Below are 72,089 nucleotides of genomic sequence, written 5' to 3' on the forward strand. Positions count from 1 at the left end.
CCTGCCTGGCTGCCACGGCCAGGGGTATTTTTGGGAGATGATATGTATTAAACCTAATTTTGTCGTCTAGTCGACTTGAGTCATATTTTGAATTGTAAATATTTCTAAACAGTATTTTGGGATCCCAAATGTATAATGCTTTATAATTTCAATGAATGACTATATTTTCAAATTGTATGAATTTTATTATAGTTTAGCTACACTTTTAACCTAAAACCTCGATTACCGAGTTAATTGCACGTTTTAAACTCACTTAGTAATGACTCTAAGGAAGTAGGACGTTACAAGCTAGTTTTGACTACACAGAAATATTCAGTCCTGCTGTGAAACCGGTTAGTATTCAAATGGTACTCACTATTGCAGTCTCCAAAGGCTGGAAAATTCACCAACTACATGTCAATAATGCGTTTCTTAATGGTGATTTGCAAGAAGACATTTATATGACTCAACCGCCGGGCTTTGTCGATACTAACTCACCAACCAAAGTGTGCAAACTTCATAAAGTGTTGTATGGTCTCAAACAAGCCCCTAGAGCTTGGTTTGAGAAACTTTCTACTGCACTACTAAGGTTTGGTTTCATTTCTACTAAGGCTAATCATTCCTTGTTTGTTCGGATTACTTCCTCCAATTGCTCCTATATATTGGTCTATGTTGATGATATATTGGTTATAGGAAGCAATGATCAGCTAGTATCCACTCGTGTCACTGATTTGAGCAATACTTTTGCTCTAAAGGATCTTGGCTTAGTTGATTATTTTCTTGGTATCAAGGTGCTACATGCTGCTAGTTGTTTGATGTTGTCCCAGCAAAAATACTTGCAAGATTTGTTGAGTAAGGCACAAATGCAGGGAGTAAAGACTCAAAGCACACCAATGAACAGTGGTATTAGGCTTTCCAACTATGGCAGTGAATCAGTTCTTGATGTCACTTTGTATAGATCTATAGTTGCGGCTTTCCAATATGCCACCATTACAAGACATGAAATTGCCTATAGTATCAACAAAGTATCTCAGTTTATGCACTCTCCTTTGCAATCTCATTGGGTGGCTGTTAAGCGCATCCTTCGATACTTAGTTGGCACCTTAGACTATGGTTTACTCATCACGAACGCAACTCATCTGAACTTAGAAGCCTACTGTGATGCCGATTGGGCTTCGAATACGAATCATCGTCATTCCACTACTGGATTTTGTGTGTATCTCGGTGACAACTTAGTTGCTTGGAAATCTAAAAAGCAAACTACAATTTCCCGCTCTTCTACTAAGGTAGAATTTCATAGTCTTGCTGCTGTGGTCACTGAAATTTCTTGGCTTTAGTCCTTACTCTCTGAGTTACAGGTCCAACGTTCTAGAGTGCCTTCTATTTGGTGTGCTAATCTCAGCTCTGTTATGATGGCTGCCAATCCTGTTTTACACACACGTACAAAGCACATAGAGATTGATCTCTATTTTGTGCGGGACAAGGTGTTGCAGCAGGTGATCACCGTTCAACATGTCCCAGCTGAAGGTCAATTGGCTGATTGTCTCACCAAACCAATTTCAAGCTGTCGTTTCCCTTTTCTTAGGGACAAGCTAAGTGTTGTCTCCTCAACCACACTTAGTTTGAGGGGGGCTATTAGAGATAATTAGTTTTACCAAGACAATTAGTTATACCAGTGATTAGTCTGTTTTAGAGTACATTCTGTAAGAAGTTAGTTAGATCTCTAGCTATTTATGTATTGTATAAATATTCTGTAATATTATTCAATCGATACAATGAAATCATTCCATACAATTGTCTTGATTCTTTGAGCATTGATAGTAAGTATGTATGTGTAATTATATCATCCTACTGCAAGTGGTTTATTAGTTCAATGCATGCTATTATTATTAGGCAGCATGTCAAGCAAGTCAACAGTGAGCAAGGAGGTCCTCCTGGTGATGGTGGTGTTGGTCCTCCTAATATTATTATTAGGAAATAATATTAGAGGATCTGATGACGGTGAGGTGTCTCTTTTGCATGGGCTGAGCCACTTGGCACGAATGTATTGGTGCTTTCTCCATGGGGCCAAGTGCATCTTCTTCTGCCTCGTGCACTTCTTAGCTGCTGCGCACATTATCCTTATCACCATCTCTAATCTCTCCACTTTCCCCACGTACATTTCTGGAAGGAGCTGAACGAGTCTCTTGTATTCCTCACTCGCCCGAGCCATGTCGAACTCAGTCCTCAAGTTTAGCTCTATTATCACTCGAACCTCTTTCTTTCTGTTACTATTATCCACCACATCCACAAACCTATGCTCCCCTGTTTGGTTCAAATCCATCAAATTTAAGCGATTCATTGTTTGGATAATATATTTCTAATGAATCTTTTAAATCACAAAATATATTTCACAACAAATATATCATTTATATATATATATATATTTATGTCTCAAACAATTAATTATTTTTAATTTGAAAAAAAAATATATGATTTTAAATACCAACAGAAAGGTACGACAACTCATTAATAATAAAAAGTATATAGATAACAAAAAATTTTCATTTTAATTTTAACAAAATATTCTAAACATTTAATAGAATATACCTATAAAACTAATTAAAAAATAGATATTTATTAATACAATTCAAATATTATAAATTATTATTATTATTATAATATAAAACTACATACATAATAATTATATTAATATAAAGTCAAATTTTAAAATTATAAAGTATCATTATAATAATATATAATACATAATCTTAATTTTTATTAAAAAAATTATCATTTATGTTTAAAATATTATCATATTATATATATATTTAAAATCATAAACATTATTTTGGTTTAATTTTTCATTTAATATATTTATGTAATTTTTTTATATATAATATTATTTATTTACTTTTTAAAAATTTATATGACAATAATACCCATTTAATAAAAATAATTAATATATTCTATAAATAAAACCAAGTAAATGTGAATTGCACGTTGCTTATATATAGCATGTAATAATAATATATAAAAAAATGACATAAACATATTTAATGAAAAACTAAACCAAAACATTGCTTATGATTAAAAATATATATATAATATGATAATTTTTTTAAATAATTTTTTTAATAAAAATTAAGATTATGCATTATATATTATTATAATGATATTTTATAATATTTAAATTTATATTAATATAAGTGTTAAATATCTAATTTTGTATTAAATATTATTATAATATTTGAATTCATATTAATATAATTAGTAAAAAATTAGGATTATATATAATTATCATAATAATATTTTATAATATTTAAATTTGAATTTGAATTTGAATTTATATTAATATAATTATTATATATGTAGTTTTATATTAAATATATTATTATAATAATGATATTTTATAATATTTGAATATGTTAAAATAATTAATAAATGTCTATTTTTAATTAGTTTTAAAGGTATATTTAGTTAAATATTTATTATATTATGTTAAAATTAACAAACAAATTGTTAAAATCAATAATTTATATTACCTACACACTTTTATATTTAATTTTTCCTTTTCTTTTGATTATGATTATGGTAGAGATAAAATATAAAAGGGAAATTTACAAAAATACACTAAAAGTTAAAAAAATATATGAAAAATACAGTGCATTACAAAAATACGGAATTTTTGGATAAAAATACGGAGTGGCAAAAGCGTAAAGATGGAGTGGAAAAATTGTAAATAAAAGTGGTCAAATACAATTTTTGTGATCAACGTTTACAAATTTGTAAATATCTGTTGCAATGTTTGTAAATAATATTTACAAAAATCAGTTTTAGAATTGCATTTTTTTTTTACATAAAACTTACGAACAAATTCGTAACTAAATTTTTTTTTTTTGTACCAATAGTTTACAAATTTAGTTTCATAACTTTGAAAGATATTTTTTGTAACTAACATTTACGAAAATAATTTATTGTTAAGAGATCGTAACAAAAATTTACATAAAAATAATATATTTTATCATATTGTTATAATATTATACCAAAAAATTACAGGAAGGAGCCATTTTATTTATACTATACAACTCAAAAATATAAATTTAAGATATTCATTATTTATAAAACACTTTATTAAGGGAAATCTACAAAAATACATTAAAATATAAAAAATATATGAAAATCTATTACAAATTTGTAAATACCTGTTACAATTGTAAATATTTGTTACAAATTTGTAAACATCTATTATTAAATGGTAAACAATTTTGACATTTTTGTAACTAATATTTAAAAAATTAGTTTAAAAAGAGATTAAATTGTAACTAAAAAAATTATTTTTGTAACAAAAGTTTCTTAAACTAATTTTATAATTAGAAAATATATTTTGTAACTAATATTTACAAAAACATTATATAATTTTTATTAGCATAATTGTAACAAAGATTTATAATTTTAATTTTAAAATATTAAAATAATAATATTGTGACGATCATTAACTATATTGTAATATATAATTATTAAACCAATAACTAATGTAACTCATAGATATTGATTTTTTTTTTAGTAATCATGGATATTGAATTCGAAAGCAATAAATAAAACATAAATTTATTTAGTTTGATCAATTTTTTTAATTATTTATCCTTTGTTATTTTTATAACATCTCTCAACATATATACTACTAATTTATTGATTGACTTAATTAAAATAAGTTTATTTTTAATAGTAATATTATATGTTTTCTTAAAGCAATATCATAATTATTTTGTCTATATAATGCTTTGTTAACCTATTTAAATATCAAGTAAAAAGTAAAATATTAAAAAAAAAAAAAAGAGATAGAGGAAAAAAATGTAGACTACAAAGACAAAAAAAATGGAGAATATTAGCAAAATGACAAAATAAATTTAGTTGATATATATTTATATATAAAAAGTAGCATATTATAAAAAAAAAAACATTTATACTACCGTTGGAATCATTGGATGGGTGATTCAGCAAAAACAAAGAATTAATTTGTGGGTGGAGACTAAAGCAGAAGTCACAAATGGGAGAGATAATAATTATACCGTAAATTTGTAATGAATTTATATAACCGTATATTTAGACTTTTTTCTCAAATACGGTACAATTTGTAATTTTCCCAATATAAAAAACAATGATACTGCACACCAAAATATTAATTTTTAATATTCCTATGTTTGGAATGATTTTTTTTTTTAAGTTTGGAAAAATTATTACTTGGAAATGAGAATATACTTCATAAAAGGGTAATAATCTTAAATTTTTCAAAAATGTATATTCTAAATATTCCTATCAATCATACTACACTGAAATCTACATAGTATTAATTTGAAATTAATTTTTTAAGGTTATATATAAGATTCTCTTATTTAATCAAACAATATTCGAACTTAATTCTCATGCACAACCAAACAAAATTTACAGTTATATTATTCTCTTTTATATTATAATTAATAAAAATATTTTGAACTCCTCATAGAATATTTTGAACTCCCCATACCAAACGCCCCAATAGTAATGATACACTAATTTTTAAAAATAGTAGGTCACACATCACTAGCTATGTGTTCATTGTGTTATGTTTTGGTAAATATTTTAGATGCACATATCATTACTCGTCTACTCTTAATCCCTAAATAAAATAGTGTTACATTAGAAGTGGGAAGAAAAATTTACATAATATTGTTAATTTGAATTCTAAAGAAATATTTAAATATATAGGGTTATTGGCATATATGCTTCTAATACACAGTTAGGTTTAGGTTAGTGGGATCAGAAAACGCACTAAATCTAGTAATACTGTAATTTCTTTTTATTTACTATTTTCAAGAAGTGATATCTTTTTATTTTAAATTCAAATAATGATTTTTGTATATTATATATTTTTTTTAAAATAAAACAAAGAAATCTTTATACCTGAAGGGAAATCAGGTGAACACCGCCAGTTAGACTTGCAAAAGGTACTATTGTAACTGTCGTTTCGAAGCCGAATGGACACTTCTCTCAACAGACAGTTCCGGAAATCGGCGGCCTTTGCTCTCCCGCAACCGCACAACCTTGTCTTCGACATCTGCGAGTACTCCTTCACTCCTTCACTTCTTTACTGATTTTTCTTATATCTGTTTCCAATTCACCACTTCTCCGCAAACTACCCTGTATTATACATAAACAAATAATTATATTAATTCTCAGTCCTCTACCATTATCATCATCAATGGAAGTAAATGATTATGATAATAATTAAGTACCAGCAAAATCTGTTGATGAGTCACCCAAAAATCATTACTATCATTTTCTGCTAAACCAGCACCGCCATTATTACTAATGTTATCTTGATCATCCTCGTCGTAAAATTCTTCTTTGTTTTGGTTAATTAGATCGTTATTGAATTCACGATCATCGCCGTCGAGATATCTAAAAAACACATCGGAGTAGAAGCTCTGATGGTACTGCTGGCGGTGGTGGTTGGGCTGGTCATCATCTGTAGCAGGTTTCGAATGTTTAGGGTTAGGGTTAGGGTTGTTAATAATGCTAAACCAGGAAGATAGTTCGTATGCACACCGCTTCACAACATTTTCAGGGTTTTCAGCCATGGATTCAGTTGAGTAAGGTTTCTAAAGCGCTCTCTCTCTCGACTTAATTATAATAAACCTAGCCTACACTCTCTCTAGCTCTTTCGTCATTTTTATATTAAAATTTGGATCAGACGTGGACGCTGCTTTGCTAGCGTGGAGATTTGAGTATTCACTCACGTAGCATGATTCTATTGGGCAAGCTAAATCAAACCGGGTTAGTATGCTACTCGATCTCTCTCCAATAATTTGAATGTACATAGATAAACATATAAATAAAAAATTAATAATAAGAAAATTTCAAATGGATAATACTCGAATATTCTTTTTTTTTTAACAAGATAATACTCGAATATTCAAATTCATTCATTCTACGCTTTTTTTCAATTTTGGGTATACAAAAATTATGCGTTTTATATCCTAATAAGTTAATTGTGAGGGTGGGTGTGGCCATTGATGGGTGAAATTGTAACGATTCCCACGTGGCGTAATCAGGGACGTTACCTCGTACCAAACTTCAATGATCATTTGGCTAAAAGTGTAGTGATATTATTGGTAGAAGTAGAATATTAGATTGGGAACGCTGTGAATACGCGTCGCCTCGTCAATGGTTTTGGCTTATGCATATCATTTGGGGCCACGGAATAACTCCCAATTCAGCTCTCAATTTCGTAAATATTGTCAAGGGTTGAGGGTATTTTCATCAATTGAGTTCCAATAATGTGATAAATAGCTAGCACATTATTTCATTAAGCCTTTGCACTCAATAATACAACAAAACTTTTTTCTCGTATAAAATAAGACTATCTCTTTCACTAAGCCTTTGATATTCGACAATTTAGGGGTTATGGGCACTGGTGTTATATGTATATAACATGGATGTATCATTATCAATGGGAAATTTCATGTATGTACGTAATAACTTACTAAATTTTTTTAATATGTTAACATAAGTTATTATCCCAAATATATGACAATTTCAATTTTTTAGACAAAAGTGCCCCTAACATTCAAACACTTATTTTCTCTCTCAATCCAAATTTTTTCTCTCTAACATCTCTCATTCTCTCACTATCTCACTCTCTCTAATATTCTAATCTTGTAGATCTCGAAAAAAATACAAAAATTAAAAAAAATCATCTGAAACCGACATTTGAGTAAAAATATATAAACCTAAGGTTTTCGTCAAATTTCAATGCAGAGCATCGAATATGCATCGAAAAAGTATCGTTTTGGACAAAAATCAAGTTTTCATGATTGCATCGAAACATCATTAATGCACCAACGATTTTGCATCGAAACACCAACGATTTTGTATCGAAACACCATTGATTTGGCATCGAAACACCATCGATTTTACATCGAAAAATCATCGTTTTGGCCAAAAAACAAGATTTCATGATTACATCACAAGAGCATTGAAACACCATCAATTTTGCATCGAAAAACCATCGATTTTGCATCAAAATTCATTGAAAACACCATAAAAAAGCATCTAAATTGCATCAAAACGATGCATTTTCGATGCAAAATCGATGTAATTTTGATGTTCTTGTGATGCAATCATGAAACTTGATTTTTGGCAAAAACAATATTTTTTTCGATGCAAAGTCAATGGTGTTTCGATGTTCTTGCGATGCAAACATGAAAACTTGTTTTTTCGCCAAAACGATGCTTTTTCAATGCAAAATCGACGGTGTTTCAATGCAAAATCGATAGTGCATCGATGATGTTTCGATGCAAAATCGATGGTGTTTCGATGCTGTTACGATGCACTCATGAAAACTTGATTTTTGGCAAAACCGATGCTTTTTCGATGCAAAATCGATGGTGTTTCGATGTTCTTGCGATGCAAACATGAAAACTTGTTTTTTCGCCAAATCGATGGTGTTTCGATGTTGTTGCGATGCAATCATGAAAACTTGATTTTTGGGCAAAGAGATGATTTTTCGATGCAAAATCAATGCTCTGTACTGAAATTTGACGAAAACTTTGGAGATTCATATTTTTTCACTCAAATGTCTGTTTTAGATGATTTTTTTTAAATTTTGGTCTTTTTTCGAGATCTACAAGATTAGAATGAGAGAGAGAGAGAGAGTGATAGAGTGAGAGAATGAGATATGTTAGAGAGAGAGAGTTCATATTGAGAAAGAAAATGAGTATTTGAATGTCAGGGGTATTTTTGTCTAAAAAATTGAAATTGTCATATATTTGGGATAGTAATTGTTGATGGTGAGAACTTGTCAACGAAGTTAAGTTAGAAAAATTAAAGTATAGTGCTTATAAATGAAGAACTTCAAAAATCTAAACAGAAACTTAGAAAATAGTTCCAGAAGAAAAATGGAGAAAAGAACTTGCATTTCTCTTTTGTGTCCAGCTACAGTGTTTTTTCCAACCCCCCTCCATGTGGAAGTGGGGTTCCTTTTATAGTGGGCTCTAATGGCCCCTGATACATTGTGGTCCAGGGGACCAGATGGTACACAAGTACACTGTTAGGAGAGTGGTCTCAGGGGTAGTGGTGTTGGCTCCAGTACGTGGTCAGATACCACGAGGATGTCTCCACTACTTATTTTGTACGAATGTCAGAGGAGTGGCACCAGGCGTAGTGGTGCTGGTGGTGGTGTTGACTCTAACATCTGGTTAGAAGCATACAGGCCATGTCCCCTCTCCTAGTACTCCCACTACTTGTATGGCGGGGATACGATATCCGTACTCTGACTCCTCTAGGATTGCAGGTACATTCCATACTCATGCGTGTACCCTACACCTAGTGGATGTTCTCACCTTCTGAAGGCGTGCTTGTTGATCTAGCCCCTTTATGTCTATCTAAACTTCAGATTGCTTATTGACGAGAAAGGATACGTACGGGAGTTAAACCTTGCTGGCTGGGTTAAAGGGGCTAGGTGTGAGAGGTCTCGTGGGGTGCCCAGGCATGAGGCCAAAGTGAGGCCATCTCTCGCGAGACCCCTAAGGGCATCCCTGACATACGCGGGTGCGAGGCCCTGATGCGCAGATGCTCCTGGTGGTGTTGCATGGCGTGTGCGGGTCCCAAGGGTGTGCGAGGCACAAAGCCCTTGGCCTCGCTATGCGAGGCTGTATGTTGGTGCGAGCCTTCGGGGTGGTGCGCATGGACGAAGCAAGACGGGGCCTCACGTGTGAGGCTCGGGTGCGTATGGATGAGGTGACACGGGGCCTCACGTGCGAGGCTCGGGTGCGCATGGACGAGGCGAGACGGGGTTTCGTTGTATGAGGCTCTGGTGTGCAACCGAATCGCGAGACACGTGTGAGTCGTGGGCAGCCTCACATAGCGAGGCCCTTGTGGCCTTGGCAGGTACTTGTGCATGTCGGGCAGCCTCGTATGGCAAGGCCCTCGGGTCTCTCGGGGCATCTTCACTAAGGCCTCCTATGAGACATGGGTCTCACGTGGGGAAAAATATTGGGTTGCTCGGTTTGCCCGAGGATAATGAGGGTAAACCTTAATTGTTTTTCCTTGGTGGAATTTTGAGCATCCACCCTTGCCCCCAAGTCTAAGAGAGGGCCTTTAGGCTCTCTGGTAGACTTCTTTGGTATGGTGCCCTGAAAGCATAGGCGGTGTCTGTGATGATCCTTGTTATTGCTTGAGCTTGGGTGTGAGCCCATTTTTTGGCTTCGCGGATCCCAATCCAGATGCCAAGCTCCCTTCTTGGCCATTGATCAGTCATTAGGTTCGATGGTCAAGATGAGCCTATGGCTCCTATAAATAAGCCTTCACATCTAGCCCATTATTTACTCCCCCATCTTCTTAACTTAGTGGTTTTTAGATCCTTGCTCCTTCGAAGAGTTAAGGGGTTCAATCCCCCACAACCTCCTTCGAAGAGCATGCTTCCTTATATGCATATGTGATCATTCATCTTTATTCCTCTGTGTTCGAGGTGCCTTTGAGCCCGCACAATGGGGTTCAATAGGTTCTCTTTTTTATTTATCAGGCTTGAGGTCCTTTGGAGCCCATGCGAAGGGGTTTAATAGGTCCCTCTTTGGTGCCTCTTGATTGTTCCTATAAGGATATATTGGCCCCTTAGGTTCTTGTTATCCTTTTATATATTTTTGTGCGCGCTTATTATTTCTAGCGAGAAGCGTCCTTCTCGTCATTATTCAATTACTATTTTTGCAAGGGTCTCTTTTAGAACCCTTTTTGGCTAGACGGCTTGGTGACCGCTCTAGGCTTATCGGAGGGTGTTTCCCCTGAGGCACTTCCTCTTGTGGAAGCATTTTCTCTTATTTAGATGCTTTTCTTGTAGGACCTTTTGGCCTTCTTGATGCTCATAAGGGTAGCTAATCCTTGTGAACTCAAGCGATGCCTTTCAAGGTCTTCTTGTTGATTTATAAGGGGTTTTTCCTCTTTATTTTTTTAATATATATATATATATACGTATATATGAGGGTCTCGTTTAGGATCTTGAGATAAGGGGTCCTTTTAGGGTCCTCCTGATAAGGGGGTCCTTTTAGGATCCTCCTGATAGGAGGTCCTTTTTAGGACCCCTCTGATATAAGGGGTCCTTTTAGGATCCTTTTGATATAAGGGTCCCCTTTTTAGGATCCTTTTGATGTAAGGTCCCTTTTGGGATCCTCTTCTTTGCTGTATATTTTTCCTCCTGTCCTAGCCCCCAAGTACTTGGTGAAATTTATTTCAGCAGGCACTTTGGTGGATGCTATAGAGAAGAAGAATAACACGTGAAGTTGCGAACAATTTCATTCATAGCGTGCGAGTTACAATGACATATATGAAAGGGTTACATCTAATTGGGAGGTTACCCAGGTAGCCTCTTTGATTCCTACCTACTAAGTTAACATAGCAAGGAACAAACTAAACATAGGTCTTCTTTGCATCGGGTGCAGAAGTCTCACTGGTAGTATTTCTTGAGGTGTTCCACATTCCATGCTTGAGGTATGACGGTGTTATTCATGCGGGCCAGTTTGTAGGTGTTTGGTGGTATGCATTGAGCGACCTGGTAGGGTCCTTCCCAGTTCGCCCCTAGTACCCCTGCCCCTGGGTCTCGCGTGTTGGGGAGTACTTTTCTCAGTACCAAGTCTCCTATCCTAAACATTTTCGCTCGCACCCTTGAATTGTAGTACCTCGCTGCTCATTGCTGATATGTGGCTAACCTCAGTTGTGCCCTTTCTCTCTTGGCTTCCAACAGATTCAAATTCCCGACCAATGCTGTGATATTAGCCTGGTCATCATATGCTTACGTGCAGATGGAGTTAATCTTCATTTCTATCGGAAGGACAGCCTCGCATCCGTAGGCCAAGGTGAAAGGCGTCTCCCCAGTGGTGGAACGATGGGTAGTCCTGTAGGCCCAGAGTACATTGGCGCCAAACTGTTGACGGTGAGAACTCGTCAACGAAGTTAAGTTAGAAAAATTAAAGTATAGTGCTTATAAATGAAGAACTTCAAAAATCTAAACAGAAACTTAGAAAATAGTTGCAGAAGAAAAATGGAGGAAAGAACTTGTATTTCTCTTTTGTGTCCAGCTACAGTGTTTTTTCCAACCCCCCTCCATGTGGAAGTGGGGTTCCTTTTATAGTGGGCTTTAATGGCCCCTGATACATTGTGGTCCAGGGGACTAGATGGTACGCAAGTACAATGTTAGGAGAGTGGTCTCAAGGGTAGTGGTGTTGGCTCCAGTACGTGGTCAGATACCACGAGGATGTCTCCACTACTTATTTTGTACGAATGTCAGAGGAGTGGCACCAGGCGTAGTGGTGCTGCTGGTGGTATTGACTCTGACATCTGGTTAGAAGCATACAGGCCATGTCCCCTCTCCTAGTACTCCCACTACTTGTCTGGCGGGGATACGATATCCGTACTCTGACTCCTCTAGGATTGCAGGTACATTCCATACTCATGCGTGTACCCTACACCTAGTGGATGTTCTCACCTTCTGAAGGCGTGCTTGTTGATCTAGCCCCTTTATGTCTATCTAAGCTTCAGATTGCTTATTGACGAGAGAGGATACGTACGGGAATTAAACCTTGCTGGCTGGGTTAAAGGGGCTAGGTATGAATGGTCCCGCGGGGTGCCCAGGTACGAGGCCAAAGTGAGGCCAACTCTTGCGAGGCCTCTAAGGGCGTCCTTGGCGTGCATGGGTGTGAGGCCCTGATGCGCGGGTGCTCCTGGTGGTGTCGCATGGCATGCGCGAGTCCCTTGGGTGTGCGAGGCGCGAAGCCCTTGGCCTCGCTATGCGAGGCTGTATGTTGATGCGAGCCTTCGGTGCGGTGCGCATGGACGAAGTGAGACGGGGTCTCGCTATGCGAGGCTCGGGTGAGCATGGACAAGGAGAGACGGGGCCTTGCGTGCGAGGTTTGGGTGTGCATGGACGAGGCGAGACGGGGCCTTGCATGCGAGGCTCGGGTGCGCATGGACGAGGCGAGACGGGGTCTCGTTGTATGAGGCTCTGGTGTGCAGCCGAGTCGCGAGACGCGTACAGGTCGTGGGCAGCCTTGCATAGCAAGGCCCTCGTGGCCTTGGCAGGTACTTGTGCATGTCGGGCAGCCTCGCATGGAAAGGCCCTCGGGTCTCTCGGGGCATCTTCACTAAGGCCTCCTATGAGGCATGGGTCTCGCGTGGGGAAAAATATTGGGTTGTTCGGTTTGCCCGAGGCTGATGAGGGTAAACCTCAATTTTTTTTCCTTGGTGGAATTTTGAGCATCCACACTTGCCCCCAGTCTAGGAGAGGGCCTTTAGGCGCTCTGGTAGACTTCTTCAGTATGGTGCCCTGAAAGCATAGGTGGTGTCTGTGATGATCCTTGTTATTGCTTGAGCTTGGGTGTGAGCCCAATTTTTGGCTTCGTGGATCCCAATCCAGATGCCAAGCTCTCTTCTTGGTCATTGATCAGTTGTTAGGTTCGATGGTCAAGATGAGCCTGTGGCTCCTATAAATAAGCCTTCACATATAGCCCATTATTTACACCCCATCTTCTTAGCGTAGTGATTTTTAAATCCTTGCTCTTCGAAGAGGTAAGGGGTTCAATCCCCCACAACCTCACTTTTGTTATCTTTTCCTTTTTTTTTTTTTACGAAAACTTTGGAGATTCATATTTTTTTCACTCAAATGGTTGTTTTAGATGATTTTTTTTAATTTTGGTATTTTTTTCGAGATCTACAAGATTAGAATGAGAGAGAGAGAGTGATAGAGTGAGAGAATGAGAGATGTTAGAGAGAAGAGAGAGTTCGGATTGAGAAAGAAAATGAGTATTTGAATGTTAGGGGTATTTTTGTTGAAAAAATTGAAATTGTCATATATTTGAGATAGTAACTTATGTTGGTATATTAAAAAATTTCACTAAGTTATCATGCATATAACATAAAATTTCCCTTATCAATATATGTACATATAATAAGTAATGGTATAATATATTTTGTTTTGACTAATCCACCATATTTTATGTTGCATTGGTAACGAATAATTAATAAAAATATCGTTGTAGTCTAACTATAATTATTAATTGTATTGTATTATGTTGTATTGAATTTTATTATGTTAGAGTATTCTACATTGAATAAATATGGAGATATCAACCTATACATAAGATTATGTTACTCCACTCGCTTTTTGTACAGTAAAATATTTATAAATTAATAACATTAGGACTATAAAAAATTATTATTTAATTGAAATAGTATGTTATAGATAAATTAATAAGTTATTAATTTATGTTTTAGCTAATAAAATATTATTTTATCAATACATTAATTGTGAAAATATATTAAATGTATGTACGAACATCTCTTTATATAAAAAATGTGTAGATAACATATATTATTGGTTTTGTTAATAGTTTATTTTGTTAACTTTAATGTAATATTCTAAATATTTAATGGAATATACCTTTAAAACTAACTAAAAATAGATATTTGTTAATTATATTGTTGATTGCTTTTTTTGCAATCAACCCTAAGAAGAGAGATCAAAGAAATAAGCGAATAGAACACAAGGATTTTTACGTGGTTTAGGTTATAAAAGAATCATAGTCCACGAGTCTCTGGTACTAAAATGTTTGAAAGTTTGTGGGGGCAAGCTTCAATGGAGTATTCTTAGGTAGTGTTTAGGTTGCTCTTAGTACAAGATCTTTTTCTCTCTAAAAAATCGAACCCTTTACAATGAGACTCACAATTTTATTATAGAGGCTGGGGTAATTAATACTAATCATCATAAATTAATACACATTCTTCCCATTATTGGGGGATTAATACCTATTCAATGCATTTGGTTACATTGAATAGAGACCACGACCCAAGTGAGATTTGCGGGGCCCACTTCAGAAAGATACCTACTGTAACGTCCTAAAATTACCTAATAATGCTTAGGGCCTTGATTAGGGGGCCAGGAAGGCAATATGTTGAGTTCCATGTTTATTTGTTATATTTAATTGCAATTATGTGGATTACGTGGTAATTTGACTAGTTGTGAATGTTTAGGGGTATTAAATATGCATGTGGACCTGTTTCTTATTAGAAGGACAATCTTGAAAATTTGGCTCATTGTGGGCATAGTTGTATATTTACGTGCATATATGTGATATATGTGTGAGACCACATTATTATGTAGGTTTATTTGAGTTACTCAGCACAAGACGATCATAGGAAGCAAGTTAGTGGGAAAGTCACAACGGGACCCAATACCCGACTCGGGGCGAGTCGAGGGGTATTTTGGGTATTAGGCATTTAAAAGGGTTATCGGGTAATGGAAATGAATAATTGGAGTTATATTTGAAGATAGTGAGTTTATGAGGGAATACCGGGTGTTTATCCATAAATTAGTTGCTGATGACGTGGCAAGGATTTTTGACACGTGGCAGACATGTAGCAGAGATACAGCTTGCCTATCGACGAGCATTACTTCTGCACGACGAGATCAAGTTCTATATATGACCAGCCTGGTCGTATATTCGTTCATTTATGTAAAAATCTGTACAGTTGTGATGATATCCGAAAATATCTCTTCATTATGACTTTCAGATCCGATCATTAAGGATAGATATTATTTCCTAATTCATGTAACCCTTCCTGAGTCTATAAATACACAAGAGATAGCTCAAGGAAGGGGATCGATCTTGTTTGCTTAGAGAATTATATTACTATTATCCATCACTGCATTGTTTTCTTCCTCTAAGGTCCGTGAAACTCAGGAACCCTTGTTCTTTGATCACACCTTGGGAGTTCAATATCAATAATAGTATCATGTGGACGTAGGTTATTACCAATCACTGGGGCCGAACCACTATAAATCCCTGTGTTCTTTATCTTTCCATTATATTATTTTCAGGCTCTATATTCTTTTCGTCGTTTCCTAGACTCCGTGTCGTTGACCAAAATCAGGGTCAACATTCTGGTGCTTTCATTGAGAGACTTGAATCTAAGAAAAACTAATGGCAAAGACTACCAAGAAAACAGGATAGGCTGCTGTCGCTCCATCCCAGCCTCCTCCACAAAACATGGCTGAAGACGAACCTCATTTGGAGTTCGATGAGGAGGAAGTAGACTCTGAGGCCCTGAAGACAACACTGGGGGTGTTGCAAGATGAATTGGCCGCTCTGAGGGCCAATCAAGAGAGTCCCGCCGAGATAATGGCGTCACAACAGAGAGAGATAGAACGCCAGCGCCAAGAGCTGAGCGAGAGACAGGCGGAGATGGACCGTCGTCAGAGGGATGCCATAGCCGCCCTCGAAGCAGCCCTCCAATTGGCTAGGAATCAGGCTGCACCTGCCTCGCAGTCTGATCAACCCCCAAGTGGACCACCTCAAAGAGGTCCCAATCCTAGCCCTCCGCTCCAACCGACAAGCCTTCAAAGGCCGACGCAACCACCAATGCCTCAGGATGATGTCCCACCTACGGACCCTGAGACGCAGCCTCCATCCCAGGCTGGTCGAGGCAATCCCCCGCGTCCCAGGCAGAATAGGGCCGGGCAACAACCCCGAAGCCCTAGACGCCCAGGGGGTGAAGAGCCGCACCCACCGAGCAGGGGGCAGCATTCTTCTGCCTACAGAAGGAATTCAGAGACAGGCTCTGCGGTCAGGGGCCCTCCACGGCATGACAATGCACGGGGACCCACCAACCAGTGTAGGCCTCCCACTAACGCTCGGGATGTTCCGTCCCAAGGAGGCAACAGAGAAAAATGTCGGTCCCACCATAGCCACTCAAGGTTCAGAGATGGCCACAGCTACAATGAGGCCGACTCAGGCAGAGGGAATGATGGTTGGAGAAACGAGGAGAGAGGTGGAGGCAGAATCCCATAACCTAGAGAAGACCGAAAAGCAGGACATAATGCTGGGGGGCAGCCCAGACAAAACAACGTCTTTAGCCGGCTCGGAGCCAGCGAGCAACGGCAAAGAGACGACGACTTGAGGGATGTACTCAACGACCGCCGAGAAAGGCACGATGAGTACATTCCCTCAGCACCAGAGGCCCCAGCAATTCTTGAAGCCGTTCAAGCTCAAATCGATGCCCTGAACCAGGCTGTATAGCAACTGGTCGGGGGGCGGACATCGCATATCGAGTATTATTGGAGGAGAGGTACCCCTTTCATCCAAAGGATTGCTGTGGCAGAAACCTCCAGTAAGTTCAAGATGTCGACCTTGCCAAACTTTGACGGGTACGGAGACCCGGTATCTCATGTAAACAAATTTGAGATACAAATGGACATTAAGAAAGTCTCTAAAGATGCTCGCTACAGGATCTTCCCAGTGACCCTTTCTGATCCTGCTCAGGAGTGGTTCTTTAAGTTCCCCCTTGCAAGTATAATATCCTGGGAAATGTTCGTGAAAAAGTTTTACGGACAGCTCTATGCGGGTCGTGTGCACCCCATTGAGGCAAACCAACTGGTCGAGATACGCTAGAAAGAAGGAGAGCCTTTGAAGGAGTATGTTCAACGCTTCATGCGAGCCGTAGTAGGAGCCAAGACTATGGGCGATGAAGGCAAGATGATGGCCCTAACTGCTGGGGTTAGGCGCCATTCTACTCTCTGGAGTAACCTCAGGAAGCATGTGGTTAATACTACCCAGGAGTTTTTAGATCGAGCTGATCGATACATCAAGCTCGAGGACGCAATTGCCAACAAAAGCAAATCACCAAAAAAGGACAAAGGGCCCAAGGAAGAACCCGCCAAAGCCTCCAACGGGTCTAAGCCCAATGGCAACGACAAAGGCAATGGGAATGGCAACGGTAAAAATGGTGGAAAGTGGGCGAATGGCGAACCCTCGACCTCCGAGAGGAAACGCCTCAAAACTAATCGGTATGAACCGAAATTCACCAATTACACCGCCCTTGTTGAAAGCCGAGCCGAGGTGTTCAAAGCGACCAGCTCAAGTGTGCCCTACAGACGACCCGCGCCTATAAGAAAGGATATCTCCAAGAGAGATTCGACAAAGTTCTGTCGTTATCATAATGACTACGGGCATGACACCAATGAGTGTAACCAGCTGAAGGACGAGATTGAGTTCCTGATAAGACAGGGACACTTAAGAAGATATGTACAAGCCACGGGAGGTTCTCAGCGAGAGGCACAAGGTGGCAATGAGTCGGCGCCTGCACGCCAGCGCTCACCACCTTTACAGCCAGCTCCCGTGGCAGGTACCCTACTCACCATATGCGGAGGCCCACATCTTGCAGGAGATAGTGGAAGAGTGAGGGAACGATACGCTCGAACCCTACGCCACGACCAGAAAATCGAGATGATGAGTGTTGAGGATCGTGCACCCAAAAAGGCTAGAACAGAGGAGGAACCGATCACCTTCTCTGATGATGATGCCCAGCATGTGCGATTCCCACACTCCGATCCGCTTGTCGTGGATGTCCAAATCGCAAATATGATGGTGAAAAGGGTGTTGGTCGATACAGGAAGTTCGGTCAAAATCCTATATAAGCCATAGCTGGAAAGGATGAAACTGTCCATCAAGGACCTAGAGCCATGCAACCAAACCATCTATGGTTTTTCCGGAGAAGGGCTCGCCCCAGTAGGGTCAATTAGACTCCCAGTCACGGTAGGTACCACGACTGCTAACAGGACATTACTCACCACTTTTATAGTGGTTGATTGTCCTTCGGCATATAATGCCGTGATAGGGAGACCTATTCTGGTTGACCTTCGAGCCGTCACTTCTGTATGGCACCTCGCCATGAAATTCCCAACAGACGCAAGAGTAGGATGCGTACTGGGAAACCAACGAGAGGCGAGAGAATGCTACAATGCCTCAATCACCAAGGGAAAAAAGGGTGTATCGAGGGATGCTGCCAGAAAAGAGTTGCAAATGGCATCTGATGTTCAAGCCCGCTCAGGTGATAATCTCACCAAATAGGGCGTTGCCCAAAGTGAGGATAGAGACTTAGATCCTCGCTTTGGGGATTTCGTAGAAGAGGTAGGCCCCATCGAGGACCTTGAAGAAGTCCAACTTGAGGAGGGGAATCCGACCAGAGTTGTGAAAGTCGGTAAAAACTTAGAGACAACAACAAAACAAGCACTGGTGGAGTTCTTAAAAAGGAACCAAGACGTCTTTGCCTGGTCGCATAAAGACATGGTTGGGATAGATCCTGCAATCATCAGCCATGTCCTGAACATTGACAAAAACTTCCCACCTGTGCAGCAGAAAAGAAGGCTGCTCGACAAAGACCGATCGAAAGCTTTGAAGGAAGAAGTCGAGAAGATGAAGGAGAATGGGTTCATCAGGGTGGCGTTTTATCCATCATGGGTCTCCAATCCCGTACTTGTGCCCAAGTCGAATGGCAAGTGGCGTATGTGCGTGGATTTTACAGACCTCAATAAAGCCTGCCCTAAGGATTGCTTCCCACTCCCGAGGATCGACCAACTGGTCGATGTCACTGCAGGACAAGAGATCCTCTCATTTATGGATGCCTACTATGGGTATAACCAGATTAGTATGCATCCCCCTGATGAGGATCACACTAGCTTTCGAACTGATATAGGGCTCTACTGTTACAAGGTGATGCCCTTTGGTTTGAAAAACGTTGGTGCGATTTACCAGAGACTCGTCAACCACATGTTTAAGGAGCTGATCGGGGAAAACATGGAGGTTTACGTCGACGACAAGCTGGTTAAGTCAAAGAAGGTAGAAGGACATGTAAGGGATTTGCAGGAATGCTTCAACATCCTTAATAAATATAGGATGAAGCTGAATCCCCTCAAATGTTCCTTCGGAGTTGGATCAGGGAAGTTCTTGGGATTCATAGTTAATTCAAGAGGAATTGAAGCTAATCCCGAGAAGATAAAAGCCTTGATCAAGATGAAGTCGCCAGTGAAGATTAAAGATGTCCAAAGCCTGACTGGGAGAATTGCCACCCTCAGTAGATTTATTTCAAAATCAACAGACAAGTGTGTCCCATTTTTCAATCTACTCAGAGGCAACAAGAAATTTGAATGGACAGATGAGTGTGAACAGGCCTTTCAAGCACTGAAAGCACATATGGCACAACCACCCATTCTGTCGAAGCCAGTCAATAAAGAGACTTTGTTCATCTACCTGGCAATCACGGATTACACTGCTAGTGCTGTTCTGGTGAGAGAAGAAGAAGGTGTGCAAAAGGCTGTCTATTCCGTAAGCAAAAGGCTAATTAGAGCAAAATTGAGATATCCCCCCATTGAAAGGTTAGCATACTGCTTAGTATTGGCCTCTAGGAAGCTACGACCTTACTTCCAAGCCCATCCAGTTACGGTATTGGCCGACCAGCCTCTTTCGCAAGTCCTGCAAAAGCCAGAGGCTGCCGGAAGATTACTAAAGTGGGCTGTCGAACTCGGGCAGTTTGACATATCTTACCTGCCACGAGCAGCAATAAAGGGACAAGACTTAGCTGACTTCATTGCCGAGTTCACGGAGCCAGCAGGTAGCGAGCAAATCGAGGAGCCTAGTGAGCCTGAATGTCAAACCTGAGCACCCTCGTGGAAGTTGTTCACCGACGGATCATCTAACGAATCCCACGCAGGAGCAGGAGTGATATTGATAATACCGGAAGGGCATCGATTTCACTGTGCAATAAGGTTTGACTTCACTGCCTCTAACAATGAGGCTGAATACGAAGCACTGCTCGCTGGACTGCAGTTAGCCAAGGATATGAACATAAAAACGCTTGACATTTACAGTGATTCTCAGCTAGTCGTGAATCAAATCTTGGGAGAGTATCAAGCGCGAGGATTAAAAATGGTCGCCTATCTGAACAAAGCAAAGGATCTATTATCCCAGTTCGGCAGATACACTCTACAACAAGTGTCTCGTGATCAGAATTCCAATGCAGATGCTTTGGCAAAGTTGGCAAGTGCAAAAGATGCTGATACTCTGAACATAGTGCTAGTCGAGCAACTGCCCGCACTCGCATACTTTTGTTTACTTTCTTTGAGATACACAATCTTGTAATAATTACATTTATTATGTTTCCTTTTATTACCTTGATATATTGATCTTAATTGTAATTAAGGCCCATCAGCCCATGTAACCCTCTTGAGCCTATAAATAGGAAGAAGAGGGCTCATGGGAGGGACTTTTGACTTTTGAACTTTTGATCGTTATATTTAGAGAGAAAAGCATAGTGTGATTATCCACTGAGATTGTAATCCTCTCAAGACTTGTGAAACTTATGAACCCTAGTTCATTGATCACAATATTGGGATTCAATATCAATAAGAACACTAAGTGGATGTAGGTCATTACCATCGATTGAGGCTGAACCACTATAAATCACTTGTGTTATTTACTTTTCATTTGATTCTCTTCTCGTTTTCATCTCATTTCCTATCGTTATTTTGACTCCATGTTGTTGGCCAAATCAAGGGTCAACATTTTGGTACTTTCATTGAGAGATTAATAAAGAACTTCAAGAAGATCAAATGGCAAAGACATCCAAGAGAGCAGGACTGACTTCTGGCGCTGCATCCACTAAGCCTCTTCCTCCAAATGTAGCTGAAAATGAGCCACACTTGGATTTTGAGGAGGAAGAAATGGATTCTGAAATGCTGAGGACAACACTAAGTGTGTTGCAGGATGAGTTGGCCAATCTGAGGGCCAATCAAGAGAATGCGACGGAGACCTTGGCACAACAACAGAGGGAAATCGAGCATCAGCGTAAGAAGCGGCAGACAGACATGGACCGTCGGCAGAGAGATGCCACAACCACTTTAGAAGCATCCATTCAGTTGTCTAGTGGACAGGCTGCGTCGACTTCTCAACCGGATCAACTACCAAATGTACCACCGCAACGGACCCCAAATTTGAGTCCTTCGCTTCAGCCAGCAAGCCCCAAAGACTAGAGCAACCTCCTATTGCTCAACAAGATATCCCAATTTAGGATTCTGAGCAGCAGCCTCCTTCTCCAGCTGGTCGAGGCAATCCCTAGCACTAGAGGCAGAATAGGGTCGGGCAACCTTCCCGAAGCACTAGATGCCCAATGGTCGATGAGCCAAATCCACCGAGCAGGGGGCAACATCCTTCTGCCAACAGAAGGTACACTGAATCAGGCTCTGCAGTTAGGGGATCCCCATGACATGATAATGTCCGGGGACCTACAGACCAGCGCAGGCCACCCCCCAATGCTCGCAAGGTGCCAGCTTGAGGAGGGAACAACGTAACAAGCCGGTCGCGCCATAGTCGGTCGCAGTTCAGGGATGGCCATGACTATAATGAGTTGACTTTGGCAGAATGAACGCTAGTCGAGGGCGTGAAGGAAGAGGTTGAGATAAGAACCCCCCACCGAGAGAAAATAGGCCTACGAGCCAAAATGCTGGGGGCAACCCAGACAACATAACGTCTTTGACCGGCTGGGCGCTAGCGAGCAGAGACGCAAAGATGATGACCTAAGGGACGTGCCCAATGATAGGCACGAGAGGCACGTTGAGTACGCTCCTCCGGCACCAATCACCCCAGTAATCCTAGATGATGTACAGGCCCAAATTGATGCACTGAATCAGGCTGTCCAACAGCTGGTGGGAAGCCGAACATCCCACATTGAGTATGATCTGAGACCCCCAGCAAATTCAAAATTCCAGTGTTACCCAACTTCAATGGGTATGGGGACCCAGTATCTCATGTAAACAAGTTTGAGATATAGATGGATATTCAGAAGGTGTCTGACGATGCCTGCTGCAGGATCTTTCCCGCCACCCTATCTGACACTTCTCAGGAGTGGTTCTTTAAATTCCATCCTGCTAGTATAGTATCATGGGAAATGTTCGTGAAAGAATTTTACAAACAATTCTATGCTGGTCGTGTACAACCCACTGAGGCTAACCAGCTGGTCGAGATACGACAGAAGAAAGGAGAGCCCATGAAGGAATACATTCAGAGTTTTATGCTAGCGGTTGCTGGAGCTAAAATAGTGGGCGACGAGGGAAAAATGATGGCCCTAACTACTGGGGTAAGGTGCCATTCTCCCCTCTGGAACAGCCTAAGAAAGAATGGTGTAAAGAGTACCCAGGAGTTTCTTGATCGAGCTGATCAATACATCAAGCTCAAGGACGCGATTGCCTACGAGGGGAAATCGCCTGCAAAGGACAAGGGACCAATGGAAGATCCTGCCAAAGCCGCCAACGGGTTGGATAAGCCCAATGGAAACGAAAAAGGCAACGGGAATGGTAAAAATGGTGGAAAAAGGCAAACAATGAGCCATCAACGTCCGAAAATAAATGCCCCAAAGGCAATAGATACGAGCCAAGATTCACCAACTATACGGCCCTTGTCCAAAGCAGGGCGAAGGTCTACTAAGGAGGTATGTATGAGCCACAAGAGGATCTTAGCGAGAGGCTCAAGGAGGCACCTGCATGCCAACGTTCGCCACCTTTACAGCCAGCTCCTGTGGCAAGTACGTTACTCACCATCTGTGGAGACCCACACCTTGCAGGAGATAGTGGGAAGGCAAGGGAGCAGTATGCTCGAACCTTACACCACGACCAGGACATCGAGATGATGAGTGTGGAGGATTGAGCACCTAAAAAAGCTCGAATAGAGGAGGAGTTGATAACCTTCTCCGAAGATGACACTCAGCACGTACGATTCCCACATTCTTATCCGCTGGTCGTTGATGTTCAGATTGCCAACATGATGGTTAAGAGGGTGTTGGTGGACATAGGGAGCTCAGTCAACATCTTGTATAAGTCTTCACTAGAGAGGATGAAGTTGTTCGTCAAGGACCTGGAGCCGTGCAACCAAACCATATATGGTTTTTTTGGCGAAGGACTCGCGCCAACAGGGTCGATTAGGCTCCCAGTTACAGCAGGAACTGTGCCCGTGAACATGACATCACTCACTACTTTTGTAGTAGTTAATTGTCCTTCTGTGTACAATACTGTAATTGAAAGGCCTATTCTGGTCGACCTGCGAGCTGTTACCTCGGTTTGGCACCTTGCCATGAAATTCCCAATTGATGCAAGGGTGGGATGCGTATTGGGAAACCAACGAAAAGCGAGGGAGTGCTACAACTTCTTGATATCTAAGGCGAAGACAGTTGGATTGAGGGAAACTTCCGGAAAAGAGTTGCAGACGACCAATGAAGTACAAGCCCAATCAGGTGATTGTGTCATGAAATAGGGTGCTGCCCAAAGGAGGATAGGGATTTGGATCCTCGCTTTGGGGGTTTGGATGAAGAAGTAGGACCCGTCGAGGACCTCTAAGAGGTCCAACTCGATGAAGCAGATCCGACCAGGGTTGTGAAAGTCAGTAAAAATTTAGAGACAATAACAAAGCATAAGTTGGTGGAATTTCTGAAGAAAAACCAGGAAGTCTTTACCTAGTCGCATAAAGACATGGTTGGGATTGACCCAGCAGTTATCAGCCTTGTCCTGAACATAGACAAAAGTTTTCCACCAGTGTAGCAAAAGAGAAGGCTCCTCGACAATGAAAAAAGCTAAAGGAGAACGAATTCATCAGGGCAGCGTTTTATCCATCATGGGTCTCTAATCCTGTAGTAGTTCCAAAGCCAAATGGAAAATGGAGAACATGCGTAGATTTTACAAACCTTAATAAAGTCTGCCCTAAAGATTGTTTCCCACTCCCTTGAATCGACCAACTAGTTGATGCCACCTCAGGGCATGAGATCCTATCATTTATGGATGCATATTGTGGGTATAATCAAATTAGTATGCACCCACCTGATGAGGATCACACTAGCTTTCAGACCGATACAGGGCTTTACTGTTACAAATTAATGCCCTTTGGTTTGAAAAACGTTGGTGCGACTTACCAGCGACTAGTCAATCACATGTTCAAGGAGCTGATCGGTACAAACATTGAAGTATATGTTGATGACATGCTAGTTAAGTCGAAGAAGGCAGAAGGACACATAGGAGACTTGCAAGAATGCTTCAATGTCTTGAATAAGTGTCAGATGAAGCTAAATCCCCTCAAGTGTTCCTTCGGAGTTGGATTAGGGAAATTCTTGGGATTTATAGCAAACTCACGAGGGATTGAAGCTAATCCCGAGAAGATCAAGGCCCTGATCGATATGAAATCACCAATGAAGATCAAAGATGTTCAAAGTTTAACCAGAAGGATTGCTGCTCTAAGTAGATTTATCTCCAAATCGATAGACAAGTGCGTCCCGTTTTTTAATCTACTTAGAGGCAACAAGAAATTCGAATGGACAGAGGAGTGCGAATAGGCTTTTCAAGCTTTAAAGGCGCATATGTCGTAGCCGCTGATCCTATCTAAGCCGATTGAAAAGGAAACTTTGTTCATCTATTTTGCGGTCACCGAATATGCTGCTAATTCTGTCTTGGTAAGAGAGGAGGAGAATGTGCAAAAATTCGTATATTATGTAACTAAGAGGCTAATAGGAGCATAGTTGTGGTATCCGCCTATTGAAAAATTAGCCTACTGCTTGATTTTAGCCTTCAGAAAGCTGCGACCATACTTCCAAGCTCACCCCATCACAGTTTTGACCGACCAGCCTCTATGACAAGTTTTGCAGAAGCCAGAAGCCACAGGTCGATTATTGAAATGGGCAGTAGAACTTGGGCTATTTAAAATCTCTTACTTACCACGAGCAACGATAAAAGGACAAGCTTTGGCTGACTTCATCGCAGAGCTCACTGGGCTACCGGATGGTGAACAGACAAAAGATCCTGAACCTCAAAGCCAAACTCCCTCTTGGAAGTTGTTCACAGATGATTCTTCTAATGAACATCACGCTGGAGCCGAAGTGATTTTGATAACGCCTGAAGGGCATCAATTTCACTGCGCAATTAAATTCGACTTCACGGCGTCTAACAACGAAGCTGAGTATGAAGCGTTGCTCGTAGGTTTACGGTTAGCCAAGGACATGAACATAAAGTCACTTGAAATATACAGTGACTCCCAGTTGGTGGTTAATCAAATTACTGGGGAATATCAAGCTTGAGTTCTAAAAATGGTTGCCTACTTGAATAAAGCAAAAGATTTGTAGGCACAATTTGAAAAGTGTACTCTCTAGCAAGTACCTCGTGACCAAAACTCGAACGCTGATGCTTTGGCAAAATTAGCAAGTGCTAAGGATGCTGACACCCTGAATATAGTACTTGTCGAATGGATGTCCACACCAAGCATCTAAGTAGAAGAAACCTCTCTAGTGATTCAGGCAGCGGATACATGGATGGCACTTTTCATTGAGTACTTGACGCATGGTGTTTTGCCGACAAAAAGAAACAAAACCAAGACTCTCCAACGACAGGCTGCTAGGTTCATCCTGATTGTAGTGACCCAAATTTTCTAATAAGGCTTGGGGCCCAGATTAGTGTGCCTGGAGGGCAATAATTGTTATATTGAATTAATATGTGAATTTAATGAATATGTGATTCAAAATGCATGTTTAGGTGAATTAAATATGCATGTGGGCCCCATTTGGTTGTTAGGGGCATATTTGTAATTTTAGCCTGTTGAGGGTGTAAATGTAATATTTGTATATGTTGTTATTGATACCACGTGTGAGTGGTGATATAATTGTGATGCATGTTCCGAGACGGTCCTAGAGATCTGTTTTGCTAAAAGTCACAACGGGGTTAAATACCCGGCTCGGGAGGAGTCTAGGGGTATTTAGGGAATATTATAACTTGAGTATGAGAATTATTGAGAAATGGTTAGTGACACTTTGGTAACTTGGGTAACTATAGGTAAATCTTGAGGATAGTTGTTTTAAGTGGGAAAGTGGTATTCTTGCAAGAGATTAAGGAAAAGTCTAGGATGCCCTTGAGGATTAGCTAGAATCTAAGTTAGAAAGAAGGGCAATTGGTTCATTTGGCTTAGGTGATAGATAAGCTTTGGCTGATGGAAAAGTTTAGAACGTTCTCACATTTTGGCTTATGCAAGAATTGTGTTTTGGGAGCTCTAGAGAGAACTAGAAACCAGGAAGGAAGGAAGGAAGATCTCTGGAGTTTTGTGGGATCAAGAAGGGAATCAAGCCAAGGAAAAACTAGAGGATAGTTCTTCATATTGAGATAAGGAAATCTGAGTAATTATTTTGTAGAGTTCAGCTAAGAATGTTATGGTTTGAGAGTTGAATTGTGTGTTGTCTTGTGGATTATTGGAGTGAAGTTCAGATTAGGATTAGTGGAATTGAGCTTGGAATTGGATAGGGAAAGAAGCTCAAGGACGAATCTCCATTTGAGGTGAGAGTTTCATGCATTTCTGAGGTTATGCTCTATTATGGTTTAAGTTTTATGAAGTTTTGAACCATTTGGTGAATTATGGGTTTGAATATGTATTTAAGCTAGTTGTTGTTATTTCTAGGTTACTATACTGTCTATTTGGGGTTTTAAGTTGATTTGGGACTTGGGAGTATCTTGGGGTTGATTTAGAAGAGTTTTGGCTCCGGGAAATGTTGGGGAAAAACCTAGTCTTTTGGGTTCGCGTATGAGCGTCGCAGCCCTGTTCTTCTGTGCTGCGATGCTAGGTTGAATCAGGAGGAGGGCATCATTCTGGGTGCCGTGGCCCCTATAGGGTTGTGCTACGACACTAGGCCAATTTCTGGGCATGGAAAAATGTGTTTTCAGGGTTTTGTCTTAGGGGGCTCGAGGGACGCCTTCACTACCTTTCGCAGGGAAACGAGGGGTCCCGAGAGCATGGGATTGGTTCCGGGAGATGATTATGAATTGATTAGTAATGAGAGTTCTATGTATGTGTTGTGACTAGGTTTCCAGTAAGGCTCGGGTTAAGGGACCCTGCTCGAGATTTTGGTGCACAAGAAGCTCGGGACACAGGTAAGAAAACTGTTGTACCCGTAGAGCTTGTGTTGCAGGGCACGACCCTATATGATTGTGTTGCAGGGCATGACCCTATATGATTGTGTTTCCCTTTAATTGAGTTTATTCATGTTTAAGTATATGCTTAATTATGCTATGTGTGCATATATGTGAATGAACGACAAGAGCTGGGAACGGCGAGGGCCGGGAACGGCAAAGGCCGAGAGCGGCAAGGCCGAGAGTGGCAAGGCCGAGAATGGCAAGGGGCTAGGAGCAGCATTTAGCACACGGAGTGCGAGTTTCCAGGGCGATACCCTATAGGATACATGGGATATCCACACGGTGTTGACCGCGAAACCAGGGCCTGGTAAAGCGCCTGGGACGGCATAGCCGTATGTGGTTAGCCTGATGATGGCTTATTTATATGTTAAGTGTTTGATATGCATATGTTATCTGCTTGTGAGGGTTTTCTTGCTGGGCTTCGACTCACGGGTGCTCTGTGGTGCAGGTAAGGGCAAGGGGAAAGTCGACCAACCATGAGTACGGAGAGCGTGAAGCGGTGTGTACATGTTTGGCCTGTCTGGCTGCCACAGCCAGGGGTATTTTGGGAGATGATTGTACTAAACCCAGATTTTGTCGTTTAGCCGACTTTAGTTATACTTTTGAGTTGTAAATATTTTTAAAAAGTATTTTGGGATCCCAAAAGTTAAACACTTTATGTTTTTCAGTAAACGAAACTATTTTTGAACTTTATGACTCTGTTTATGGTTTAATTACACTTTTGTCTTAAAACCTCGATTAGCGAGTTAAATGCACATTTTAAACTCACTTAGTAACGGCTCTAAGGTAGTAGGGCGTTACAACTTGGTATCAGAGCGAGCCAAGGTTTATGGTTCCTAGAGATTGACTGATCATGTACGCTCGCTGTCAGTGACAAGCTCGACTCAGGGTTGATTGGTAATAATTGATTTACATGCTTGAATAGGTGCTTACATGCCTTGTTTGCCTGCTTATTTCATATAGAGCATGATGAATGAGTTAACATATGCATGATGCCAGGGCATAGCCCGTTGAGTGTTATATGCTATTTGTGTTATGTGGACTACTGGTTATGGTTGGCTGGTGTAAATTGAGAGGTGGTTTTGGATTTTGTTATCATGCCTGATGAGTGGCGTCATTGATTACAGGCATATAGTTGAGATGCCTCGACAATAATCTAGACTCCGCGGCAGTCGGGCCGGGGATGACACTCAGGGTCAGGACCCTCCACCTGCCCCACGGAAGTAGCAAGAGATGTTTGCCGAAATGGAAGGAAGATTGCAACGAACAGAAGAAGAACTTTATGAGTTGCAGCAACATGCCCCTCCACAGGCCACTGGGCTACCAATTCAGCAAGTTGCGGCACCAGTGCCAGTTAAGCCTTTGATGGAGAACAGGTGGGAACCTTTGTAGGAAAGGTTCCGGAAGCAGCATCCTCCCACCTTTGAGGGTGGACCAGACCCACTGCAGGCAGAGTAGTGGATGAATATGGTTTCCTCCATCCTGGATTTTATGAGGATTGAAGGGAACGAGAGGGTAGCTTGTGCCAGCTACATGTTCAGAGAGGATGCCCGCATCTAGTGGGATATAGTGGTTCAGAGAAGGAACGTGGCAAATATGACTTGGGAAGAATTTAGGAATATCTTCAATGAGAAGTATTACAGTGTGGCAGTCCAAGCTGCGAAGGTTGACGAGTTCATCAACCTAACTCAGAACCGGTTGACCGTTACAGAGTACGCTTTGAAATTTGACCAGTTGGGAAAGTTTGCGCTGGACTTGGTGCCATTGGATGCGACAAGAAGAGACATATTTGTACACGGGTCAAATATTATGATTGCCTGTGATGTAAAGATCACCTTGGATCCAGAGACTACTACCTATGCTAAGGTTGTGGACAAGGTCCTTACAGCTGAGGGGGCCGAGGACCAGATTTGGAGAGAGAGCGATGTTAGGCGCGATGCCAGGAGGACAGTGCCTCCTTTTATTGGATCCAGTCGGGGTAGTGGCTCTAGTGAACAGAAGAGGAAGGCCCCAGATTCTTTTATTCCTCCTAGCTCGGATAGGAGGGCACGGGGTGCTTTTAGTGGCCGTCAGGGCGGAGGTGACAATTGAAGGAGTTTTCCACTGTGTCCCCGGTGCAGATGATGACACCAGGGTGAGTGCAGGATCAGGGCCTATTTTCTCTATGGGAGTGCCAATCATCTAAAGAAGGACTACCCACAATCCAGGAAAGAGGAGCCGAAGCAGGGCAACAATCTCGCTCCTTCCAGAGTGTTTACTTTGACTCATACTGAGGTGGAGGCTAGCCCCTCGGTTGTGACAGGTCATATTTCTAGTGCTGGTTCATCTTTTACTGCGTTGATTGACTCGGGAGCTACCCATTCATTTGTATCTGCTAGAGTAATAAATCAGCTGTGTAGACCTAGTGATTTGTATGCTAGGGGTTTTCAGACTTTGTTGCCAACTAGGGAATTAGTAGTCTCTAGGAGATGGATGAGAGCTTTGCCAGTAGAGATAGATGGTAGGGAGTTGTCTGTTGATCTGGTTGAGCTTGTGATGGATGACTTCGATATGATCCTAGGGATGGATTGGTTATCGAAGTATGGGGCGACGATTGACTGCAAGCGTAGGATGGTGACTTTTGAACTAGAAGGGGAGGTACCCTTTGTATTCGTGGGAACAGTCAGTGGATCGCGGGTACCTATGATTTCAGCGCTGAAGGCTAGAGACCTGATGCAGGAAGGTTGCATAGGATTCCTAGCGAATGTTGTGGATGCCTCTAGGGTTGTGACGGTTGGACCGAGGGAGACCAGATTGGTATGTGAGTTTCTAGATTTATTTCCAGCAGACCTGCCAGGGTTGCCACCGCAGCGAGGGATTGAGTTTGTCATTGAGTTGGTGCTAGGGGCAGAGCCAATATCTAGGACACCCTATAGAATGGCTCCGACAGAGTTGAAGGAGTTGAAGATTCAGTTACTGGAGTTACTGGATTTGGGGTTCATCAGACTGAGTTTCTCGCCATGGGCTGCTCCAGTGTTGTTCGTCAAGAAGAAGGATGGATCTCTTAGGATGTGTATTGACTACAGAGAGTTGAATAAGTTGACCATTAAGAACAAGTATCCACTGCCTAGGATCGACGATTTATTTGACCATCTACAGGGAAAGATAGTGTTTTCCAAGATTGATCTCCGATTAGGTTACCATCAGTTAAGGGTCAAAGAAGAGGACATACCAAAGACCGTTTTCCGCACGAGGTATGGACACTATGAATTCCTGGTCATTACCTTTGGATTAACCAATGCCCCAACAACTTTTATGGATATGATGAATAGGGTTTTCAAGGACTATCTGGAAAAGTTTGTGATCGTGTTCATCGACGACATTCTGGTGTATTCTCAGTCAGAGACAGAGCATGAGCAGCATCTACGTTTGGTGTTGCAGCGGTTAAGGGAGCATAGGTTATATGCTAAGTTCAGCAAGTGCGAGTTCTGGTTATTGCGAGTTACATTTTTGGGTCATATCGTCAGTAAGGAGGGGATTCTGGTTGACCCAAGTAAGATAGAGAAAGTGAGAGATTGGCCTAGACCGAGCAACATTCCAGAAGTTAGAAGTTTTCTGGGATTGGCAGGATATTATTGGCGGTTTGTTGAGGGGTTTTCCAGGATAGCTACACCGTTGACAGAATTGACAAAGAAGAAGACAAAGTATGTTTGGACATACTAATGTGAGAACAGTTTCAAAGAGTTGAAGCGACGACTGATCACCACACTAGTGTTGAGTTTGCCGACAGATAATGAGAAATTTGTGGTTTACAGTGATGCTTCCAGACAGGGTTTAGGGTGTGTGCTGATGCAAGCTAGTAAGGTGATAGCTTATGCATCGAGGAAGTTAAAGGAGTATGAGCAGAGATATCCCATGCATGATCTAGAATTGGCAGCGATGCTATTTGCACTTAAGATTTGGAGACATTATTTATATGGTGAGAAGTGCGAGATATACACCGATCATAAGAGTTTGAAGTACTTCTTTACTCAGAAGGATCTGAATATGCGCTAAAGACGGTGGCTGGAGTTGGTTAAGGATTATGATTGTGACATCCTATACCATCTGGGGAAGGCTAATGTAGTGGCTGATGCATTGAGTCGAAAAGGCCCGGGATAGTTGTTCAGCTTGAGACAGATATCCGATAAGCTAGCTGAGGAGATGACTAGAGCGGGTATAGAATTGGTGGTTGGTCAGTTAGCTAACATCACTCTTCAGTCTACACTTCTTGAGAGTATTAAGGAGGCATAGGGGAAGGATTCCCAGTTGAGAGGTTACAGAGAGAATGTCTTAGTTAGAGCAGCTAAGGAATTCTCTATCTCGGATATGGGATTGCTGAAGTACAAGGGTCGGATCTGTGTTCCAATGGATTCTAATATCCGGTGAGAGATCTTAGATGAATCGCATACCACTCCCTATTCCTTACATCTAGGTACGACGAAGATGTACCAAGATCTGAGAGCTTTGTATTGGTGGTCGGGCATGAATAGGGATGTGGTGGATTATGTGGCCAAGTGCTTAACTTGTCAGCAGGTTAAGGCTGAACACCAGAGGCCAGCGTGGTTGCTGCAGCCTCTAGGGATTCCCAAGTGGAAGTGGGAAGATATTACCATGGACTTCTTGGTTAGCTTGTCGAAGACCATGGGACAACATGGATCGATGTGGGTGATTGTGGATAGATATACCAAGTCCGCCAACTTTTTACCTGTCAGGACGACTTATACTGTGGAGCAATATGTTGAATTATATTTGAAGGAAATTGTTCGACTTCACGAGGCTCCAAGGTCGATAGTATCCGACAGGGACCCCACCTTTACTTCCATGTTTTGGGAGAGTCTAAAGAAAGCTATGGGCACACAGTTACGGTTTAGTACCGCTTATCATCCTCAAACAGATGGACAGTCCGAGAGGACGATTCAGATACTGGAAGACATGCTACGAGCCTGTGTCCTAGATTTTGGGGGATCTTGGAGTAAGTATCTCCCTTTGATTGAATTCTTGTACAACAACATTTATCAGGCGACTATCGAAGTGGCTCCGTGTGAGATGCTTTATGGGAGGAAGTGCAGGTCACCTATCCATTGGGATGAGACGGGTGAGAGGAGTTATTTGGGTCCTAAAATGGTTCAGAGGACCAATGAGGCGATTGAGAAGATTAGAGCTCGAATGCTCGCCTCACAGAATCCCCAGAAGAGTTACTCATACTTGAAACGCATGAGCATAGAGATTCAGGTAGGTGACCATGTGTTCCTTAGGGTTTCACCTTTGAGAGGAGTGAAACAGTTTGGTGTTCGGGGCAAGCTAAGCCCTAGGTTTGTTGGCCCATTCGAGATTCTGGAACGGGTTGGGGAGGTAGCTTACAGACTGGCAATGCCTCCATTCTTATCAGGGGTTCATAATGTTTTTCACGTATCCAAGCTGCGGAAGTCCGTTGTTGCTTATATTTTAATACACGCAAGTGCACGTATCATACAAGTAGTACTCACACAGGTGAGGTCGAACCCAAGGGAATTGTAGCTAAGTACTAACAAAATTGGATCTATATTTCTATTTGGCAACAACAAAATTTGGTGTTTAAATAATAATGCAGAAAACAAAACAAGCAAAATCAACAAATAAGAAATTAAGGGTTTAACAAAGGATGTGAAGATAGGGATATGATTTCAATTGCTTCGATAACCCAATTGTTAACGCTAGTTGACTATTCTTCTTCTTTCAATGAAATGACAGATTATAAAATTACCTAAACTCTTTTCAGATCATTTAGGTTCTAAATTGCATTGTCAACTATTGCATTTCTGAGATAGCACAACAATCAATTCGCTTTAAGTAATAATCTATAAGTCACATAAGCTATGCGAATACTTTCGTTTCGCATCAAAACCTATGTTCATTCATTTAGAGCATTCCTAATATTCACTTTTCAGATTTCACATTAGGATCATGAATCATGCTCAAGGTGATCAATCTCAAACATACATTAAGTACAAAGATGAACAAATTTCATAAACAAGCAAGAAGAAATAATCAAATAGCATTAATCATGGGATGATTTCAGTCAATATCCATCAAATCCCTAATAAGAGTTTAGTTCATCATCTCAAAATTCAAATCCATAATCAAACTAAACAATAACATAGGAAAAATCAAAGAAAAGGAGGATGAAACTAGATGGGGAGTTGTCGGAGATCGCCCACGCTTGTCCCAAAATCCGTCTTCTCTTGTATTTTTTCTCTTTTTGTCTGTTTCTCTGTCAAAAATCGCGATCCCCTTTTCAGAATGAAGACCTCATTCTATATCTTTCCCAAAATGACGAAATTGCCCTTAAAATTCTGAGGCGTACGGACGTCAGCGCCGCGACGCCAATTCCTGCGCCGCGGCCCTACTCGGAAATTGCGAAATCTTGAGTTTCTGGAAAAGGGCTCGCCGCGGCTCTAACTTGCACTAGCGCCGCGACGCTAATTCTTGCGCCGCGGCCCTAATACAATTTCAGCAAAACTTGAATAACCCTTCAGTTTAGCATATTTTCTCCACCATCCACTCCAAATGCCCAAAACATATGCTTAAACCTGAAATCAAGCAAAACAAGCATAAATCTGCTCCAAAAACACATAAACCATTAAAAAGACAATGATCAAGACACTTAAAAAGTAGGCTAAACTTAGCCTAACAAACTCCCCCAAACTTTATTCTTACTCGTCCTCGAGTAAGGGAACGACACATTAAACTAAAAGAAATAGACATGACAAGTTAAGCCTCCAGTCTTATTTAAACCACGCCGTCATCACTCACAAAACTTCAACTGTTGATCAACCAGAATTTCAATTCAAAAACTCCAACAATTAATCTGAATGCCTTAATTGGAAATTAGATTATACCTTGCAAATAACAAATGAATAACTAGATAACACCATACATGCCTCACTCATTCCAACGATCCACTAGCCAAAATTCAATATGCTTGCACACTTACCTTTCTCCACTAATGTCAACAACACATGTTATGGAATCAAAAGGACTTCAAAGGTTCATAACGTTTTGGCTTAGGTAAAGGTGGATGAAAAGACATTTAGGCTTCATTATACCATAAGCACATCAAAAACCAATCAAACAACCCACCTTGCATTCAATTACCATCCCCTTTTTCACCCACTTCTTATCGATTGAGGACTCATACTCAATGCTCCAACATCACTTTATTTAATTATTCATCACTCACATTTTTTATTTTTTTTTGAAATAAGGAATCAAAATTGAGTGATGTTGCAAGCACTTTTACATTTCACACTTGTCTCAATCAGAAAATTACATCGTTCATCCACTTACACCAATACCCTTTTTTTTTTACCCAATTACAATTCGTTCCCCCAAACTTATTTCTAAGCTTATGGCATAATTCACAGGACAGGGAAAAATAATAATTGGTAAATTTTTGGCTTAATGAAGTGGTTACACAATCAATCAAACAAGTTAAGGCACAAATATGCGAACTAGGGATAATAATGATAAGGGTAAGCTTGAAAGGCCCAAACGTTCCAAAAGATTGCCTAAATCATATTCCAAAACACATGTCATCAAGGATTTCGTCTCAAAAGGCAAGCAATGCAAGTTCTATCTTTTTCATCAATTCATACCTCTAACCCAAGTAACACATGTATAGCATAATCCACTTATTCACATTTGCAACATACACTAAAATTTCCAAAAGGCATCAAAATTAATCCAAAGAGTGATCAAATCAAGCACACGGTTAGACACAATTTCCGTTTGACAAGTGACAACAACGACATTTATACGTATCATTGGCTTAACTTTTGACACACACAACAACTAAAACAACAAAATTTTAACTAAACTAAACTAAAACAGAAAAGTAAGCCCCTCCCCCAAACTTTATTTCACATTGTCCCCAATGTGAACATGACAACCCAATAGAAGAGAACTTACCCGAATGAGCCTTAAAAGGAATTCCCAATGTACCGCCGTGGCTCCAGCCTTCAGTGCTGTGACTCTAATGTTTTTTTTTTTTATGTATTGCACGATTCAACATTACAATCCCAAAACAAAAAAAAACTAAACAAAGTCTAATTAAAAATCAAAACTGAAAACAAAAACTAAAAATAAAATAAAAGTAAAAACCAAATTGTTCATACTTCGAAACTAAAATTAAATTGAAAGATTTGGGTGCCTCCCAACAACGCTTTATTTAACGTCTTTAGCTGGACGCTCACTTCTCTACACCTTCAACTTGGGTCAAGTCCACCCCTTGCATCCTTGAGCGCCATCGTGTCATACGAGGAAAACTCCCTTCTACTGTTGAGAATATTGAAATTATCCCCAATGTCATCGAAACCTTCAAACTTGCCACACAATAATCTTTTCATACGACGTCGAACTGTTCGAAATCGTTCTTTGGTCTTCTTCTTCTTTTTACCAATTGATTCTTGACAATCATTCTCCACATCAACTCTACAGCATGTAGGAATTTCAGTTGCTGCAAAGACATTAAAACTTATTTCCTCATTTTGGACTCGCAACCTTAACTCCCCTTTTTGTACATCGATTAAAGCTCGTCCTGTGGCTAAAAATGTTCTTCCCAAAATAATGGGAATGTTTGCATCTTCCTCCATGTCAAGAATTATGAAATCAGCGGGGAAAATAAATTTACCCACCTTCACCAAGACATCCTCTATCACTCCACGAGGATGTTTAATGGAGCGATCAGCCATCTGTAAGGAAACTGTTGTAGGGCGAGCTTCTCCCAATTTTAGCCTTCGAAAAATAGATAGAGGCATTAGATTCACACTTGCCCCTAAATCACATAAAGCTTTTGTTTCGACAGAGCCCCCTATAGAACATGGAATATTGAAACTACCCGGATCTTTAAGCTTGGGAGGTAATTTCTTCTGCAAGATTGCACTGCACTCCTCAGTAAGTGCCATTGTCTCATATTCCTCCAACTTCCTTTTCTTGGCCAAAATATCCTTCATGAATTTAACATACATTGGCATTTTCTCCAAGGCCTCCGCAAATGGGATATTGATATGTAGTTTCTTGAATATTTCAAGGAACTTTGAGAATTGCTTATCAAGGTTGTTCTTGCGGAGCCTTTGTGGGTAGGGAATCTTGATGTGGTGATCTATGCTCACTTGTGGTGTAGCTTCTTTGGTTGGGAGGTATTCAGTAACCTTGTTTTCACCTTGCTTCTTTTCCACTGTACCCTGTACTTGTTGATCCTGAACCTTGTCTTCATCTGACTGCTCCACACTTGGCTCTTCATATTTCTTCCCACTTCTCAATGTAATAGCCTGGCACTCTTCTTTTGGATTGACTTCAGTGGTGCTAGGAAGGTTACCTTGAGCACAGTTTGCCATAAGAGTAGCCAATTGCCCAATCTGGTTCTCCAAATTTCTAATAGAAAACCGCGTTTCAGTCATGAATTGATTAAGAACATCAGACTGAGTATCAGGCTGTCTCATAGGATTCTGTTGTTGTCGCATGGGTGGTTGGTAAAACCCAGGAGGTGGCTACTGAAATGGTTGCTGTGACGGCTGAACTGAAGATTGGCCTTGTTGGTCATTCTTCCAAGAAAAATTGGGGTGATTCCTCCAACCCTGGTTATAGAAATTTGAATAAGGATTGTTATTGTTTTGACGAGGAAAATTCCCAATGGCTTGAGCTTGTTCCAATGGCATATTATTGACATCCGCGTACTGACATTTTTCATAAGCATGAGGACCCCCACATAATTCACACATAGTTTGAGCTTGCATCACGGGGGTTGCCATTGTACTGCCTTGCAGCTGTTTAGTCAAAGCCTCAACTTGAGCAGTTAACTTAGATATTGCATCAATCTCATGCAAACCAGCCACTTTCCTTGAAGAGCTTCTTTCACTTGGCCACTGCTGATTATTCATGGCCATTTCTTCTAACAAATCATACGCCCATTGGCGCTCTTCCTCATAAATGCCCCACCAGCTGCTGCATCAATGAGTGTGCGAGTGGTACCACACAACCCATTATAAAAGTTATGGACTAACATCCATCTCTCTATCCCATGATGCGGGCATCTCCTTATCAAGTCTTTAAATCTCTCCCACGCCTCATATAGAGATTCATTATCCAGCTGGTAGAAGTTGTTGATCTCCCCCCTTAGCTTAGATGCCTTGGCTGGAGGGAAGAACTTGGAGAGAAACTTTAGTGCAAGATCATTCCATGTATTGATTGAGTTAGGTGGCAAGGATACCAACCAACTCTTGGCTCGCTCCCTCAGAGAAAATGGGAATAATCTGAGTCTGATTGCATCATCACTGACTCCATTCATCTTAAATGTCTGACAGAGCTCCATGAAGTTAGAGAGATGCATGTTTGGGTCTTCAGTGGGTAGTCCCCCAAACTGGACTGTGGATTGAACCATCTGAAGTATGGCTGGCTTTATCTCAAAATTATTTGCATCTACGGCAGGTGGTCTTATACAAGACTGGACCCCCGTCATTGTTGGCAACACATAGTCCCTCAGGCTACGGTCGGGTGGATTTTGACCATTAGCCTGGTCTTCTACGGCACCCCCATTATTACAATTGTTGGCCATAACTTCCTCTTGCTCAATCCTTTGTACAACTCTTTCCAACCTTTTGTTTCTTCTGTTCTGCCGGCAAGTCTTCTCTATCTCAGGATCAACAGGCACTCTTGCAGCTGGTCCTTGACGTCGCATAAACCAATGGTACTTGAGATGAGATAAGAAGAATCTGACACAAAAAAGTTAGCAAAAGTGAAAAGAAAACCAAATTAGAATTTAATCCAATTAACGTAATATCAACTAAACAATTTCCCGGCAACGCGCCAAAAACTTGTTGCTTATATTTTAATACACGCAAGTGCACGTATCATACAAGTAGTACTCACACAGGTGAGGTCGAACCCAAGGGAATTGTAGCTAAGTACTAACAAAATTGGATTTATATTTCTATTTGGCAACAACAAAATTTGGTGTTTAAATAATAATGCAGAAAACAAAACAAGCAAAATCAACAAATAAGAAATTAAGGGTTTAACAAAGGATGTGAAGATAGGGATATGATTTCAATTGCTTCGATAACCCAATTGTTAACGCTAGTTGACTATTCTTCTTCTTTCAATGAAATGACAGATTATAAAATTACCTAAACTCTTTTCAGATCATTTAGGTTCTAAATTGCATTGTCAACTATTGCATTTCTGAGATAGCACAACAATCAATTCGCTTTAAGTAATAATCTATAAGTCACATAAGCTATGCGAATACTTTCGTTTCGCATCAAAACCTATGTTCATTCATTTAGAGCATTCCTAATATTCACTTTTCAGATTTCACATTAGGATCATGAATCATGCTCAAGGTGATCAATCTCAAACATACATTAAGTACAAAGATGAACAAATTTCATAAACAAGCAAGAAGAAATAATCAAATAGCATTAATCATGGGATGATTTCAGTCAATATCCATCAAATCCCTAATAAGAGTTTAGTTCATCATCTCAAAATTCAAATCCATAATCAAACTAAACAATAACATAGGAAAAATCAAAGAAAAAGAGGATGAAACTAGATGGGGAGTTGTCGGAGATCGCCCACGCTTGTCCCAAAATCCGTCTTTTCTTGTATTTTTTCCCTTTTTGTCTGTTTCTCTGTCAAAAATCGCGATCCCCTTTTCAGAATGAAGACCTCATTCTATATCTTTCCCAAAATGACGAAATTGCCCTTAAAATTCTGAGGCGTACGGACGTCAGCGCCGCGGCGCCAATTCCTGCGCCGCGGCCCTACTCGGAAATTGCAAAATCTTGAGTTTCTGGAAAAGGGCTTGCCGCGGCTCTAACTTGCACTAGGGCCGCGGCGCTAATTCTTGCGCCGCAGCCCTAATACAATTTCAGCAAAACTTGAATAACCCTTCAGTTTAGTATATTTTCTCCACAATCCACTCCAAATGCCCAAAACATATGCTTAAACCTGAAATCAAGCAAAACAAGCATAAATCTGCTCCAAAAACACATAAACCATTAAAAAGACAATGATCAAGACACTTAAAAAGTAGGCTAAACTTAGCCTAACATCCGTATCGGATTCGACGCATGTACTGAGCTATGAGAATTTGAAGCTGGACCAGGATTTGTCATATGAGGAAAAGCTAGTTCAGATTCTTGATCGAAAGGATAAAGTTTTGCGGAGCAAGACCATCGCCTTGGTAAAAGTGATGTGGACGAACGACAAAGTTGAGAAGGCGACATGGGAACTTGAGTCAGATAAGCGAGAGGGATATCTTGAATTGTTCAGGTATAGTTGTAGCGACCCAAATTTGCTAATAAGGCTTGGGGCCCTGATTAGCGTGCCTGGAGGGTAATAATTGTTATATTGAATTAATATGTAAATTTAATGAATATGTGATTGGAAATGCATGTTTAGGTGAATTAAATATGCATGTGGGCCCCATTTGGTTGTTAGGGACATATTTGTAATTTTAGCCCGTTGAGGGAATAAATGTAATATTTGTATATGTTGTGATTGATACCACGTGTGAGTGGTGATATAATTGTGATGCACGTTCCGAGACGGTCCTAGGGAGCTGTTTTCCTAAAAGTCACAACGGGGTTAAAAACCCGGCTCGAGAGGAGCCTAGGGGTATTTAGGGAATATTATAACTTGAGTATGAGAATTATTGAGAAATGGTAGTGGCACTTTGGTAACTTGGGTAACTATAGGTAACTCTTGAGGATAGCTGTTTTAAGTGGGAAAGTGGTATTCTTGCAAGAGATTAAGGAAAAGTCTAGGATGCCCTTGAGGATTAGCTAGAATCTAAGTTAGAAAGGAGGGAAATTAGGTCATTTGGCTTAGGTGATAGATAAGCTTTGGCTGAGGGAAAAGTTTAGAATGTTCTCACATTTTGGCTTATGCAAGAATTGTGTTTTGGGAGCTTTAGAGAGAACTAGATACCAGAAAGGAAGGAAGGAAGATCTCTAGAGTTTAGTGGGATCAAGAGGGGAATCAAGCCAAGGAAAAACTAGAGGATTGTTCGGCATATTGAGGTAAGGAAATCTGAGTAATTATTTTGTAGAGTTTAGCTAAGAATGTTATTGTTTGAGAGTTGAATTGTGTGTTGTCTTGTGGATTATTGGAGTGAAGTTCAGATTAGGATTAGTGGAATTGAGCTTGGAATTGGATAGGGAAAGCAGCTCAAGGTCGAATCTCCATTTGAGGTGAGAGTTTCATGCATTTCTGAGGTTATGCTTTGTTATGGTTTAAGTTTAATGAAGTTTTGAACCATTTGGTGAATTATGGGTTCGAATGTGTATTTAAGCTAGTTGTTGTTATTTCTGGGTTACTATAATGTCTATTTGGGGTTGTAAGTTGATTTGGGACTTGGGAGTATCTTGGGGTCGATTTGGAAGAGTTTTGGCTCGGAAAATGTTGGGGAAAAACCCAGGATTTTGGGTTCGCGTTTGAGCGCTGCGGCCCTGTTCTTCCGCGCTGCGGCGCTAGGTTGAATCAGGAGGAGGGCATCATTCTGGGCGCCACGACCCCTATAATAATGAGAGTGCTATGTATGTGTTGTGACTAGGTTTCCAGCGAGGCTCGGGTTAGGGGATCGTGCTCGAGATTTCGGTGCACAAGATGCTCGGGACACAGGTAAGAAAACTGTTGTACCCGTAGAGCATGTGTTGCAGGGCTCGACCCTATATGATTGTGTTGCAGGGCACAACCCTATATGATTGTGTTGCAGGGCATAGCCCTTTAATCAAGTTTATTCATGTTTAAGTATATGCTTAATTATGCTATGTGTGCATATATGTGAATGAACGGTAAGAGCCGGGAACGGCGAGGGCCAAGAACGGCGATGGCCGGGAACGGCGAAGGCCGAGAGCGGCAAGGCCGAGAACGGCAAGGGGCCGGGAGCAGAGTTTAGCACACAGAGTACGAGTTGCCAAGATAAGACCCTATATGATACATGGGATATCCTCATGGTGTGGACCGCGAACCCATGGCCTGGTAAAGCGCCTGGGACGACATGTATGTGGTTAGCCTGATGATGGCTTATTTATATGTTAAGTGTTTGATATGCATATGTTATCTGCTTGTGAGGGTTTTCTTGTTGGGCTTCGACTCACGCATGCTCTGTGGTGCAGGCAAGGGTAAGGGCAAGGGGAAAGTCGACCAACCATGAGTACGGAGAGCGTGAAGCAGCGCGTACATGTTTGGCCTGCCTGGCTGCCACAGCCATGGGTATTTTGGGAGATGATTGTACTAAACCCAGATTTTGTCGTTTAGCCGACTTTAGTTATACTTTTGAGTTGTAAATATTTTTAAACAGTATTTTGGGATTCCAAATGTTTAACGCTTTATGTTTTTCAGTAAATGGAACTATTTTTGAAGTTTATGACTCTGTTTATGGTTTAATTGCACTTCTGTCTTAAAACCTCGATTAGCGAGTTAAACGCACATTTTAAACTCACTTAGTAACGGCTCTAACGTAGTAGACCGTTACACTGGTCGACGGAATTCTGTATCGAAGAGGATACTCTATGCCACTCCTCAGGTGTATTTCAAAAGAAAAGGCCAAAGAATTAATGAGAGAGGTCAATGAAGGCTTTTGTGGGGACCACGCTGGGGGACAGAGTTTATCAAAAAAGATCCTAAGGCAAGGATACTTTTGGCCAACAATGAAAGAAGATTCGATGGAATTTTTGAGAAAATGCAACAAGTGTCAAAGATTCTCCAAGATCCCGCGAGCAGCCCCTAATGAGCTAAAGCAGATGCAAAGACCGTGGCCATTTGCAGTATGGGTTATAAACCTAATTGGATCTTTGCCCACAAGAAAAGGCAACGTCAAATACGGCGTAGTGGCTGTTGATTACTTCACAAAGTGGACCGAAGCTGAGCCACTTGCAACCATAACGACTAAGAAAGTGCAAGATTTTGTGGTCAAGAACATTGTGTGTCGCTATGGATTGCCAAGAAAAATTTTCTCAAACAATGGCACGCAGTTCGATAGTGATCTGTTCACGGATTTTTGCGAGCGGTATGGAATTATAAAAATATTTTCTTCTAGTGCTCACCCTCAGGCAAACGAGCAAGTTGAGGCTGTCAATAAAACACTGAAAGATACTCTGAAGAAAAGGCTTGAGGAAGCAAATGGGGCATGGCCAGAGCAATTGCCTGAAGTCCTCTGGTCGTACAGAACATCCCATCGAATAGCAATGGGCCATACTCCATTCTCCCTAGCTTATGGATATGGGGCTATGTTGCCTATTGAATTAGATCTGCCATCACGTCAGAGGATGACTTATGATCAAGGCTCCAATAGCCAGTTATTAATGGAATCTTTGGATTTGGTCGATGAAAAGCGCTAGCAAGCCCAACTCCGAGTAGCAGCTTACCAGCAAAAGGTCATCCAGTATTTCAATTCTAAAGTACGTGAAAGGAAATTTAATGTGGGAGATCTAGTACTTAGAAGAGTTTTCCTCAACACCCGAGATCAGGCTGCTGGAGTACTCGGACCTAACTGGGAAGGACCGTATCGAATCGAAGAAGTCCTCCATCCAGGCACTTATGAACTTGCTCCCTTAAATGGAGATCTCATTTCTCGCTATTGGAATGGAGAACACCTGCGCAAGTACTATCAATAAACAATTATTCTTAAAGAACTGGCTTGTATTAATTTTACTTTTTACAAGTTTATGAACAACGGTTAGTCATTTTTGTGATTGATCGCTTATAAATGTAAGATCATTTTATTGATCACTCGTATAGACACGATTTTCCATCTATTACGAGAAATAAAAAGGATAGTGCACAGCCAGTCAATCTTGCCAAACTATTGTATTAATACATGTATTTGCTCATTACGTGTGTTGTTTCGCTATATTATCGTTTTAAGTTCTCTACCACGAGTAGAAATGTTCGAACAGGTTTTGGTCAAGGAAAGTGACCGAGAACCTAAAGCTCCTCAATCACTTGGGGGGCATATAAGGTATCTAGTAAGCAAAGCATATCAAGAGGTATGTAAACACACATGCAAAATAAGTGAAAGCATGCTACGGTACTTAGAGTATTTTTCAAAATTTTGTTATTTTGTTAAATCAAACCAAAGTACTATACTAAGTTCAGTCATGCGAATAGATGTCATAATAGAATGCAAATATTATAATATCAAAAATGAAGTCTTTTACACCGCGAGCAGTCACTGCTCAGATGTAATTGTCTATTAAAAGGAAAAGCTGCCCATGTAGCAATAAAAGTAAATTGTCTTTACATCACGAACCATAAGTCGTGTATTTAAAAATAAAATTTAAAGAAAAAAAAGATAAAGTTACGAAGCGACCGGAGGATCCTGCTAAGGCTCTTGTGGCTGTTAATCGACCGTAACTCCAACGTCTTCCTGGACGCCCTCAATGCCTGTTGCTAAAGAGATCTCGGGAGACCCTTGAGTCTTCTCTTCTTCCAAGTGAGCAGCACACCTCGCCAGCTCCACCTCCCTTATATGATCTGGTAGATAGGAAAAGTTAGCGTTGGGATTGCATTTCCAAAACATATAGAAACACTCAAACGCCGCCCCTCGTAGTTTTCAAGGTTGTGGGCGTTCGCCTCCTCCAATTCAACATTCTCCTTGCAGCTTATCTCCAGCTCTGCTTGAAGCTTGTGGGCTTCCCCATAGTTCATAAGAGAGGCCTCTTTATACTGCTCCTTGGAAGCAGTGATCTTGGAGATTGAAGCTTCCTTCTTATTCAGCTCCCCTCCGAGGGAGGCGAGCTTAGCCTCGGACATTTGCAGCGCCTCGATATGCTTCGCCTCGATCTCCTTGAGTGCATCAGTATGCTTCACTTCAACTTCATTGAGCTGCTCAGCGTGTTAAACTTCGATTGTTTTGAACTGCTCGGCATGTTGGGCCTCGGTTGCGCCAAGCTGGTTGCTAAGCCTTTTTTTGAAATGAGCAGCCAGTACCCTCGAACTCCGCCAGCCGGAGCTCATGGTGAGAACTCCCTGTGATCAGAAAAAGATAAAGTTGTTAGTATAAATAAATTGGCAAGGAAAATTAATAAAGTATTGTAAAAACTGTGACTTACGCTAAGCACTTCGTTCAGTGCATGGTTTAAGACCTGGTCGACTGCCATAGAGCCTTTCTCGTTGATAGCCTCCCGGATGCGGCGGTGCTTTGTTATCTTGGTCAGCCTATCTTTGGCTGAATTAAGCACCACACTTGTGAGATCTTCTCTTGAGGCTTCTTTTGGGCGACCATCAGGTGTCTGGTTGGTGGAAGCTAGAGGAGTGAGGTTAGTAGGTGCTGCAGGAGGAGTCTATTCGATTGGAGCTGGGGGGTTTGGATTGACAGGAGTTGGCAGAGGAGTTGTCTCTTTGGTAGGAGTTAGCGGAGGAGGATCCTCTGTTTGAGCCTTCTTCACGAAGGGGTTGCTGTAGCCCTCCCCAGGCTGGCTCTTGCTGGACATTTTCCTGCTCACCGATTTGGCGTATAGGTCGAAAGCTCTGTTAGCAAGCATGTCTGCAAGGAAGAAATCATACGAACAGTCAGTCAATATAATAAAAGGAGCTTTCCAAGTTAAGGAAACAAGGGCAAAGAAATTAAAAGTATAATACCCAAGCTATAATTACTGGTCGCTACACTATTTACTTTACTAGTGCTACACTCACTCTTTGGCCTGAAGAAGTCTGAATTTAAAGCAGGGGTGTGTTTAAAGTTGATGTCCCCATCAAATAGGTGACAAGGAATAGACAGACTATCTAAAAGTGAAAAATTAGTATCGTTCTCATCGGATGATTTAAGAATAGGTTCAGGGTGTTCGGAAACCTTCTTATTGCCCTTCCCTAAATGGACCGGAGCAGCGGCAGGTCGCAGGGTGTCGGAAGGTTCATTGATGGTCACTCCAGTTGCCCTCCTCGTCGGGGGTTGTGACACATCTTGGTGTTGTTCGGGGACTTCTCCACCGGTGGCACTCCCTGCTGTTGATTCCCTCATGTCCTAGTAAGGTGCCAGAAGGCCGACCAACCTTAGATTGGCCTATGTGACCAGCTCTTTGATGCTTTTTTCTACGTCGGTCATGCTAGCCAAAGATGCCGCCTATATCTCCATCTCTGGAGTAGGAGTTGGTCGTAGCCATGGACCTGAACGACATAAAAGTTCTAATAAACGCGTGGGAAAGCTAAAGGAATTTAAGCGACCAATGAATAAAGAATTTACCTCCTTCAGTGAAGGCCAAGTTGTTGGCAACCAGGTCTGTGGTTAAAAAGTACTCCTGGAAGTAATTTCCTACATTGGATTTATAGGTGGTCTCACTTAGGAAAACGTGAGTCAATTCCTAGTGGCAGAAATGAAGAAACCCTGTGTTGTTTTGGTTGGGGTTGGACTTGATATTGAACAAGTAGTTGATCTCATGTGGCGTGGGAACATGCCACTTTTTATGGCTATAGAGGATATAGAGAGCAGAAAGTGTTCTATACCCGTTTGGAGTTATTTGAAAAGGAGGGACCCCAAAATAATTGGCCACTCCATGGTAAAAAGGATGGAGAGACAAGATTGCTCCTGCCTCAAATGGTATCTCGACCAGGCGCTGAAGGCGCCGCTAGGCAGGTTTGCCCACTGGTCGATGGTGGGTTTGAATAAGGTTACCCCGGGAAGTCCATACTTCCTATGGTAATTGGTTAGCATCCTAGCATTAATGTTGCTAGGGGGTGCAATGTACCACTTGACGTCTGGTCGAAGGACATCCCAGGGTTGGGCTTGAGCTTGGATTCCTGGCTCAAGGGTGTTTTCAGCTCGACCGCTAGTCGAAGGAATTTCAGCCTGAGGAGCAAGCTAGGGTTGGTTGGTTTCTTTTTCGGGGCTGTGGATTTTACTCTACCCATGTTTGATGGATTGGTCGAAGGTCTGTTAGATGAGGTATTGGAAAAAGGAATCTCCAGAATGAGTAACGATGGTTGTTCTTCGTCCTCGAACAGTTGAGCAAGTAGGTTGTCGTCGATTGGCCTCTCACCTCCCCAGGGATCGTGCATGAAAATCTATGAACAAAGAAGGGGAGATGAGAATCTACGATCCAAAAGACCAAGAGGTGTAAACAGTTGGAACAACGTTGCTCGTGTATAAAAGTTAAGCTTTTATACGCCTAGCAGCATTCTAACAAAAACACTAGGTTCTATGCGAACAGTTTGGAAAACGGATCAAAAAGCAGAAGTAAAAAGTTTTTCAGGAGAAACTTTTTCGACTCTGAAGGGGTGGGAAAAACCCAGTTTTTCTACAAGCTTAAAAATCAAATTTTTACTTCGATTTATGCCCTAAATTTATTATCCTAACTACCAAACTGATCCTTAACCCCTGCAAAGTCAAGCTCAAATCTACGTGCCCTTTTTACCTTGAAACAATTTTTTCAAGAACTCAAAAACTCATAATCTAAAAGGGAGATAAAACAGATATTGCATGGTATCTCAACAACTGAAAAGTTTGAGAAACTTACTTGTATAGAGGATGGAGTAGAGCTCTGAGGCGATAACTCAATTTGGTTGGGCAAGAACTTCGTGAATCGTCAAAGACCGTCTGAGCTTCTGAAGACATTACGCCTTATTAATCGGTGTTCTTGAGGATAAAGGTAAAACGTAATAAGCGAAAAATGATTATGAGGGATTATTTATATTAGTCGAGGAGCAGTTACTGAGGTAATCATGAGGGGTAACTTTCCAAGGCATGGGTAAGTGCAATAGCTGTCAGACCACCTTTGGGAAATCAAAAAGACATGATTAGTTGCCATTTTCGAGAAGGCATGGACGGCTCTGACAGATTTGATGGGGCATGCGAAAGGTCGGTCACCTAAGTTTACTTTATGCTGGTCACAGTAAAATAAACTTGGGGGGCAAATGTTTACCCAAAAATGGCTCCTGATGACGTGGCAAGGATTTCTTACACGTGGTAGTTTTAAGTGAAGGGATCCTGTTCGATCATCGACCAAATAATTATTGATTCGTCAAGTCTCGCAATTTGGTGCGACCAGTCTGGTTGCATACTTTCATTTACTTTCTTTGAGATACACAATCTTGTAATAATTACATTTATTATGTTTCCTTTTATTACCTTGATATAGTGATCTTAATTTTAATTAAGGCCCATCAGCCCATGTAACCCTCTTGAGCCTATAAATAGGAAGAAGAGGGCTCAAGGGAGGGACTTTTGACTTTTGACTTTTGAACTTTTTATCTTTGTATTCAGAGATAAAATCATAGTGTGATTATCCACCGAGATTGTAATCCTCTAAAGACTTGTGAAACTCGTGAACCCTAGTTCATTGATCACAATATTGGGATTCAATATCAATAAGAACACTAAGTGGACGTAGGTCATTACCATCCGATTGGGGCTGAACCACAATAAATCAGTTGTGTTATTTACTTTCCATTTGATTCTCTTCTTGTTTTCATCTCATTTCCTGTCGTTATTTTGACTCCGTGTCGTTGGTCAAATCAAGGGTCAACAATTTCTGATGATGGTGGTTTTTATACCCTTTTGTTTCTCTTCAAGCCTGGCGATACTATTCTAATCACAACTGGTGGAATGCACCTGGTAAATCTCAAACTATAAACCGTGCTCTCTTGAATCTTGCATATTTGAATATATTTTTACTTGTTTAAATAAATAGACAGAACTGTCATTTGAAATATTTATGTAAATATTGATATTGTTATTTGTTTGTTACAACTTTTGTTGATTCGAATTCTTTTCAGATTGGTGGAGGTGAGATTCCTGATGAAATTACCCTCTATAAGGCATACAAAAGAGAGAACCCTTAGTCCCATTACGAATCCACAACCGGGTGCAGTTTTCTTACCTTTAATTTCCAACCACTTCGATTACGAGAAATGCCCCTTGAGCACGATCCGTCTCCCGAGCCCTAGCTTTTACCTAGTCACAACCAAGATAAGGGATTCCATTAATATTCGAATAAGGTTTCTGGATGAAGTTCTAGCTCCCGGGACATCGAATTCCACCAAGCACGGTGGTGGAATCGATCCCGAGCACCCTAGGTTAGGTTCCCATGCTTAAAACCTTAAAACAACCAAAAATTCCCTTAAGGGACGCGGCCCTTGAAACCCATACCGCGGCCCGCCCCTGAAACAGAGGCTAGGCCTCTCTGAGGATAGACACGTGCCGCGGCCTTGCCCTATGGCACCGCGGCGCTTCCACACTGTAGAGCCTCCTTGGCTCTTCTTTGCTTCACAGGGCCGCGACACTCTAGAACAGAGCCGCGGCCCAGCCCCTCGTGCCCAGAAAAGCAACCATTTTTAACATCCCAACCTTGCTCAAAACCACCCCAAACCATCCTAATTCCAAAACCCATTGATCACAAAACTTCTAACATGATTCAAGCAACATAATCCAGCAAAAACCTAACTTCGAAACTCATTAAAATCCCATTTTAATTTCTGAAACCCAAAAGCTCAAGAACATAAAAACCAACAATGAAACACCAGAATTCAACCATTAGATCATAGATTCAAGCTTACCTCCACTGCAGAACCAACTCCCTTAACGATTCCTGAGCTAAAACCCAAGCTTTCTAGCTTCAATTGAGTCCTTAAATTTCAAAACCATAAACACTTTAAAACCCAGCCAAAACACAAAATTAATCACCATGCACAAAGCCTATATCTTTCCTCAGTTCTTGATTGAACCCCTTAGCTGAACACTGGAATAATCCTTCAAGATTCCAGCCTAAACCACTGAATTCCCAATTGAATTCCTTAAGTTTTCTGTGGTTTTTCTTTGAGAGAGAAAGGGAGAAAGAGGGAGGGTCGGTTCCTTGTGTTCCACTATGTTCTGAGATTTTACTTAGTCTATCCCTAGGTGATTAAGTTAATCCCAAGGCTCGGGGTGCCAGAAACGTCCCCGAGGGCAAAATGGTCAAATTCCCCAGTATTCCCACCTAGACTTCCTAACCTCAAATATATCTCTAGTTATTTATTTCCATAACCCGATAACCTAAATAACCATCCAATACCTGAAATACCCCTTGACTTGCACAAAGTCAAGTATTAAGCCCCGTTGTGACTTTCCTGCTAACTAGCTCCCTAGGATCGCCTCAAGTCGCATGCTACAGATTTGCCCACATGATAATGTGGTTCTCACAGTTATAGCATATAATCACATTTACATTCATATAACCATATAAGCATGCTTATCGTATAATCAGGCATTAAATTAATAAACACACACACATAAGCCACTTATGCCCTCCCGGCACACTAATCAAGGCCCTTAAGCCATATTAGTGATTTTGGGTCGTTATAGGCTGGTGGAGGGTTTTGGCCCTGATCATCATCTCTAGTCTCAGATCTAGTGTCGGCTAGTCACGAAGATTTTCTTGGACGCATAGCTATCCAAGTTATTCTGCAATCAACGACTCGGCAATCAGACCAGGATGACAGGGTAATGCTTTTCCAAAATCCACCAATGGAACATAATCAATCACAAGCAATCAAAATATAGGCATTTATCCACATGCACTAGCACTGCTAATAAGCATGCCCCAACATCACCATACAACAGTCAGGATATAGACATCCATCCATACATTCACCCATATATACGCGATATGCAATTAATTATTCAAATATTCATTTACATGCATAGCAATGCTAATAAGCACACCTCAATATAATCACACAGCAGTTAAGAGCCAGGCTCTATCAGTATCTCATGCTTCCTATTAATCCAACAGATAACAAAATTCATAATTCTTTCTAAGCACACATACACATTACCAAACCCTGAATCGAGCTTGTCTCTAGTAGTAAATGTACATGTCCAGCCAGTCTTCAGGAACATTTAAACCTAGGACGCTCTGATACCAAGTTGTAGCGCTCTGGATAGCCAAGACCGTTACACTGTATATTTATAAAGGTGCAAGACTTGCTAACCAAGTCATTAAGTTGAAAACGTGTCATTAAAGCCGCTAATGAACTAGGGTTTAAAAAGGTTTTGGTCATAAAAGACACATTTCATAAAATTATACATTTTTGCACAATGGATCCCAAAGGAAGCAATGTTTGAAAGTCAGTTTACAAAATTTCAAGGTATAAACCATTGTTGGACACTCTAAGGAAAAATAGGCATTTATGATCCTCCAGTTCCTGTCCCTTCCTCAACCGTGGCAGCTGAGCAGCTAGCATGTACATTCTGCCTTCAGAGCTCTCCGATCAGGGCTGATTAAGCTTACCCTTGCCTTTACCTGCACCACGTAGCACCCATGAGCCAAGGCCCAGTAAGAAAATATAACATCATAGCACAAGCACTGATAATAATCATAAAACTCTTAAAGCATGTTTAAACACTTGATAATTCTTGATAATCACATAACTCATAGACATGATCATGAATCCATAAGCTACTACCTAGCCATTCAACAGTTAACAATAACAATTAGATTACACAATAAATAGGGTTGACGCCCTTAGGTCGTACCCTCTGTTTACTCCATTGACTCTGGTCCGCTTAAACCAAGCTCAGTGAATATTAAGCTGTCCTTAGCTACCAGTGGCTGAGCCGCGCCCTGTGCTCAAATGTAAATCCTAATACTCTTAGGTTGTTGGTTTACTATTCTCATGGCATAATACCTACTTTCATAATGCACACAAGAATAGGGAACCCTTAGTCCCTTGTCAACTCATAACTGGGTGCAGTTTTCTTACCCTTAATTTCCAAGTGTTCAGATCACAAGAAATGCCCTTCGAGCGTAATCCGTTTCCCGAGCCCTAGCTTTTACCTAGTCACAACCAAGATAAGGAATTCCATTAACAATTGTAAAAAGGTTTTCGATTAAAGTTCTAGCTTCCGGAACATCGAATTCCACCAAACACGGTAGTAGAATCGATCCCGAGCATCTTAGACTAGGTTCCCGCACTTAAAACCTCCAAAAGACCAAAAGTGCCCTTAAGGCCCGCGGCCCTTACAGAGCCATGACCCAGCCCCTCGAACCCAGAAAAACCACCATTTTTAACACTCAAACCTCACTCAAAACCACCCAAAACCATCCCAATTTCACAACTCAATCATCACAAAACTTCTAACACGTTTCCAGCAACATAATCCAGCAAAAACTTAGCCTAGAAACTCATCAAAATCCCACTTCAATATCTAAAACCCTAAAGCTTAAAAACATCAAAACCAGTCAAGAAAACACCAAGATTCAGACATTAGATCATAAATTCGAGCTTACCTTCACCGAAGAACCAATTCTCTAAGAAATTTCTGAGCTAACTCCCAAGTTCCTAGCTTCAATTCAGTCTTCAATTTCAAAACCCAAAAACCTCTTAGAACTCAATCAAAAACATAGAATTTAAATAACCAAGAGTGTGATTCAAGTCTTACCTCAATCCTGGTTGAACTCCTTAGGTAAATATTAAGTTAATCTTCCAAAACTTCAGCTAAATTTACTGAATTTCTAGCTGAATTTCCTTAAGTTCCAATGGTTTCCCTTGAGAGAAAAAGAGTGGAAAGAAGAGTGATAAAACTGAGAGAAGGAGAGGGTCAGTTTAGGTTTTTTCTATCGTTTTCTCAACTTTACTTAGTCTAACTTTAGTTAATTAAGCCAATCTCGAGGCTCGAGGTACCAAAAACGTCCCCGAGGGCAAAAATGGAAAAATTCCACAATATTCCCACCTAGGCTCCCTATCCTCACATATATCTCCAAATATTTATTTTCATAACACGATAACCTAGATAACCATCTAATACCCAAAATACCCCTTGACTCGACCCAAGCCAAGTATTGGGTCCCGTTGTGACTTTCCCACTAACTAGATCCCTAGGATTGCCTCAAGTCGCATACTGCAAACATATCCACATAATAATGTGGTCTCCACAATTTATCACATTTATACCCTCAATGGGCCAAAATTACAAATATTCCCTAATATTCTACATAGGGCCTACATGCATACTAATTCTCATAATCATGCATCTCATTTATTCATATAATCATATAAGCATGCTCATCACATAATCATGCATTAAATCATACATAAACCAATTATGCCCTCCTGGCACGCTAATAAAGGCCCTTAAGCCTTATTAGCAATTTCGGGTCGTTACAATCCAGTATCAAAAATGAATTTTCTTTTATCCCGTGTCTCAAAAATGGAAGTATTAGTAACATTCTCAGGATAAAGAAAATGTTCGTTTTCAGTATTGTGGAGGAAATAGTGTGATTGATTCGTTGATAAAAGTTTGTGAATTTCCTCCAGAATAAGGTTTATCACATCAGTATGATAACACTTGTTTCCATTCGGAGTTGTTGGAAGAATTTCAGCATGAGAAATAAGTTCACTCCGCATAGTAATGACATCATCCTCATCAAATTTGTAGGAAATAGGATTATCAATTGAGTCTGAATTTCTCTAAGTTCCTCCATAATGTGTTTAGTAACGATTCTTATGTGTTCAGTAAAGTTTATTTGTTCCTCCATATATGTGTATAATGTTCATCTAAGGAATCTGTATTAGTCCAGACATTATGTGGAGGTTTATGCTACGAGTTAGAAAAATCGTGCTCAACATTCCTACTAGATGGTGCCAATTCCCAACCAATCGGTGCATGGTAGTTGTACTTAGACTTCCAACTTGAAGCAACGGGGTTTTTCCAGTTAAGATTACTGTTCTTGTAGTAAGAATAGTATTGAAAGGCTTCATCCCTTTCTCTAAGAGTTGAGTAATCTTGAGCAAAATGGTCAACTCTTTCATAGTCAAAATATGGTTCATCATAAGGAACTCTCTTTCGCTAAGTTGGTGGACACCTCTAAATATGCTAGTACCCTCATTAACACTAGATTTTTTGTTGTTTTGAAGTGAAGAGAGATATATTGGATAATAGTACTCAAAACGTCAATGATATTCTTCATTCATTCGTTATTTTTTTATTATTTTTTTGTAAGTATTATAAGCGCAAGTGTGTAATAGTGTAAATGTTCTCAGGCCAATTGGGAAGGCTACCAAGGTACCTATTTAGGCCCAAGAGCTTTTCTAGAACTCCCCGAGATTCTTAGAAAAGGTTGGAGGGTAACGCTAACACAAACCTTATTTAAGAACCAATTTTTATAAGACAGAACAAGTTTGGTTTTTACTGATTTCCAAAATTACACAAATGTTCTCAATACTTTGTTTTTTTTTCTTTAAAAATTTATACTTTTTTTTCTTCGGAAAAAAACATAAATCTAAAAAATAAAATTCTAAACCTAAAAGTAAGAGAAAATAAATAAATAAAACAACAAAATAAATGAATAAATAAAAAAAAAAAACTAAAAAAAAAAATTACTAAGGAAAAAAATAAAAAAAATACCACTTTTTTTGTATTTTTTAAAAAAAAATTAATTTACTATGCAAACATTTAGTTGTAGAATTACCTCATCGGCAACGACGCCAAAAATTTCTATCGCCCAATAAACTCCTAAGCAACCGAAATAGTAAACGAGCTATGTCGTATCCACAGAGAGGCAAACACAACTAAATATTAGATTAGTAAATAAAAGATAAAAATAAAGTAGAATTGAAGAGATGGATTTTGTGAAATTAAAATGATAGATTAGAGAAAGTGATCAGATAAAGAGCATGGCAAGTTAGAGATGCGGTTTATAAATCTTATTCTAATATTGATATTAATTCAAAACACAGTTTCAATTCTACACTATTAATTGCAACAGGAAGATGTACATGTTAAAAGCACGAATTAATTAATCTAAATTAAATTGAATCTAACTCCTAATTTCATAGCATATCATATTATATATCCAAGAGCGACAAAATACCACTGGCAGAATGCAGTAAAAGAATTACAATATAACAAATATACTAAAAATTAACAATCTAAGTTACATAAGAAAAACATGACTGAACTTATGTAAAAGATGCTAAATAATTTTAGAAAAGAAACAAAATAATTAATGAGATATGGAAATGAAGCGTAAGAAAGAATCAATATCAATATTAGGAATGAGAAGTACAAAATCTACACTCTAATCTCACCAATATTTCTAAAATAGTTCACTTATTTTTGTCACCTAAAACAAGTAAAACTAAGCTAGAAATAAGAAAAGTAACAAAATAAAAAATTGTATTTTTCCACCCTAAAATCTGATGATGTTACACTGGTTTTGATTCCCTATTTATAGAGAAAATTTGCTCCAAAATTGGTATTTTCGTGCATTAGGAAGTGGAGAAAGTGCCTTCAAAATTTGACTGAAAAAGGGACAAGTGGGACACGTGGCATGCGTTAATTGGCTTTAAAAAAATGGCTGCTGGTGGTGTGGGGGACAAGGAGGCTGTGTGGCATGCTCTGGTTGGCTCGGCATAGGAGTGTTGGGCCGTGGGGGACAGCTGCCAGACAAGTGGGGAGCAGCTGGGCGATGTGACGGCCCTTGGTTGGCTGGCAGGAAGGTTTGCGTCAGGTCGTGGCAAGATGGCAGGCACGCGTCAGGCACTAGTGGCTTGGCTCCGTCAGGTGCGACTTGGCTTGGCTTGGCTGGCTGACACATGGGCTCTTTGTTGAAGGCTTCGACCTGGGCTTATTTGGGCCATTTCATCTTCAAAAATGCCATTTTTTCATGATTACTTCAATTAGAATTATGTCTTTCTTCTTTCTTTTTCTTTGTGTGAAAATACATTTTATTTCCTAAAAATTGAACACAAATTAAATTAAAATTAATATTTTCAAATATAAATTATGTTACAATAAATCCATGAAAATATTAATTAAACTTAATTAATTTTAAACTTTAAAACTAATAAAATGATATTTTTGAGCACTAATCAACAAATCGCCCATAAAGGTTCCTCTGGCTCTGCAAACCCGCATTTGTTGACATGTTGTGCCCTATCTTAGGTACGAGACCTAGAAACTCAGACCTGGGAGATGACTGCGGGATGAGATCCTTCACCTTAATTGCCCGAGTTGGAGAACCTCTAGCTCCAAGGACGAACCTAAGTTAGTAATCTACTAAGGCACCCACGAGTCGCTGTCAAAGTCAAAGTCTCACCTAGGAGGACCCTTGCTCTGACTAAAGGCCTCAGGTAGTAACATGCCCCGAAGATGTCTATGAACATCTAAGCTAGTCATTGGGGGTTGCCACGTGTCGGAGGTGAAAATACCGACAACATTTTCCCCCCAAGTCTCTACTTGCCCTTGGGCAGTGGAGACTTAAAGGTGAATTGAAAAAATGGAGGGAAAAAAACGTTTGGGCTTTCCTCTGACATCACTTTGAAAAGAAAGCCCACATGTCAGCGCCCTATTGTTGGGCCCATTAGCTCGTGCATTTAACTCCAAGATCCCAAACGTCTACTATGCACCCGAGGCATCTTTTCCCAAAGAAACAATTATTGCAATTCACGCCTTTTGAACCCTAACCGTTGGATCACCCTCATGAATTTACTAGGCCAAGCCATTCGATGATCGTGGGGAAGTTTCTTCCCTCATAAGTTTTATTGGGTATAAAATCCCAAGAAAACCATCTTCAGCCTCACACGATAACCATACGAAAATAAAAAATCTTCCCAGAACACTCTCTTCTCTCTCACCTGCCCCTCATCTTCAATCCTTCTTTCTAGGAGCTCTGGATGACTGGCGTGAATCGTCGTACATCTGGGTAGATGGAAAACAATACTTCAAGGTTAGGACTCGCCTCAGAACCTAACTTCGCTTCATCTCGAGTAAGCACCTTCGACCCACTTTTCTGTTTTTGCGCGTGCTTGAGATTTTTTTATATATGTTTAGGAATGCCAGTGGTATGGAATTTTGGATTCTATTTTTAGTTTTCACGAGTCATTTTAGGCACACTTTAAGATTAGGCTTGTTGAAAATGACCCTCAAAAGTCTTTGTCAACTTTACGTTTCTGAGCCTGTGACTGGAATCTGGGGATTTCCCAGATTCCGGTAGGTTCATCTCCTCCGGCTTGTCCTTAGGCGCCGAGGATACCCTTCATTTCCAAAAATTTTCTCTTCTTCTAGAGCAGTATCCCTAGAGTCATTCATGTTTTGACCATATTTCCTTTGGTTAGAATACTAAATGCTTGGTTTTTTGTCCCAGATTCTGAGAAACTCCAACAATTACACGAACACGGGTTTTATTTCTTCGACCAACAGATCTTTGATATGGCATGAGCACGAGATGTTTCCGAAGGCAATGTAAGGATGGGAATCCAAGAGCCGGCTGGGGAGCTAGTCATTTGTCCTGACAAACAAATGGCGGTGAGGCTCGAAATGCCCGAAGATAGGGGCCTAACTGTGGAGGAGGTTAACAGGGCCCCTTTTCCACACCCTACCCAAAGGTACGAGGGTGACGCGTTCGAAGTAGAGGATTACCACACTCTGCTTCGACACCTCAACGCAATTGAGGAAATCATGAGATATTACTCGGTCAGAGACAAGTGACTTGTAACGCCCTACTTCCTTAGAGCCATTGCTAAGTGAGTTTAAAACGTGCAATTGACTCGCTAATCGAGGTTTTAGGTTAAAAGTGTAGCTAAACTGTAATAAAAAAATCATATAATTTGAAAATGTAATCATTCACTGAAATTATAAAGCGTTAATCATTTGGGATCCCAAAATGTTGTTTAGAAATATTCACAACACAAAATATGATTAAAGTCGACTAAAGAAAAAAGTTAGGTTTAATACAAAACATCTCCCAAAAATACCCCTGGCCGTGGCAGCCAGGCAGGCCGAACAGTTACACGCCGCTTCACACTCTCTGTACTCATGGTTGATCGACCTTTCCCTTGCCCTTACCTGCACCATAGAGCACCCGTGAGCCGAAGCCCAGCAAGAAAACTCCACACAAGCAATCAACATATGCACAACTATCAATCAACATGTAACAAAGCTGCCAATAGGCTAAACACATAACGACCATGCTATCCTAGGTGCTTTACCAGGCCCTGGGTTCGCGGTCTACACCGTGAGGATAAACCAGGTATCCAATACGGGTCTCACCTTGGCAACTTGCACTCCGCGTGCTTAACGCTGGTCCTGGCCCCTTGCCGTACTCGGCCTTGCAGTTCTCGGCCTAAAGGCTAAAATCACAGTTCAAAGCATACCTTATCCTCTGCTTGAATTCACAAATTGAAACTGAGCTAATCCCCAAGTTTAGAGCCCAAATTCCTTGCTTAATCTTCAATGTTTCCCTTGGTAAGGTTTAGAGGAAATAAGAGAGAGAGAAAAGGGGATTAGGGTCGGTTGCCAAGTTTCTGAGTGTTTCCTAAGTTTTGTTTTACTTATCCTAGGTCACTTAAGTTACCTCCAAGGCTCGGGGTACCAAAAAAGTCCCCGAGGGAAAAATGGTAAATCTCCCCGATATTCCCTCCTAAATGTCCTAACTTCAAATATATCTCCAATTATTTATTTTCATAATCTGATAACCTAGTAAGATGTCTAATGCTCGAAATACTCCTTGACTCGCCCCGAGTTGGGTATTGCATCCCGTTGTGACTTTCTAGCTAAACCCCTCCCTAGGACTGTCTCAGATCGTGCATCACAAATATATCACCACTCACACGCGGTAAAGATCACAATATTCACAAGTATTACATTTATGCCCTCAACAAGCTAAATTTACAAACATGCCCTTAATAACCAAATGGGGCCCACATGCATATTTAATTCGCCTAAACATGCATTTTTAATCACATACTCATCAAATTAACATATTAAAATATTAAATCACTTATTGTCCTCTAGGCATGCTAATCAAGGCCTTAAGCCTTATTAGCCAACCTGGGACGCTACAACTATCCCCTCCTTACAGAAATTCCATCCTCGAAATTACCTGAATAACTCGGGATACCACTCCCGCATATCTGATTCAAGTTCCCACGTCGCCTCCTTAAACCTTTTTGTTCCTCCATAACACATACACCAAGGTGATGGTCTTGCTCCGCAAGAATTTATCCTTCTGGTCAAGAATCTTAACTGGCCTCTCCTCATATGATAAATCCTGGTATAGCTCCAAATTCTCATAACTCAATACATGTGTCGAATCTGATACATACTTCCGGAGCATAGATACGTGAAAAACATCATGAACTCCTGATAAAGCTGGAGGCATCGCCAATCTGTAAGCTACCTCTCCAACCCGTTCAAGAATGTCAAAGGGGCCAACGAACCTAGGGCTCAGCTTGCCCCGAACACCAAACTGTTTCACTCCTCTCAAGGGTGAAACCCTATGGAACACATGGTCACCGACTTGAAACTCTACGCCCTTGCGTTTCAAGTCTGAGTAACTCTTCTGGCGACTCTAGGAGGCAAGCATTCGAGCTCTAATCTTTTCAATCGCCTCATTGGTCCTCTGAACCATCTCAGGACCTAAGTACATCCTCCCACCCATCTCATCCCAATGGATAGGTGATTAGCACTTCCTCCCATATAGCATCTCATACAAAGCCACCCCGATAGTCGCCTGGTAACTGTTGTTATATGAAAACTCAATCAATGGGAAATACTTACTCCAAGATCCCACAAAATCCAATACATAGGCTCATATCATATCTTCCAGTATCTGAATCATCCTCTCAAATTGTCAATTCGTCTGAGGATGAAAAGCGATACTAAACCGCAACTACGTGACCATAGCCTTCTGTAGACTCTCCCAAAACTTGGAGGAGAAGGTGGGGTCTCTGTCAGATACTATCAACCTTGGAGCCCCATGAAGTCGAATAATTTCCTTCACATACAGCTCGGCATATTGCTCCACAGTATAAGTCGTCCTGACAGGTAAAAAGTGGGCGGACTTGGTATTCCTATCCATAATCATCCATACTGAATCATGTTGTCCCACAGTCTTCGGCAAACCAACCACGAAGTCCATGGTGATATTCTCCCACTTCCACTTTGGAATCCCTAGAGGCTGCAATAACCCTGCTGGCCTCTGATGTTCAGCCTTTACCTGCTAACAAGTTAAACACTTGGCCACATAATCCACCATGACCCTCTTCATTCTCGACCACCAGTACAAGGCTCTCAAATCTTGGTACATCTTCATTGTACATGGATGTAAAGAATAGGGAGTGGTATGAGATTCATCCAAGATCTCTCACCGGATATCAGAATCCATCGGAACACAGATCTGATCCTTGTACTTCAATAATCCCATCCTTGAGATAGAGAAGTCCTTAGCCGCCCCGACTAAGACACTCTCTCTATGCCCTCTCAACTGGGGATCCTTCCCCTGCGTTTCCTTGACCCTCTCAAGGAGTGTAGACTGAAGAGTGACATTGGCTAACTAACCAACCACCAACTCTATACCCACTCTAGTCATCTCCTCAGCTAACTTATCAGATATCTGCCTCAAACTGAACACTTGTCCTGGGCCCTTCCGACTCAATGCATCAGCCACTACATTAGCCTTTCTAGGATGGTATAGGATATCACAATCATAATCCTTTACCAATTCCAGCCACCGTCTCTGGTGCATATTCAGATCCTACTGAGTAAAGAAGTACTTCAAACTCTTATGGTCGGTGTATATTTCGCACTTCTCACCATACAGATAATGTCTCCAAACCTTAAGTGCAAATACCACTACTGCCAACTCCAGATCACGAGTGGGATATCTCTGTTCATACTTCTTTAGTTGTCTCGATGCATAGGCTATCACCTTTCCAGCATGCATTAGCACACACTCTAAACCATGTCTGGAAGCGTCACAATAAACCACCAACTTCTCATTGTCTGTCGGCAAACTCAACACTAGGGCGGTGATCAGTCATCGCTTCAATCCCTTGAAACTGTTCTCACACCTGTCTATCCACACATACTTAGTTTTCTTCCTTATCAATTCAGTCAACGGTGTGGCTATCCTGAAGAACCCCTCAACGAACTACCGATAATACCCTGGCAATCCTAGAAAACTCCTAATTTCTGGTACACTTCTTGGTCTAGGCTAATCTCTCACTGCCTCAATCTTACTTAGGTCTACCAGAATCCCCTCCTTACTGACAATATGGTCCAGAAATGTGACTTACGGTAGCCAAAACTTGCACTAGCTGAACTTAGCATATAACCTATGCTCTCTCAACTACTGCAATACCAAACGTAAATGCTGCTCATGTTCTGTCTCTGACTGAGAGTGCACCAGTATGTCGTCAATAAACACAATCACGAACTTGTCCAAATAGTCCTGGAAAACCCTATTCATCATGTCCATAAAAGCTGCTGGGGCGTTGGTTAATCCAAAGGACATAACCAGGAATTCATTTTGTCCATATCTCATGCGGAAAGCGGTCTTTGGTATGTCCTCCTCTTTAATCCTTAACTGATGGTAACCTAACCGGAGATCAATCATAGAAAACACTGTCTTTCCCTGTAGCTGGTCAAATAAATCATCGATCCTAGGTAGTGGGTACTTGTTCTTAATGGTCAACTTGTTCAACTCCCTGTAGTCAATACGCATCTTATGAGACCCATCCTTCTTCTTAACGAACAACACTAGAGTACCCCATGGCGAGAAACTCATTCTGATGAACCCCAAATCCAATAACTCCTGCCACTGAATCTTCAATTCCTTCAACTCTGCCCGAGCCATTTTGTAAGGTGTCCTAGATACTGGCTCCACCCCTGGTGCCAACTCTATAACAAACTCGATCTCCCATTGTGGCGGAAATCCTGCAAAATTTGCTGGAAACAAATCTGGAAACTCACATACCAATATGGTCTCACTTGGTCCAACCAAGACAACCCTAGAGGTATCCACAATTTTTGCTAGGAATCCTACGCAACCTTCCTGCATCAGCTTTCTAGCCTTCAGTGTCGAAATCATAGCTACCTGCGGTCCACTAACTGTCCCCACAAATACAAAGGGTATCTCCCCTTCTTGTTCAAAAGTCACCATTCTGCGTTTGCAGTCAATCGTCGCCCCATACTTCGATAACCAATCCATCCCTAGAATCATATCGATGCCATCCATCACCAACTCAATCAGATCAACAGACAAACCTCTACCGTCTATCTCTACTGGCAATGCTCTTATCCATCTTCTAGAGACTACAAGTTCCCCAATTGGCAACAAAGTCTGAAAACCCCTAGCATACAAGTCACTAGGTCTACACAACTGGTCTATCATTCTAGCAGACACAAACGAATGAGTAGCCCCCAAATCAATCAATGCAGTATAAGAAGAACCAGCACTAGAAAACTGACCTATCACAACCGAGGGGCTAGCCTCTGCCTCAGTCTGAGTCAAGGTGAATACTCTGGCAGGAGCGAGACTGTCGCCCTGCTTCGGCTCCTTTTTCGTGGCTTGTGGGCAGTCCTTCTTTAACTGATTGACACTCCTACAGATAAATTAGGCCTTGATCCTACACTCTCTCTGATGTCATCGTCTGCACTAAGAACACACTGGAAAACTCCTCCAGTTGTCACTTCTTCCCTGACGGCTGCTAAAAACACCCCGTGCCCTCCTATCCAAGCCTAGTGGAATGAAAGAATTCGGGGCCTTTCTCTTTTGTTCAATGGGGCCACTACCCCGAATTGATCCAGTAAAAGGAGGCCCCGTCCTCCTGGCATCGCACCTAGCAGCACCCTCTCTCCAAATCTGATCCTCGGCCCCCTCAGCTGTAATGGCCTTGTCCACTACCTAAGCATATGTAGTAGTCTCTGGATCCAAAGTAATCTTAACATCACAAGAGAACTTTGCCAACCGGTCAAATCTCAAGGCATACTCAGTAACTGTCAACCGGTTCTGAGTTAGGTTGATAAACTCGTCAACCTTCAAAGCTCGGACTGCAACACTATAATATTTCTCAATGAAAATGTTTCTGAACTCGTCCCAGGTCATAACTCCAACATTTCTTCTCTAAGTCACTACATCCCACCAGATGCGGGCATCCTCTCTAAACATGTAGTTGGCCCAAGCTACCCTCTCATTCCCTTCCACCCTCATGAAATCTAGGATGGAGGAAGTTATATTCATCCACTGCTCTGCCCGCAGTGGGTCAGGTCCACCCTCAAAGGTGGGAGAATGTTGCTTCCTGAACCTCTCATACAAAGGTTCCCACCTATTCTCCATAACAGGCTGAACCGGCAATGGCGCCACAACCTGCTGAACTTGTAACCCAGTGCCCTGAGGAGGGGCTTGTTGCCTTAGCTGTCGAAGTTCTTCCTCTATTCGATGCAGTCTAGCTTCCATTTCGGCAAACAATTGTTGCCAATTCTGTGGGGCAGGTGGAGGGTCCTAACCCTGGTTGTCATCCTCAGCCTTACTGCCACAAATTCTAGCTGATTGTTGAGGCATCTCAACAATATGCCTGCAATCAATGACGCCGCTCATCAGACATGATAACAACATCCAAAACCACCTCTCAGTTCGCACCAACCAACCATAAACAACAATCCACAATACATAAATAACACACAACACTCAAGGGGCCATGCCCTAACATCATGCATATGTTATCACATTCATCATGGTCTATATAAAATAATCAGACAAACAGGGCACTCATGCACATTATCAAGCATACAATTCAATGATCACCAACCAACCCTGAGTCGAGCTTGTCACTGACAGCAAGCGTACATGTTCGGTCAATCTCCATGAACCATAAACCTTGGCTCACTCTGATACCAAGTTGTAACGCCCTACTTCCTTAGAGTCGTTACTAAGTGAGTTTAAAATGTGCAATTAACTTGCTAATCGAGGTTTTAGGTTGAAAGTGTAGCTAAATTGTAATACAAAAATCATATAATTTGAAAATGTAATCATTCACTGAAATTATAAAGCGTTATACATTTGGGATCCTAAAATGATGTTTAGAAATATTCACAACTCAAAATATGATTAAAGTCGACTAAATGACAAAATTAGATTTAATACAAAACATCTCCCAAAAATACCCCTGGCCGTGGTAGCCAAGCAGGCCGAACATGTGCACGCCGCTTCACGCTCTCTGTACTCATGGTTGATCGACCTTTCCCATGACCTTACCAGCACCATAGAGCATCCGTGAGGCGAAGCCCGGCAAGAAAACTCCACATAAGCAATCAACATATGCAAACCTATCAATTAGCATATAACAAAGCCGCCAACATGCTAAACACATAACGACCATGCCGTCCCAGGTGCTTTACCAGGCCCTTGGTTCGCAGTCTACACCATGAAGATAACCCAGGTTTCCAATAGGGGTCTCACCCTGGCAACTTGCACTTCGCGTGCTTAACGCTACTCCCGGCCCCTTGCTGTACTCGGCCTTACAGTTCTCGGCTTTCATCGTTCCTGACCCTTGTCATTCTCGGCCTTCGTCGTTCTCGGCCCTTGTCGTTCATTCATAAATATGCATACATAGCATGAATTTAACAAATACTTAAACATATATAAACATAATCAATAGGGCTACACCCTCCAACACAATCACATAGGGCCATGCTCTGCAATACAAACTATATGGCTACACCCTGCTCTATGTTTACAACAGTTTTCTTACCTGTGTCCCAAGCTTCCCGAGCACCGATATCCCGAGCACAGTCCTCTAGTCCGAGCCTCGCTAAAACCCTAGTCAAAATGTATCAACAACATCCATCCATCAATTTCTAATCAATTAAATAACTTTGGGTTATAATTCTAGTCTACGGGACCTTCAAGTCTATCAATCCGTGTGATAAAATCCATCCCGAGCCTTAACTTTTGGATTCCCGAGCCTAAAACCTTCTTGGGGTCCAAAAACCCACTAAGCGTCGTGGCCCCAAGGTCCTATGCTGCGGCCCGCCTCAACCAGAAACCCAACTTTTATTTTTGCCTATGCGCGCCATGGCCTAACCTATAGGGTGTCGCGGCTTGCCCCTCTTCCTGGCCTCGCAAACGTTCTAGAGGGCCGCGGCTCACCAAGAACAATGTCGCGGACCGACCCTTCAAACCCAAAAAAATCCCCCATTTTCACAACTAAAACCAAGCCAATTTACCCCAAAATCAATCTAACAAGTCAATTTAATCACCACAACAGTTCTAGAATAGTCCCAGCAACACAACCTAACAAAAAGCTAGCTTAAAATCCCATCAAATCCCAAAGTCAATCTTCAACTTCAAAGACTTAAGAAAGCTAAAATTACTCAACCAATAATTACACAATCAAAAGGCTAAAATCACAGTTCAAAGCTTAACTTATCATCTGCTTGAATTCACAAATTGAAACTGAGCTAATCCCCAAGTTTAGAGCCCAAATTCCTTGCTTAATCTTCAATGTTTCCCTTGGTAAGGTTTAGAGAAAATAAGAGAGAGAGAAAAGGGGGTTAGGGTCGGTTGCCAAGTTTCTGAGTGTTACCTAAGTTTTGTAATACTTATCCTAGGTCACTTAAGTTACCTCCAAGGCTCGGGGTACCAAAAAGGTCCCCGAGGGAAAAATGGTAAATCTCCCTGATATTCCCTCCTAAACGTCCTAACTTTAAATATATCTCCAATTATTTATTTTCATAATCTGATAACCTAGTAAGATGTCTAATGCTTGAAATACCCCTTGACTCGCCCCGAGTCAGGTATTGCATCCCGTTGTGACTTTCTAGCTAAACCGCTCCCTAGGACTGTCTCAGATCGTGCATCACAAATATATCACCAATCACACGCGGTAAAGATCACAATATTCACAAGTATTACATTTATGCCCTCAACGGGCTAAAATTACAAACAAGCCCCTAATAACTAAATGGGGCCCACATGCATATTTAATTCACCTAAACATGCATTTCTAATCACATACTCCTCAAATTAACATATTAAAATAATAAATCACTTATTGCCCTACAGGCACACTAATCAAGGCCTTAAGCCTTATTAGCAAATCTAGGATGCTACATGCCTCATCTATCTCTATCGGGAGTCCGAGAGGGCGCATCATAGCGTCAACGGCTTGGGCTCCTGGAGCCAGGCCCACCTAATGGCATGGGCTACCTTACCTCTCAAACAGTAATTCATGAACTTCCTAAAGTTTGTGGGGATAGCCCCTTTCCAACTTTCCCCCAACAGCTACAGAGTGCTCTCGGGGATGTACATTCCATACTAGAAGCAGAAATGGCTTGAGCCTTCACCTGCGGAGATCCTTTACCTCTACAGCTTTCGTACCACTCCTCGAAAGAAGGGTTCCAAGCGAGATGGTTATTATGCCCTGGAAAATTACACGGCATTGTCGTTCGACTATAAGGCTTCTCACCATAACGAGAATCACTCTCGAGACTACAAGGACGCCTTCTTCTTCACGAAAGACTTCCCGAATCATAGCAACCTGACCCTGATTCTTGACTTCACCCGAGTTGGTGAGTATCTTCCCGAATGTGTTATCCTTTACCTTACAAGGGATTTTTTGTATTCGATACTTAGTTAATTCCTTTTGAATAGGTCCTTTCCTCCAAACCCACTATGTCCAGCTCTTCGAGGATCATCTCCAGACAATGAGGGCTCTCTCTGACTGGGACATGGACCTTAGCGTCCTGGTAACAGAATCGAACCTCATTACGTCGGGGCTTCTAAGCGTAGAACAATGAATCAGCAACCTGGAGCTGAACAAGTACCGCCAATCCAAAAAGTCTCGGGAGCTGGCATCCCATTATATCAATTACATAGATGAGTTGGCCAAGAGGGTGTTACAGAAACGACTGTCGGAGGACAGGCTGGTGAACGGGTGCATTGTAGAGGAGGCCCAAGATACACAAGAGGATCGGGAGCTCGAGGTAGAGCTTTAGGTAGGGCTGGAAGCTTCCCACCTTGACTCAGATAAATCACCTCTCGCTCTGAATTATGCTTCCCAAGTAGGTGGTAGGATAAGTCCCGAGCAGGTTTGGGCTTCCCTAGCCCTCCTTCATTGTAGTCAAATCTCACATCGGCGTTGGACTAGGGAAGAATTCCAAGATTACCTAGATTTAAAAGACGTTTATCTCCACCGCCCAAGGAGGCAGATCACTTCTCATGGTTTCGTACCCCTCAACCGAGTGATGTCCTTCAACTCGAGCTGGTTTTGCCAATATGCTACCAACATTAGTTGTGAGGTTGGGAATAGGATAATACACCCTCACTGTTTGCATCGAGGCTCAACTCATGGTGGGCCTCCGAGTAGTTTATGTTATTGAATTATCCATTTGTGTAGAATGTACGCTAACTATTTGATTTGTTCATACAACTCACATGGGATTGGCAGACATTGCCCAATCCGCGCTAAGGTTAGGAGTACCCCCATCTCTTCATTGGGAGATGGGTCGTCGCATCCTCGGGAGCAACCCGAACCCTCTCCTCCTCCAAGAGGCAGAGAGTCTCCACTCCCCCCACGGAGGTCCTTGCAGTCGACTTGCCCCTGATGGTGGAGATCCCTTCCTTGCCCGGGTCAGATGAGGTAGTTCAAGAGCCAAGGCAAGAGGAGGTCACAGAACAAGATCAAGGGTCAGTTCAAGACTCTGAGCAAGAGGCAGTGCAACCCCAGATCCGTCTCCTTTTGTATCCCAAGAGGTATGAAGGGGCCTTGCTGGAGCAGTACGAGAAGATGTTTCAACACTTCGAGGTGAGGCTGGAAGAGGGCAACAAAGCCTTGCACGAGATGGCAGAGGCCCTTCATCAACTTAAGACACACCAAGAGAGGCCCATCATCCCTCCAATTGGTCGGGACAAGCTGGAGACTTTGTTCTTCGCCAAGCTCGGGGAGATCATTGCTCCTCTTGTCGCCAAGTTCCTCCAGGGGGTCAGCTCCACCATGTGCTAGTTAACCGCACGAAGCTTCTCCCGACTCGACGACAGTAACGAGGCTTCTCTCGTGGCCTCTTGTCGGTACACCTCTATTCAAGTAAGCTAATCATTCCCCTATTTGAATTCAACTCATCAAGGTTTTATTAGGCTAACACATTTATTTTTTTCATTTTGTAGTCCGCCTTGGCCTGCCAGCGCCTGGGAAACTTTAGGATGGAGAAATTGTACGCACTCCAGAAGTCCCAGGAGAAAATTTTCTCGTTTTAGGAAAAAATGAAAGGCCCTCGGGAAGAACTTGCCCAGGTCAAGGCTGCCCTTGAGGACGAGCGAAAATGCTGTTAGGAGCTTGAGGAAGCCATCCAAAAGGCCTTCGAGGACATGCAGTAAGCCAAAAAGGAGATGAAGGCGGCCATTGAGGGAATGCAGCGAGCCCAGGAGGAGGCTAAGAAGGCCACACCTGAGGTCGTTCGAGTGGTCCTAGAGAACTCCCAACTCCAGAAGCAGGCTAAGGAGGCTATCGACCGGGCTGAGCTAGTAGAGAGGAAGGCCCTCCAAGCCATGGAGTTGAACAAGTCTACTCGGTGCCAGGTGGAGAAGCTTGAACGAGAAACTAAGACTATCGCTAAGGATGCCTTCTATGTGGCCTAGTATCACAACCAAGACATGAGCTTGGACTTCACTGGGGAGCCCAAAAAGTATAGACTATGCTTCAACGAGCGCTTCCAAAGCTACCCAAGCTGCCGAGGTGACCCAAGTGGGTCCAACGGCTGAGGCGACTCCATCTACCAAGGCCACTCAATCAATTGAGGTGACTCCAGCTGCTAAACGGCCTGAGCAGGGGGTGCCCCGAGTCGAGATCCGATCATTGAACTAGTGGCGAAGGATCCCGAAGACTGATTATAATTTTTACACTTAAGCCTATGTGCCATAAAATTATTGGGGTATAGAAAAACAATCGCTCGAACCCCTGAGCATAGTTTTAATTACTTACCAATTTAAGAATTATGTAGCTTACCTTGCTTTTTATTTGGTTTGGTTCTATGAATTCACCGTAACTTAAATTGCCACGAGAATAAGCACTCAAACCATTTTATACACTTGGTTATATAAATTCAATGTAACAAAAATGTCACGAAAAAGAACTCAAACTATTTCAAACACTTGGTCCTATAAATTCAACGTAACATGAATGTCACGAGAACAAAAGCTCAAACCATTTTAAACATTTGGTTCTATAAATTCAACATAACATGAATGTCACAAGAACAAGAACTCAAACCGTTTTAAAACTTGTTTCTATAAATTCAATGTAACACGAAAGTCACGAGAACAAGAACTCAAACCGTTTCAAACACTTGGTTCTATAAATTCAATGTAACACGAATGTCACGAGAACAAGAACTCAAACTGTTTTAAACATTTGGTTCTATAAATTCAACGTAAAACAAATGCCATGAGAACAAGAACTCAAACTATTTTAAACACTTGGTTCTATAAATTCAACGTAACACGAATATCACAAGAACAACAACTCAAACCGTTTTAAACACTTGGCTCTATAAATTCAACGTAACACGAATGTCACGAGAACAAGAACTCAAACCGTTTTAAACACTTGGTTCTATAAATTCAACGTAACAAGAATGTCACAAAAACAAGAACTCAAACCATTTTATACACTCGATTCTATAAATTCAACATAACACGAATGTCAAGAGAACTCACTTGTTTTGAACAGTTGGTTCTGTAAATTCAATGTAACACGAATGTCACAAGAACAAGAACTCATAGTCCTAGAAGTAACTTTGACGTGGAATTTACCGATGGTCCTCACTCGACGTCCTATACCCCTGCAATCTAAAGATTTGGGCTATCAGGGGTCTTAGCATGTGAAACCACCTACCCCCTGAGTATGTACTACTCGGGATGTCGGTTGGGAGTTTCAACATTGCTCTCCGAGTGCATATCTCATCATTTCTATACCATCTTACACCTCCTCGGGAGGGGATGTTAATGAGGAACCCAGGCGTAGGCTGCCTGGGTATCTGTCCATATTGTGCATATTAGGATTTGGTTATTACTCTCCGGGCGCGTGCTGTCCTTGGGATGTAACCTAAATTCTTAAATCTGTGTTATACTGGGTTTTCTAGATATTGGATATAGTGACATTAGAGGCACTTCGCTTGTCGACTAGCCAAGCTTCCCATGTCACGAATTTCCCAAGGCCAAGTATGGGGTACTCGGCCTTCTGTTCGAATCTCGAGACCAAGAGACTTAGCCAGAGCTCCTTGGGCTCGATGTCCATGGAAGATGACAATAGCCTATTCTCGCGCTACTTGGGTTATCTAGCTCCTAGGTGCTAAGCTTAGTTCTGCCTGGAACAAGCTGCCTTCTAGGCTAGACTTAACTAGTTTCCTAGGATTTTCTATTCTCAGGACTGCGACGCTAGGCTTAGTATTGTCATTTGACAAGTTTAGTTTCCTAGGTCGTTCCTTGTGAGGTGTAGTGTTGCCCTAACTCCATGCCCCCCAAGTGATCGGAGACTAGTCTGCGGTCACTTGTCCAGGCGAGCAAGTGCTCTTACATAACATTAATAGTATATAAAGGAAACCAAAGAACATAAGTAGACAATAGATGTCTTACCATGTTTTATATACCCGCTTTTCATTACATGTGCCCGAAGGCTACAACGGGATTTATAGAAATGAAAAATGTTTGATGCTTATATTACTAGTAATACTGGCGAAGATGCTTGACATTCCAAGCGTGAGGAATCAACTCCCCACTAAGTCAAGCTAATTTGTATGTTCCAGGATATACCACACTCTCAAATTGGTATGGGCCCTCCCAGTTGGGTCCCATCACTCCTGCATCGGGGTCTCGGGTGGCTAAGAAGACTCTTCACAACACTAGATCTCCGACCCCAAATTTTCTATTTTTCACTTTCGAGTTAAAATATCTTGCCACCTTCTGCTGGTAGGTCGTTACTCGAAGCTGAGAAGCTTCGCGTAGCTCCTCGATGAGGTTCAGGGACTCCCGAAGTAAAGCATGGTTTGTGATCGGATCATACGTATCCATACTCATAGGCCAGCAAGAAGGGAGAATGGACGGTGGAGGTTTGGGTAGTGGTTTGGTAGCTCCACAATGCCCTAGGAAACTCCTTGAGCCAAGCTCTTTTTTCCTGCTCCAGCCTTTTCTTCAAAGTGGAATTGAGTTTCTTGTTAACTGCTTCCACTTGGCCATTGGCTTGTGGATAGGGCACGGAAGAGAAGCTCTTGATGATACCATGCCATTGACAGAAATTCGTGACCACTTCACTGTCGAATTGCAATCCGTTGTCGGAGACTATCTTCCTCGGAAGCCCATACCTGCAAACGATGTTTTTAATGACAAAATCTAAAGACTTTTTGGTGGTGATTGTAGAGAGCGGCTCAACCTCAAACCACTTCATGAAGTAGTCGACGGCCACTATGGCATATTTCACCCCTCCCTTCCTTGTGGGTAGGGACTCGATAAGATCGATGCCCAAGACGGCAAAAGGCCATGGGCTGATCATCTGCATAAGCTCATTTGGAGGTGCTCGCAGGATATTGGAAAAGCGTTGGCATTTTTCGCATTTCTTGACGTAACCCATCGCATCTTTGTTCATGGTGGGCCAAAAATACCCTTGCCTTAGATCTTCTTGGAGAGGCTCTGCCCCCCAGCGTGATCTTCGTAGAAAACTTCGTGTACCTCTCGTAGTATTAAATCAGCCTCTTGATTGGATACACATCGAAGCATGGGCAAAGGATAACCTTGCCTGTAAATACTACTACCCATGATTATGTACCTCGGTACTTGGTACAATAACTTCCGCTGCCTTCTTATCTTGGGGCAACTCCCCAGAGATGAGGTATTTAACTATTGGCTCCATCCACCCATCTTGGGGTTGTATTGACTCCACCTTGTCTGGAGCCGAGATACTCGTAGACTCCAAGTAGTCAATGGGGACCACATTAATTAACTCAACATCTTTGGTTCTGGCTAGTTTAGTCAGGGCATCCGCATTGTAATTTTGCTCCCGCAGTACTTGCCAAATAGTGAATCTTCAGAAGTTATGCAACATTTCTTGAACCATTGCCAATTACGCTACCATCTTTGTTCCCTGGGTCTGGTACTCTCTGAGAACTTAGTTCACCACGAGTTGGAAATCGCTAAAGATCTCGAGTCCTTCGGCCTTGAGCTCTAGTGCCATGCAGAGCCCAGTGATTAAGGCTTCGTACTCTGCTTTGTTGTTAGAGGCGCTAAAACCAAAGCGGAGGGCACTATGCACCTTATGCCCCTCGAGTGAAAGAAAAATAAGTCCCGCCCCAGCGCCATTTTTATTCGAAGAGCCATCCATGAACAACTTCAAGGCTGGTCCGACCACTGGGTGCACTCAGTCCTCTCCTGATTCCCGGTGCACTAGGTAATGAAATCAACGAGTGCTTGACCTTTTATGGTAGTCCTTGGATGATAGGTGATGTCAAACTAACTCAGCTCCATCAACCACTTCAAGAGCC

The 72,089-nt window shown here is 41.4% G+C and overlaps 2 protein-coding genes and 1 non-coding gene across 3 annotated transcripts; 1 reads left to right on the forward strand and 2 right to left on the reverse strand.

Annotated features, from left to right (window-relative positions):
- Positions 1–1,694: 1,694 nt before the first annotated feature.
- On the reverse strand, positions 1,695–6,743 carry LOC133801872 (uncharacterized). Its single transcript, XM_062240094.1, has 4 exons — positions 6,234–6,743; positions 6,120–6,138; positions 5,902–6,078; positions 1,695–2,283 (listed from the first exon to the last, which is right to left on the reverse strand). The coding sequence occupies exons 1-4, from the start codon at positions 6,576–6,578 to the stop codon at positions 1,850–1,852; spliced, it is 975 nt and encodes a 324-aa protein (XP_062096078.1). The 5' UTR covers positions 6,579–6,743; the 3' UTR covers positions 1,695–1,849.
- A 29,323-nt stretch (positions 6,744–36,066) lies between these two features.
- On the reverse strand, positions 36,067–37,323 carry LOC133799948 (uncharacterized). The gene has a single exon (XM_062237934.1). It carries the CDS (start codon positions 37,321–37,323, stop codon positions 36,067–36,069), a length of 1,257 nt encoding a protein of 418 aa, XP_062093918.1.
- A 552-nt stretch (positions 37,324–37,875) lies between these two features.
- LOC133802808 (small nucleolar RNA R71) lies at positions 37,876–37,982 on the forward strand. The gene has a single exon (XR_009877554.1). It is a non-coding gene; the product is annotated as a small nucleolar RNA R71 (small nucleolar RNA).
- Positions 37,983–72,089: the final 34,107 nt, after the last annotated feature.

The sequence above is a fragment of the Humulus lupulus genome, chromosome 9, assembly GCF_963169125.1.
Source record: "Humulus lupulus chromosome 9, drHumLupu1.1, whole genome shotgun sequence".
NCBI lineage: Eukaryota > Viridiplantae > Streptophyta > Magnoliopsida > Rosales > Cannabaceae > Humulus > Humulus lupulus.

Coding starts and splice junctions, on each gene's coding strand:
- LOC133801872 (XM_062240094.1), bottom strand. CDS start 6,578: ATGGCTGAAAACCCTGAAAATGTTGTGAAGCGGTGTGCATACGAACTA. Junction 2,284..5,901: donor TTCACCTGATTTCCCTTCAG/GTATAAAGATTT, acceptor TGAACCAAACAG/GGGAGCATAGGTTTGTGGAT.
- LOC133799948 (XM_062237934.1), bottom strand. CDS start 37,323: ATGCGACAACAACAGAATCCTATGAGACAGCCTGATACTCAGTCTGAT.